General features: G+C 48.4%; 1 protein-coding gene across 1 annotated transcript; it reads right to left on the minus strand.

The window, feature by feature from the left end:
* Positions 1 to 11,492: 11,492 nt before the first annotated feature.
* Positions 11,493 to 54,795, minus strand: MARCHF9 (membrane associated ring-CH-type finger 9). Its single transcript, XM_077328959.1, has 4 exons — positions 52,945 to 54,795; positions 25,783 to 25,938; positions 24,145 to 24,337; positions 11,493 to 12,454 (listed from the first exon to the last, which is right to left on the minus strand). The coding sequence occupies exons 1-4, from the start codon at positions 53,332 to 53,334 to the stop codon at positions 12,126 to 12,128; spliced, it is 1,068 nt and encodes a 355-aa protein (XP_077185074.1). The 5' UTR covers positions 53,335 to 54,795; the 3' UTR covers positions 11,493 to 12,125.
* Between the last annotated feature and the right edge of the window lie 17,294 nt (positions 54,796 to 72,089).

Raw genomic sequence — 72,089 nt, forward strand, 5'->3', positions numbered from 1 at the left:
AGAGTAGTGGAGGAAGGGTTGTTTTGGCCAGTTTCTCCTGCTGTAGAACTTGTTTGCTACCCGCACTTCCTTTGGATCCAAAGTCCCAGAAGGGATGTAATTTCAAGGTGCACAAAGACAAGAAGTGAGAAGAGATCTTGCCTTTATCAATTTGCAAGGGAGGCCCTCCTGGCAGGGTATCATGGGAATTGTAGTCCATGGATATTTGGAGAGCCACAGTTTGGCCACCCCTGCCCTGTGGGGTCACCATAAGTCGGCTGCAATTTGATGGCCCTTGACACACAGTGCAGTGCCATTGCTGTGATCCAATCAGCTGCCCCTGAAGTGCCTTCTAAAATGTTAAATGTCAGGAAATCTGATCACAGATCGTTCACGGAATGGGTGATTTAAGCCTGGATTTTCCTTAAATAGTGTAATAATGTTTAATTACGAAATGCGAGAAATACAGATCTAGATCCCTGCTTGGCCAGATCGGCTTGAGCAATAAATAAGACAGGGATCCCGCTTTTGTCAAGCTGCAGGGGTGGCCAAACCGTGGCTATCCAGATATCCATGGACTACAATTCCCATGACACCCTACTGGCAGGGGCTTATGGGAATTGTAGTCCATGAACATCTGGAGAGTCACAGTTTGGCCATCCTGGTCTAGTGCTTCCCTGTTCACCCTGCTTAGGATCCAAGACATGGCTTCAGAGTGCTGCTTTATTATTCTAATTGTCTTAGTTATTATTTTTATATTCTTTTCGTTTGCATCTCAGGGGTTCTGGAACAGATCCCAAATCTTTTAACCCAATAAACAATCCTATCATTCAAATATCCTCGTGGGCAGCATTATATACCACAGCAGGCCAAATGCACCCCCCCCTTCCATCCATTACAATTTCCGTTGCTGTCACACGGTACTAATAGTGCTTCCTGTGTGATAAGACAGAGCAAAGATGTTGCGGGCAAATCAAGGCGTCACTGAGCCCCAGTAAGCAAGGAGAGTAGATAAGCCTCACGGTTTTTATTCCCTTTCAGTGAATCCCTCCAATTGGACAGGGTTTAGTATCAGGGACCCTGCTTCAAAGCAATCTGAAGTTTGCAAGCTGCACATTACTACAAGATCAAGGTTTTTGCAAATAAGATGGACAGTTGTACAAGTCATCCTGCACTATTTGGTATCTCTTTAGCCCTGTTCACATATTGGCGAACCCATGAAAGACCTGTTTGTAAAGACCAGCCAACACGTGTTCACTCTGCATAAGAATCCAGGGAGGTGGAGTTTTAATCACATCATCAGCTGAACATGAATTACCAGAGAATTACTCGTAGCATGTATAAGGAAAAATCAAGTGTCCACTGTACACAGATGGCACATGTGTTCACTGTAACTTATGGATAAGGCCTTGGTGTGTGTGGGTGTGCATTGCTTCCAGCATCCCAAATGCAATCTAGGATAGATTTGAGTGGATAGCCATGTCGGTCTGAAGCAGCATAACCAAGTTTGAGTCCCATGACACCTTTAAGTCTAACCAAGATTTAGTCAAGGTGTGAGCTTTCGTGTGCCTGCGCACTTCCTCAGACAGTTCCGTATAGAGTTGGGTTTGTTTCGTTCTTCTTCAAGTATAACACTGAACTCAATAGGCTCAAAAGAATCTAACTCTGGGCTGGATTGTGACTTGCCAGTGACTCACAAAACACCCAAACTAGCAGTGCTAGAGGCTCTTGCAGGACCAGCAGATATAACACTGGTATTATTTCACCACAGCTCCTCCAGCCTGTCCCCAGTGGGACAGTCCATCCCCATCCCCATCCCCAGTGGGATAAACATCAGCAGACAAGCGGCTAGGTTCCCATGGACTCAGTGGCTATTTCAGGACCATGGACAGGGACCACCCTTTAGCATAGCTAATGCCTCCTTTTGCCAAGCCCCTCCTTCTCGGTTGACAATCATCCCCGTTGGGCACAGAAAGCACTTTTTGCAAAAATTGTACAAATACTTTTTTAAAAACCACAGAAGCCTTGAATGGCCTCAACACGGCTTCATGCATCTCTGAACAGCAGCATTCAGAAGCCTGGCTTCTCTGCTTCTTTTAATGTGCTCTGTAAATAGTAGGGATAATAATACAATGAGAAATTCACCCACAGGGTCAGAATGAACAGGGAAGAGGATAATAAATCAACCCTTTGGCCTGAGCTATTAAAAGCAACAGGAAATGCAAACAAACAAACAAACAAACTTTTGTGTTGCATGAAGATTAAAGGGAGGAATCGGAGCTTGCTGACCCAATAACTCATTGGTTCATTCAGATCTATGCCTCTTTGCTTGACTGAATAGACTTCTCTCCCAACTATCTACCAACCAGTGGTGTCGCTAGTAACCCGGGCACCAAGCCACATGCTGCCAAAAGAGAATCAGGGCCACTTGATGAGAGTCATAAACCAAAAATCCAGCCCTCTGAAAAGCTGTAGAGTTCAATGTGAGCCAGGGAAGCCATGCAAATGAGACAAACTAGGGCACCAATCTTTGCTAATGCATTGGCCTGTTGGGCTGCAGAATATTTAAAGCCACTACCTCTGCCTTGGGGGTGAAGACTATGGCTGTGTAGCAATGGGATGTTCCCCTTTTCTGTGACATTTCCACCTGTGCTACAGGGGGTCCGGGTCCAGCAAGCTTGCTCTTTGTGAACTGCTGGATCCCCTAATCTTACGGCTTCAAGGAAATGCTCGAAAGGCTTTCGGATGCAAGCTCGGCTGCCGTTATTTGCCCTTCTGTGGCTGCAATCCAACAAAGCTATATGTGCGTACAGGAGAGAAGTAGCGTGCATGCAGCCAGGCAAGGGTGGGGGAGGGGCATTCTTTGATCTGCACAAGAGACAAACAGCTTTTCAAGTTGCAGTTTGCTGAAACTGATACTGAAAAAGTGGCTGACGTCTGGAGGGAATCTAGGAGGAAACTTCCAGCCCTTTAACTCCCCCCCCCCCCGCCCCCGGGCTGTGATGTCAAATGGTTTTACCGGGATCCACAGGAAAGTAGACCAGTTAGGGGTGCAACCAGATGATACTAAAGGTGTGATGTGTTTGCCACTGAAAGCATTTTCTCTCATGTCTGGGAAATTAAACCATGATGTGACTGAATTCAGAACATATTGCCCTGCTTTGATTGCATTAGCTGCTTTCTCAAGAGGCAGGGTCTTTGTAGGGTTGTCACCGCTTGCTGAGTCTTACAGTCCAGAATTCTCCTGTCCATCAGCCAAAGCAGAGGAAAACTGCTCCCCAAATACAGAGAAGAGCCCTTTTCACAGCTAGCTGAATCAATGCCTATACATCAGTTCCTACCCATGTACATCAGTATATATGAACCAGAACCCAGAGTTTTCAGGGTACAATCTCTAGATAGCCAATCTGAATATACATTTGTTCAGCTTTTGCTGTCTAGAGACCCGTATGCTGAAAACTCCAGGATCCAGATCATGTATGCATCATGTGCATATGTGTGTGCATCAGTATATATGAATCAGAACAGGATACAATCTCCAGGTAGCAGATCTGAACATACATTCATTCAGCTTTGCTGTCTAGAGAACCGTATGCTGAAATCGAGTTAATATACACTGATGCACATACAAATGAATTGATGTAGAATCATAGAATTATAGAATAATAGAGTTGGAAGGGACCTCATGGGTCATCTCCAGAACCCTTAGCCAGATGTCTGGAAGCAGTGACAAAATGGATCAAGCAGAGTTGTCTGAAGCTCAACCCTGCAAAGACAGAGGAGATCCCACATCCGGCCGATACTCCAACAACTCAGCTGGCTCCCAGTTGAATTCTGGATTAAGCTGGAACGAGCTCCCTGAAGGGATCAGAGCCCTGCCTGAACTTCCGCAGAGCCTGAAAATGGGAGCTCTTCCACCAGGCATTCGCTTGAGGCCGACCGACTGAGAACATCTGCTGGGCCTCCCTCAGACGCCCTTCCCTGACTGAACAAATTTGATGTTGTTATTTATGCTGTTATAAATTGTTACTTGATTGTTATGATGTATTAAAACTGTATGTTATAGATTAAATCGCCTAGAGCAGTAAAGAATGGGTGGTATAAAAATCCAAACAAACAAACAAACAAATCTAGTCCAACCCCCTGCACTATGCAGGACACTCACAACCCTATCTCTCATCCACTGTAACCTGCCACCCCCTTGAGCCTTCACAGAATCAGCCTCTCTGTCAGATGGCTATCCAGCCTCTGGTTAAAAATTTCCAAAGATGGAGAACCCACCACCTCCCGAGGAAGCCTGTTGCATTGAAAAACCACTCTGTCAGGAACTTCTTCCGGATGTTTAGACGGAATTTCTTTGAATTCATTTCATCCCATTTGTTTTGGTCTGTCTCTCTGGGGCAACTCTGCTCCATCCTCTACATGGCAGCCTTTAAAACACTTAAAGAGGCATTTGAACTGATGCATATTCGGATATGCATGCATGGCACTTGCATGTACTTTACAATGTGTGAGAAGCCCAAAAGAAAGGCTCACACCTGAGAGCAAAGTCAGTTTGCTCCTCCTCCTCCTCCTCCGTCCCTGCCTTGCGCCGCTAATACGGTCTCAGCATTTTCAGGCTGTCATTATTGCCCCCCGCGGATTATTGACTTGTTTGCTCTGAGCTGAGAATGATTTCTGATGGGCCTTCTCTGCTCTCCTGCCTCCCAACCCATCTTTGTAAGCGTCTCAGACCCACCCCTAAGCAGCCTGCCAGACTTCAGTGGCCATTTCGTAAAAAGAACAATGCTCACTTGAAAGATGAGATTCAAATGAGTAGCCGTGTTGGTCTGAAGTAGCACAATAAAATCAGAGTCCAGTAGCACCTTTAAGAACAACAAAGATTTATTCAGGGCGTGAGCTTTCGAATGCAAGCACTCACGCCTTGAATAAATCTTTGTTGGTCTTAAAGGTCCTACTGGACTCTGATTTTATTGAAAGAAGAGATGAGCATTTTCAAACCTCTGCCCTGCCTCCCTCCCTCTTCCACTCCCTTCTCTGGATAACCACAGCACAGGAAATGCAAGCCCTTGAATGTTTAGGATCAAAAGGTGCTAAACAGCCATTTTTCTCCCCCTTCCCAAAATACTAGACCTCAGAATCATCCAATGAAGCTAATGGGCAGTTGATTCAGGACGGACAAAAGGACACACTTCTTTACCCAGAGAGTGGGATTTGCTGCCACAGGAATAAAAGGTAAAGGTAAAGGTATCCCCTGTGCAAGCACCGAGTCATGTCTGACCCTTGGGGTGACGCCCTCTAGCGTTTTCATGGCAGACTCAATACGGGGTGGTTTGCCAGTGCCTTCCCCAGTCATTACCGCTTACCCCCCAGCAAGCTGGGTACTCATTTTACCGACCTTGGAAGGATGGAAGGCTGAGTCAACCTTGAGCCGGCTGCTGGGATTGAACTCCCAGCCTCATGGGCAGAGCTTTCAGACAGCATTTCTGCTGCCTTACCACCCTGCACCACAAGAGGCTCTTGCATATCTATAACTTGCACATAAATGCAGGACACTCTTCCCCTTTTTTCTTGAAGGCACATGTGGGGGTAAACTCTTCAAAGGTACATTGAAGAAATGCTCTCTTTTCCATTTGGAATCAAGAGACGGGTTTTTGCGGCTGGAGCTGAAAAGCCAACAATCTGCTTGTCAGGGGGCTCAGTGCAGTGGCAAGAGAAGTTCTGCGGCTGCCTTTCCAACGACTCACGGAGAAGAACCCGCTAAAAACAACACTGCTGGCGGAAAACAGATAAAAAACCCACCACGAAATAAGCTGGTGTTGACTGAACGACATCACTTGGACAGATTTTGGAACGACTTTTGACTCTGGGTCAGTTGGACCAAGATTTTTCTGACACACATGGAAATGCACTCTTGATGTAGTTAGTAGAAGAAGAAGAAGAAGAGTTGGTTCTTATATGCCGCTTTTCTCTACCCGAAGGAGGTTCAAAGCAGCTTACAGTCGCCTTCCGTTTTCTCTCCTCACAACAGACACCCTGTGGGGTGGGTGAGGCTGAGAGAGCCCTGATATCACTGCCCGGTCAGAACAGCTTTCTCAGTGCCGTGGCGAGCCCAGGGTCACCCAGCTGGTTGCATGTGGGGGAGCACAGAATCGAACCCAGCATGCCAGATTAGAAGTCCGCACTCCTAACCACTACATCAAAGTTAGGCAAAAGCTGAGAGTGGAGGCCTCAAATACATATTTTAGAAGGTGGGCTCCAAACCAAATACTTTAGAAATACTACTTGGAGCTACAGATTTTTTTTTTTGCCACCCAGCAAGCCTTTGGATTTGGATCTTATGAGAGAGCATTTCACAGAATAAATTGACCACTGAGGAAGAGGAAACGCATTTGGTCAATTCTGTTATGTGCAGTTAGATATGTGTTGTCTTTACTTTGTTTTTAATATATTAATGGTGCACTTTGTTTAATAAATATTTGTATTGATATTTTTTGATATGGTTTTGCGGCTCAACTTTGGGGTCCCTGACTTCTGTTCAGGTTGGGTTTCAGTTGAGCAGCGGGCATGTGGGCTGTCAACACCAGTTTCCTTAAAGGCAGAGGGATAACCTGAATTCACCCCAGGTCTTTCCAAACCAGGAGTCAGCCCAGAGGGGCCTCATTTATATTATTTCAACATTTACCTATTATACATAAGCCATTTCCCCCACGTTATCTTTTTTAATGAAATTGTGAGCGGCCAAGGCATAAAATGGAAGCTTGTTGCAGGCAAGAAGTCTGGAGCTGATTCCTAAGAGGTCTTTCTTCCAGGGTCTCTTCCCCGCACACTTCATGAAGGTAAATTCTACCCAAAGCAAACCCTTGCAGGTATAGATCTAGCCTACTTTAAAGACTTCCAGTGATGGGGATTGCCGTATAATTCTTTGTCGCCCTGTTAGAAGGCTTTCCCTAATATTCCCATACAGAGACTGCTCTTTGCAAAACTGCCTGGGGCTGTACAGACTCGGCTGTACTGTGAATCTGCATTTGTTGCTACGGAACGGAAAGACTTCCGGAAAGAATCAGGCCATGGCTTCCAGGTAGCCTACCAGGAGATGGTTGAGATCTCTCATTCAGCGGGCCCAACAAAAGATACCGTTTTATCCATTTTGTATTTCAGACCAGAGTATGCGATATATGAAATGCCCTGAGCACATTCCCATCCAGCCATCTGCACATTGCTCGTAACTGTGTCTTGATCTGTTTTATGGCTGCTTTCCTGTATGGTTTTAGAACACAAGTTTAACCCCCGAGGGCCGTACTTACCGTTCAGGGCCAACCCTGCCCTATTTTTCGACTGGGCTATTCACAGACGAACCTCTCAAGTCTTTTACAAAAGTGGATAAATTGCAGTATCAGGGCCCCAGGGTGGCAGCACAGGAGGGGTTAATTCTCTGCTCTTGGCCCAACTTCAAACATCTCTTGCCTCCCCCAGGCTGTTATATACTCTGTCCAGGAAACTGAACAAGCAACATACAGGTAGCCTGATGTCCTGCAAGGACGGAAAACCGCGCCTCTCTGGGAAGGCTGTTTGCGGTCAACAAAACAACCCTGCGGAAAAATTTTTTTGGTACTGATCCAAACTGTGTACCCCCCCCCCCTAATTGTCATGTAGTTGCTCTCTACTAAATATAAAAATAAATGATTTAATGAGAGCCATTTAGGGAACTCCCAGCATCTGGTCTAGTCCCCCCTCCCTCTTCCTGACACACATGAGATGCACTCTCTGTGCAGAGCAAAACAGTAGCTGAAAGTGGTTTTCCTGGATATCACATATCTTAGAACAGGGGTAGTCAACCTGTGGTCCTCCAGATGTCCATGGACTACAATTCCCATGAGCCCCTGCCAGCAAATGCTGGCAGGGGCTCATGGGAATTGTAGTCCATGGACATCTGGAGGACCACAGGTTGATTACCTCTGTCTTAGAAGGTGGTACTCCGAAAAGAAACATTATACCAGTATTTGTTGGGGCTACACCTAACAGATTTCCCTTCACCACCCAGCTATACTTCATAGTTGGTGGTAGATAAGTGTGCATTATTCAATCATATTGACCACTGAGGAAGACCCACTAGGGTCGAAACGTGTTTGGTCTGTTCGTGTGCAGTTAGATCTGTATAGTTTCTTTTAATATGGTTCCTACTTTGTTTTTTTTATCTAATATTGGTGCACTTTAATAAATAACTGTTTAAGTTTCATATTGTTTTATAGCTCATCTTTTGAGTTCCTACCCCCCCCCCCATTGTCATGTAGTTAGTTGCTTTCTACTAAATAAAAAGAAATCATTTAATGAGAGCCATTTAGGGAGATCCCAGCGTCTGGTCTAGTCCTCCCTCACTCTTCCCGCCTCGTTGACCACCTGGAGCCTGTTTCTTGTATTTAAAAAAAAAAACAGGAATAAGAATCCCTGACAGCAAAGAGACTCATACGGCCACTCTAATAGAGTGACCAAAAATATCTGCATAGACGCGCTTCGTCTGCATAATGCATTTTCGTTACAGAATCTGGGCCACAGCAACAGAGGCAGGGACAGATGTGCAATCTGCATTTAAAATATACACAGTTTGGGGCCAACATGATGCCAGTGACATGCTCCAAATTAATTATGCAAAGTATACATTTATGTATGCATATAATTTGAATCACCTGATTTCAAGTTTTCGAAGACTGGGAGATTCAGAGCCATCTGCACATCCCCCCCCCGCACCCACCCCCCCACACACCTTAGCAGAGCTCTCTCGGGTATGCAAGTTCACAATGCAATATCACAATATATTGTCTCATATCTTTCCCCCAAACAAACAGCCACTCTTCCCTGCAGATAGAAAACTAACAGGGCTAGACAGGAACCCCTCTCCCTAATGTGTGCCATTTCCACAGGCAGGGAGTTTTGACATGGAGAAGCACTCAGTTATGCAAACCCCAAGATCAGCCTTTTTCAAACTTTTGACTGTGGAGGAACCCTTGAAAATGTTTGCAGGCTTCAAAGTAACTCAGAACTGATGTTATCTGGCCATGCTTACCAGAAGTGACATGTCACTGGGAGGAACAACACCCAGACACTCCCACCTGTATCCCATCTACCCCCAAGCCCCAAAGCTGCACAGTGGCTGGCTCTGCTCACCACCAGGACTGAAATCTAGGCCACCATGGCGGGCAGGAGTCAGGCCGGTGTAACACCCCCCCCCCCGGAAGAAGAAGAATTGGTTCTTATATGCCACTTTTCTCTACCCGAAGGAGTCTCAAAGTGGCTTACAGTCACCTTCCCTTTCCTCTCCCCACAACAGACACCCTGTGAGGTGGGTGAGGCTGAGAGAGCCCTGATATCACTGCTCCGTCAGAACAGTTTTATCAGCACCATGGCGAGCCCAAGGTCACCCAGCTGGCTGCATGCAGGGGAGCGCAGAATTGAACCCATCTCGCCAGATTAGAAATCCACACTCCTAACCACTACACCAAACTGGCAATCCTGGGGTTACATGTACCCTGGTTGGGAAATGTTGCCCTAGATTATATAGTGATACTGTCCTAGGAAAAGTGCGTGTCTAACTGGTTTGTTGTTAATAGGCGTACAGAAGGAGTCTGGACGAGATGGGGGAAAGGACACCAATAAAGGGCAGAGAAATGTGGTCTATGTTGGTGGAATAAAGAGCAGGGGCTGATGATTGTTCCCAGTAGAATAAATGCAGTGCTAACTCCAAGGGCCAAGTCTTACTTCCTGCTATAACTAACATTAATTCAAAAGAAATTCCGTCTCAACATCCAGAAGAAGTTCCTGACAGTTAAGGCAGGTCCTCAGTGGAATAGGCTTCCTTAGGAGGTGGTGGGTTCTCCTTCTTTGGAGGTTTTTAAGCAAAGGCTAGATAGCCGTCTGACAGAAATGCTGATTTTATGAACTTAGGCAGATTGTGAGTGGGTGGGCAGGAAGGGATGTGCCAGTGTTTATCTCTTGTGGCCTTTCCTTGTATACCCAGGGAATTGCTGATTGTTGCTGTGGGATAGTAGGTGAATTTCCTCCAGGATTCTGGAGATTTTTGGCAAAGGAATCACTGGGGCTTTAAATTGGGGTCACTTTGGGAAGACAGATAGTTGTGAATTCCTGCAGGGGTTGGACTAGATGACCCTGGAGGTACCTTCGAACTTTTTGATTCTATGCAGCCCTCTCCAAAAACTCCATTTCATTCCCAAGACAGCAAGGCACCAAAGACTCCATCACCCTGAGAACCAGAAACATATTTTCCAGGGTATCCACTTCAGAGGCCAATTTTACATTTGCAGAGTGAACTCTGCCCCCATGGGTAAACAGAGTACCAACAGCCAGAGCTAGAACCTCACAGTCCTGGGTGTATTCTGCGCGGGGCTTTTTACCCACTCCCAGTTCAAATCAATCTCTCCCATCTACACTGAATTCAATTTCCATTTTGATTTTGGGCGCTTTAAAATTTCCCTCTACAACATGCATGATTGATCCGGAGTGACCGTACCTTTCTCCCGTGATATCCAGGATATAACCCTCGATATTTGAAAAACCACCATTATTAAATGTGCAGATTTCTGCTTTTTGCAAATTAATTCCCTTCCTCATAGCAAAGCAGTCTTCCCTGACTGGCCAGGGTGACAGTTCAAAGACTTCCTGGTTCCCGGTCGCAAGGCTTGTCTTAAAGTGACTGCGCTCCAGAAGCCATAACTTCTTTCACCTCTTGGATTTATTGCCCCCTCCTCTGCTGTCTCCAATCCTCTCCCCAAATCCCTTCATTCAAGAAAAGAGATTCCTGCTGCGCTTGACTCCCTTCCCTGCTCTGAGTTTCCCCAATCAAGTACAGAACACTGTTTCAATGGGGCGGGGGGGGGGGATAGAGGAAGACCCGAGTTCAAATCGATCTGAATTCAGCAGGATCCACAACAGAAAAAACAAAGTAAGTGCAGAATCAGCCTTGGTGTATGCTTCTTTTGGAATTCTCACAAGGGGTCTGCTCAACCTTGTGGAAAGCTGCTCTCAAATGCCGGTAAGCTAAGAAAGAGATACCTACAAAAAGTTGCACTGCAATCCTGTGTGCCCCTCCAAACTTCATGAGGCTTCTTTTAAGTAAGAAGTGCATAGGATTAGGACATAAATTCTGAAAGCTGAAATTAATTAGCATCATTTAGCTTTGGTCTCCCCCCCCTCCCCAGGAAAGGCCTTTGAATTTAACATGGGACATCCCCCTTGCTGCATAAATGCCCCCAACATTGCCCTGTCAGGTCCCCCTGTGACCCACATACCCACGGGAAGACCTACTGCACAAACCGCCACCTTGGAGAAGGAAAGAGAGCACAATGCATCTGCAAGACACCTATTTGTATAGAAATGATTCTTTATCCTCCCATCGCTGGAGAGAAGAAAAAAAGGAAGGAAGGGAAGGAAGGAAGGAAACAGATCTTCATGCATTAAACTGAAGATGAAATGTACAGGTATCTTATTGCGAGATGCCATTTTGCTTTAAGAAACATGTTTATTGCACCATTTTTCAGGGGAGGGGAACGGGTCAAAAGTTCAGAACCTCTCTGGTTGGCATCTCCCAGGCTGAGAGACCAACGGGGCGACGTGGGACAGGGTCTTCTGGCAGGATTTCCTTTGAAAGATGAGGTAAAAACGTTTTCAAATTTCCGGATCAGTTGGCGCCGAGACTGGTCGAGAAGGAACCGGGGAGGGGTGGCGGTGGTTGGTTTAAAAAAATTAAATAAATAATTTAAAAAAAAAACCCACACACTTCCAAGGAGCTTAGTCTGACGAGAGAAGCTAGGTAGAGGAGGAAGGGGAAGAGTCTCTCCTTTCACCACAGGCCCAGAGAGAGAGAGAGAGAAAAAAAGAAATTCACATTGATGGGAGGGTAGGAAGGTGCAACCAAGCTGAGGCACTCCCCCCCCCCTCCCAACGCAGCAAGGAAGAGGTGGGTGCGGCCTGTGGCAAAACTACAGAACCAGAGGCCTCCTGACAGTGTACAGCGTGCGGCCTACCCCATCGGGGCTCAGAACGGAGCCTGTGCAGAAGTGAAGGCGCCGGCTTCTTGCTTCCATAGGAACCGCGGAACCCCTCCCTCTCGGCAAAGGCCCCGTAGGCTGTTATTATACAGTCGTTACCCTCATGACAACCTCCCGGCTGGAGCCGGAGCCCCCGCGATGTTCGTTAGGCCGCAGGTGGCTGAGAATGTGCAGAATCGTATAACCACAGTGATGGTTCAGAATAGTCCTAACCCGTTGGCCCCGCTGGGAGGTCCTCTCGCTCCCCGAGGAGGGGTTCGTCCGTGAATTCCGCCCGCCGGGCTTTGTGCTCCCACCAATTGGTTCTCCCAGGTCCTTGGCCTTGTCGTAGTTCAGTACCTTCCACTGCTGGTTCACCGCCTGCCAGCGCTTGAATATTCGATACACCGAAGAGCCCTCGTGGATGATCAGGCCTGGGGGAGAAAAGGAGGGAGGGATGAAATTGTCGTCTGTGCAAAGGACTGGGGGGAGATTGCTAACCGGCAGCCGTAAATGCTCCAAATTGGCCTGGGATTCTGTGACCCGCAGGCAAAGGGATTAAAGCCTTGGAAAAGGGGGCTCCCATCATGGTCCCCCCCCCCCCCACACACACCACTCACTTTTCATGTCCTGTAAAGCTAGAGGGCCTGATTTGGATCCCTAAAATGGCATGATGAGTTAAGTGCCTGAGGAACGACTCTGGTGTGCAACAAAGTGTTTACAATTACTCGATTCCAAATCCAGTTCCCAACGTCTATCTTCCAAATCCATCATCCAGCAGCCCCACTGCTGGAGCTAGCGGGCTTTTTGAGATTCTGCATACATGCAATTTCCACAGAGTCCATGTGTTGAGTTGGGATTGGGATGTTCTACAACCAGTCCTGGCTCAGCGGTGATGCTCACTGTATACTAGGGGTAGTCAAACTGTGGCCCTCCAGATGTCCATGGACTACAATTCCCATGAGCCCCTGCAAGCATTCGCTTGGAAAAGTCACTTTCTCTCAGCCTAGCCTACCTCATAGGGCTGTTGTCATACAAGGAACCACTAAGTGTGCTTTGGCACATGCTGAATAATGCACTTCCAGTCCATTTTCCATTTACTTGAGTGACTGTTTACAAGAATATTTTGCCATTTTACACAGTAAAATCCAGGTGCTGAGTGCACTGATAGCATACTGAAAGGCATTATTCAATAGGTATAAAAGGACATCACATAGAACCCTCAGGACAGGGACGGAAGTCAAGTTATCTGTGGAATATTTCAACACCAAAACTTTATCGGAATCACACAGAGCTGGAAGAGGCCACCAAGCCCGCCACGAGCCGCAAGGGAGTGGCGGGAAATAAATATAATAATAATAATAATAATAATGATAATGATAATGATAATGATAATGATAATGATAATGATAATGATAATGATAATGATAATGATAAAAAGGGCCATCCGAGTTAAGCCCCCCACCTTGGGAACTTAAAAATCACATACTCCTGACAGGTGCTCATCCAATCTCCTCCTAAAACCTTCCAACAAAAGAGACTCCACCACCCTCAGATGCAGCATCTTCCATCCATGAACAGCCCTCACCATCAGAAAACATTATGTAGATTCCAACTCACAATATGCATTATGTACACCTGCATACATTACATGAATCTGCACCATTTCTTTTGAACACGGATACTGGGGCTCCGTTGGCAAACGAGATTAATTTCTTTGGAGTAAATTGGGTAAAACATTGACCCATGTCTCCTGTTTCCACCACCCTTGCTACCTCCCATATTCTCAGCTCTCATTTATTTATTTAATACTTACATCCTGTCCATCCCCATGCAAAGGGACCCAAACCAACATACAATAATAGGAAGAAACCATACACTTCCGTGAAACAGCTGCCCAGGCCATAAAGCAGTTTTAGTTTGACATTTAAAAAAAAGAACCAAAACACACACATACACCCAAACCCCCCCTCCCTATATAACTGCTATTGTCAAATGTCATGTAGTGGTTAGTGTGTTTGACAAGGATCATGGAAACCTCAAACACACACTCCGTGAAGCTCACTGGGTGACCTTGGCCCAGCCATTCACTCTCATCTTAACCTATTAAGGTCTGTGGTTAAATGTGGAAGGTGGATCCATATATAGCTCACCATTTCTTGAAGCAGCTTGAGGTGACTGACAACAATTGGGGCTCTGTTTCCTCTGCCTCTCACTTTCCACCCTTAACACTACTAAAAATTTATATATTAATTCCTTGGAGCAGACTTTTATTTCTATGACTCACACCTTGGATCTGAGCCGCACTTTATAAACAATAATCAAAAACAGCCACCGAGAAGTCCTGGTAAGAAGTATTCGTTTCCCCATTCTGATATTGCATTATAGAATCATAGAATCATAGAGTTGGAAGGGGCCATACAGGCCATCTAGTCCAACCCCCTGCTCAACGCAGGATCAGCCCTAAGCATCCTAAAGCATCCAAGAAAAGTGTGTATCCAACCTTTGCCTGAAGACTGCCAGTGAGGGGGAGCTCACCACCTCCTTAGGCAGCCTATTCCACTGCTGAACTACTCTGACTGTGAAATTTTTTTTCCTGATATCCAGCCTATATCGTTGTACTTGAAGTTTAAACCCATTACTGCGTGTCCTCTCCTCTGCAGCCAACAGAAACAGCATCCTGCCCTCCTCCAAGTGACAACCTTTCAAATACTTAAAGAGGGCTTTCATGTCCCCTCTCAACCTCCTTTTCTCCAGGCTGAACATTAGAATAAGCAGTAACCCCAAAAACCTATCTCTCAATACATCACCTTGACAAAACATATGGGCTGCATTCAGACACTGTCACAGATGGGCACAACCATGAATGTGTCACGATGGTCACAACCACGGCTTATTGCTATGGTCACCCTCCATCCTTCCACGCATACAACACAACCGAAAGCTTCCAGATTTGTGAAATGTGGAATTAAATTCCAATTTGCCACAATTCCGAGAAGCAGGTGCCTGAGCAAATGGTAGTTTAGGTCCCCTCTGCCCCACCCCCGGATTCTAAATTAGGATTAAACCAAGCATTAATCAAGCCTTTAATCAATGCTGCTTCCCAAACCAGGAAGCCTTCAATCACGCTATCAACAAACATCAGGGAAAGTTTGGCAGTCAGGGTGTGATTTGTCCGCTGGAGGAATGTTCTTTGGTGGCAATGGGGGGGGGGGGGATTAAAACGTGCAAAAAATAAAATTATTTCCAAGACAAGATAACAGAATGATCTCTCTACTCATCACTCTTATTTCTTGGACTCATTAAAAGATCATGTTTAATGTTATGCATACAGAATTGTGATGAAATTTAATTCTAACAGCTAATTTAAAAACCCCAAGGAAATAAAAGATTAAATGGAAGTACTGACAATGAAAAGCTGGTTGGGGAAAATCTATGTGCAGGAATAAAGTGACAGTGTGGAAAAAGTTTACAGGAAACAGGCTTGAATGCAAATACGATGGCCCGTTAATTAGATGTTGGAATAGAGTACAAGGGGAAATCCAACATACTATGTAAATTAAATATTTATATTTGAGTCAAAACATTTTACAATTCACATTTTCCTGGAAAGCCCATGTCACTGAGCTGCAGTCCTGGTTTCTAGAATCTCTTATTTCTGCTAGTCCAGGGGAGGTCACTCTTGCTTAGTCTAACTCATCAGTTCTCAACCTCAGGGTCGCGACCCCTCAGGGGGTCGACTGACCCTTTCCCAGGGGTCGCTGAGGTCACCGCCGCGACCTCCTTGGCAATTTAGGCTTGTGTGCTCTGGTGCAGTTTGGCTGCTTTGGCGATGTTTGATGCCCAGAGTCTCTTGCATTGTGGAGGGGAGGGGTGGCGCCGGCCCCCTACCACACAAAAGTGCACGCAAGTGCAGAGCAGGTGGGCGCCAGCGCCACCCCTCCCTGCTGCGGCACTGGCCACTGCGGGCATCTGAGATTGCAATGTTTGCATTCTTTATGCGGCGACCCAAAGGGGGTCGTGGCATTAAGAAGGTTGAGAACCACTGGTCTAACTCTTTTAGGCTTGGTTTTCACAAGCAACCCAGTGAAGGAGTACTGGGGCTGCAGACTGCTGAAGTGGTAGAACGGATGGTACCATTTCAGACTGCAGCTGAGGCATTGCTTAAAAAAAATCCTTCATAATGATAAATTTTCTGGGTATGAAGAGCTAGCACAACATGTGAAGGCTTAGATTAGAATTTTCCTTCCGGATGTAGTCATTGTTTTATTTGCGGGAGGAGTTGCTGGGGCCCGGCACAGCCCACCATCTCATTCTGCTGTAGGTGTAGCCCTGGCCTTAGCTCAGGGGTGGTCAAACGGTGGCTCTCCTGATGTCCATGGACTACACTTCCCATAAGCCCCTCAAAGCATACTGTTCCAGCTCTGAGGTTACAGGCCAATGTGCTGACTGGCCCTTGCTGACCCTAGGTAATTATAAATACTTTCACAGCAACAACTATTAGGCCCTGCCTGCACAAGAGGTTACTGCCTTGTTTCCGGCTCAAGAACATCTTAGAAATACGGTTGTCTTCCAAGTCTTTTGAATCATGTATGAATAACTTATTTATTGCTTATCCCATCCTTTCTTTAATGAGCTCAAGCATGTGGCCCTCTCCTTCATTCACCTGGAGAAGAGGGCAGCTTTGGAAGGTGGAAGTCCCTCCTCTCCCCAAATTCCACCTTCCTCAGATTCCACCCTTAAAATCCCCAGGTCTTTCACAACCTGGAGCTGGCAACCCTATTAATAGGTGGTCTCCGGCCCAAGCAGTAACCAGGGCAGACCCTGCTCAGCTTCTTAGATCAAGCTAGCCTGCACCCAGGGCCAAGCAAATTTAAGTACTATTAAATTGCACTGATTTTCTATAGGGAGGGGAGTTAATCAACGGTTTAACTTTCCTAATCTATTGACAACGAATAAGGATATGTACTAAATTTAACAACTGCTGGGATGATGGAGGGATAGAGCAGCTACAAATACAAATCCAATACAAATTCTCAACTTTTCACCATTGAGAAACCCCGGAAACATTCTTCAGACTTTGAGAAACCCTGGAAGTGGCGCAATCATGCAGAATATGGTTGGGAAGCATAGATATATACATGCCCACCGAGGTTCCTCCCCTTTCCACCCCCTCCAGCCCCATCATTGGCCAATTTTCTTTTTTTGGGGGGAGGCAGGTCGACATTACTATATATGGTCATATCAGATACATGATTAACAAATATATATCAAATGTTTAACAAGTATATATGTATATAAACTAACTCACCCACCCATTCAGGAAACCCTTCCAGGGCTGTCAAGAAACCCCAGAGTTTCACAAAACTCTGGTTGAGAGAGTCTGGGAATGAGCATTAAACTAGGACCAGGCACAAATGGGGCTAAATCCCTTTTCTGCCATGGAAGCTTGATGGGTGACGTTGGCCTACCTCACAGGGCTGCTGTTGTAAGGACAGAGTAAAGAAGGTTTTATCTTTTTGTATTTGCTGCTCCTTTGCAGGCTGTGATTTTTCTTGCAGCTTTATAGATCTGCATTTACAGAACTGTTTTGTAAACTGTTTTATTATGGATGCCATGAAAGTTTTTTGTATTGTGTTGCAAGGGTAGTCAACCTGTGGTCCTCCAGATTCCCCGTGCTCATGGGAATTGTAGTCCATGAACATCTGGAGGACCACAGGTTGACTACCCCTGTTGTATTGTATTTGTATTGTAAAGAAGAAACGAACAACGTGACAAGCTACTTTGGCCCCCATTGGGGAAGAAAGTAGGGTATAAATTTTTAAAAAGAAACAAATAAACATAAGGTTGCTAACTATGGAATCCTTATCAGAGTTACATCCTCCTGTGTCTATTGACTTCAATGCACATAGCAAGATGCAATTCCATGGAGGACTGCAGTGTGAGTGCTGCAAAGTACTTAGCAAAACACCTGCCACTTTTTTTTATTTATTTCAAGATCAAAGGTTTCAGAATGTTGTTCTTCAGCTTTGAAATTCTGGAGTGAAGCCACAAATACCTTTAAATAACTTCAACTAAAGACAATAAAAAAAGGTTTTGGATTTCCCCCAAATTGGGAATCTGTTCTTCTTGGAACGAAAAGAGTACAGTCTTTCAACACTGAATCTAAAGCTGCAAAATTGAGGGTGTTTCCCTCTCTACAAAAACAATAAATTCCCTTGCTGGAGCCTGTAAACAAGTTCACTCACACACAACTGAGTGCCTGCCAGTATGGTGGCAGCCATTTTGTGGCTGCACCCACCATCCTGTGTCCAAAGGTATCCACAGTCTCAAGAAAAATGAGGAGCCCTGGTCTATGCCATGACCTGGGATTTAAACACTTGCTTCAAGTGAGCCCACGAGCCCAGGAAAACACGATTCGTTGCTCTTTCACTCTGAGCCTGCAGCGAGCCCTCTGATGTCACTGCTGCTCTTTCCTACCCAGGCAAGCCAGTCAGATGCCCTTGGGGGGCTGAATGCCATGTCCTCCGACCGCCCCTAGCTTGGCTGCTCTGACATCACAGTCCATGTCACTCTAACGTGACTTTGAAACCAACGCACAACCTTTGTGAAGCTGAATAATTTGTATACTGTATTTACAGAGTGGGCTTCCAAACTGGAGTAGAATCTCCTGATTGCTTATAAAAATGGATTGCAAATCCATAACAGAAAGGTTACTGATGTTTGTGTAAAAGGGGGAAAATAATCTTACCCCGACTCTGTATAACATTAAGTTTTACTCCGCGGGTTGTTCTGTGATAGCAGTGATGTCATAATATGGCTGGAGCAAAGCAACACACAAACTATACCAGCCAGTTCAGTGGAGGCTGCCAACCTCCTGGTGGGGCTGGGAGGTCTCCCAGGATTACAAGTGAAAGCTAGAGATCACTTCCCTTGGAGGGAATGGTGCAAAATGGAGCTCTTCCACCAGGTCTATGGTCGAGGCTGGTGCGGCTGGGAAGATCGGCATGGCCCCCCTTCCAGGACACAGCGGCATGAGTGGCGGTTTGTGAGTTCCATCTGCACCCCTCTTCCCACCCACCCCTCTAGGAGATGTTATTGGGGGAATGAGAATAGAGAGTGAGTTTTCTGCCGTATCTTCTATTTCTGATTAATGAATAGTGTTGTTTTTATGTCGGGGGTTTTAATTGGGGTTTTTATTCAGACATATGTAACCCGCCATGAGCCGTTTGGGAGTGGTGGGTAATAAATTGAAGTAATAATAATAACAACAACAACAACAATAATACTAGACGATGGGAGGAGTGGCCAAACGGTGACTCTCCAGAAGTCCATGAACTACAATTAACATGAGCCCCTGCCAGCACCATGTGGCAGGGGCTCATGGTAATTGTAGTCTATGGACATCTGGAGAGCCACAGTTTGCCACCCTGGCACATACCCTGCTGAGGTCCTTCTCCTCCCCAGAATGTACCATTCGAAAATAAACACAAAGAAGGCACTCGTGTGGCTAAGAAGCTGGATCATAGCGGGAGTTGTGTGTGTCGATCCAGTGAATGTGGGCAAACGTCATTCTACAGGATCCTGGGGGCAGCACATGAAAAGTTACCCACTGAAGACAGTTCTGGTTCACTGTTCCATCAGAGCAGATTAAGCTCTCAGTGGTCCCCACCCAGTTATTGCAGTACAGAGGCCCTCTTACAATGGGCATTTGGCTTGTTTAAAGAAACAAGCAGAGACCAGCATCAAAACGTCATGGAGTGCCTGAAATTACTTTTATCAGCAACAGGTTATGCAGAAGATGCCCGAGCTGTGAGAAATGGAAAATTCCTTTCCTGCTCCACCCCAAACTCAGTGCTATAAGGCAATTTCCCTACATGGTAATATCTCTAGGGTTTTATCTAACTTCAGCCCTGAAGTTCAGGGATGGAGAAACTGCCCTATTATCACTGAGCTGGGGGTGGGGCATGTGTGGGATAACCAGCAAGCCTTACTTACCCCTGCCCTTCTGATAATGAAGGAAATATATATTTTTTTTTTCTAGATGGGAATTTTGCTAGTTTCAAACCGCCGTTCTCTGGAACTGTAGCATGTTAAAGGAGCCAGGAATTAGAAGATGGCATCTGGCTCACGAATGCTCAGTATTGTAATGGACTGCTTGGCACATGGAGGGAGGGGAGAAACAGAAGTGAGGGGGAAGATGGAGGCAGAAGGCTGTGTGGTGGAGCGGACTGGGCAGTGGGAGGAGGCCCTGCTGGCGAGTGAGCCCTGAAATGCCAGCCCGGGCAACAGACGGCCCCTCCCCTCACCCCCGGAAGGGTCCACAGCAGAAACGTTTCACAGGTTGGACGCTTGCAAGTAAGCCGCCACCCTCTAATCCCCGGCTCCTTTCAATGTGTAATAACAAAATTATTATGAAAAGACGAGGCATTAAGCTTCAGTTCATGGTGAGTATGAGGTTTGCTGGCCTCCAAGTGGTCACTGGAGATCCCCCCCGGAATTACATCTCCAGGCGAATGATCACCAGGTCTTCTGGAGAAAATTGTGATTTGGAGGGTGGGCTTTTTGGCAAGTGTGGCCAGAGTGGTCCTCCATATGTCCATAGACTACAATTCCAATAAGTATGTGCTGGCACGGGCTCATGGGAATTGAAGTCCATGGACATCTGGAGGGCCACAGTCCGGCCACCCCTGCTCTATGGCAATATTTTCTACTCCTCCCCCTACCCAAACTCTGCCCTTCTTCAGCTTTACACCAAAATCATCAGGCCCAATCTAGAGCTAGGTCAGTCCTAGTTACTATTACATCTAGAGCTAGGTCAATCCTAGTTACTATTACATATTATTATTATGAGAAATGTAGAGACAGCATGGTATAGTGAGAGCAGCGAGTTCTAATCTGGAGAACTGGGTTTGATTCCCCACTCCTTCCATGCTGGCACCTTGGGCCAGTCAGTTCTCCTAGGTCTGTTCTCGCAGAACAGATCTGTTAGAGCTCTCTCAGTCCCACCTACCTAGCAGGGAGTCTGTTCTGGGGAGAGGGGAAGATCTTTGTAAGCCCCTTTGGGATTCTTTTGGGGGGTGAAAAGCAGGGTATAAAAAAAAAACCCACAACTCTTCTCTTAATTTCAGAAGTTGGCCAGGATTCCTGGTTGGTGGACAGCTGAGCACAGAATGAAAGAAAATAAAACCATGTAATGGATTTGGGCTTCTGTGGCCTCTTTCTTTATTTTATTTATTTAGATTTATATACCGCCCTCCACGAAGGCTCATTCTGCAATTTTTGCCACCCTATTTTCAGAGCTCTGACTCTGGAGTCATGAGGCCCAGAAACTTAAAGGGGAAAGGGAAAAAAGCCGAGGCTCTCAGATCTAGAACTAAGAACCAGTGAAGATTAAAATTAACATTTACCGCTGGCGTATTTTAAGACAAAGAGCGGATTCTTGCCGGTGCGTTTTATCCACGCAAAGCCGAAATACCCATCTCTTAATATTTCTGTTCATGTCACTTTAGAATGGTAAATGCTTCCACAGGGCTCTCTCAAAAGTCCACCAGGTGCCTCAGGGTATATAAATGCATCTCACTGTTCTCCGTGTGATCAACTCTGAGTCATCAGAAGCAGTTTCCCTTTCTAAATGGCATGCTGGGGCTAAAATGAGCCCTGGAAGCCGGGCCTCCTTTCCTGAAAGCAATTGCCCTGAACCCCGAGTGCATCAGGGGAAACTGCAATCTATCTGTGATGAAAGAAAAGCACTCTGCAAATGCTCAGAGCCCCTCCCCCATCTTTACCTCTAGTTCATACACTCATGGGCTGTGCTGTGCTGGCATTACATATGAAGGAGTAGCTGAGCAAACATTCAGGGTCATGATAAGTCTGTAAAGTTAAACGTCATGCTCTACAAACTACATGCATTAATATCTGGTTGCGGTTCATTTGACTGATTTACTGTGTTTGTTTTAGCGGGAGCAAAGAGACATGCGAAGCGCTGAAGTCAGTCACTTAACCTCTGGAAGTCTTACAGTGCAATTCAAAGTGGAGTTACATCTTTGTAAGTCCATTCAAACAAAGGGGCTTAGAAGGGTGCAACTCTACTTAGGGTTACAATGTCAGTCTTCCTCCTCTCCCTATAGCAGTGGTCCCCAACCTTTTTATCACCGGGGACCGGTCAATGCTTGACAATTTTCACTGAGACCCGGGGGGGGTAGTCTTTTGCCAAGGGATGTCACCACCACCTGAGCCCCTGCTCCACTTGCTTTCCTGCCGGCGCCCCTGACATCCCACTGCCTGCTGGGGGGCGCTGCCAGCAGCATCTGTGCAGTGCCACACTGAGGGGGAGCCCCAGCCATGGTGGCCGCTAGAGAGCACCAAAGGTGAGCCAGCGGCAGTGGCAGGGCAGCCCCTGAGGCAACAGCTGGGGTGGAGGACGAAGAGGAGCTGCAGACCGGTACCAACTGATCTACGGACCGGTACCGGTCCCCGGACCAGAGGTTGGGGACCACTGCCCTATAGCGTCTGGGAGAGCACTAGATCCTATGCACTATCCTCCCATGAGCTTTAGGGGCTAGAAACCCGGGCTTTTCTTCTGTCACTGGGAAGGCAGGCCTCTGCTATAGAAGTTGCGTCTTCTAGCACTTGGGACTTTGAAAATTGTTGGAACTCTGCAAACCGAAATGCCTAGCAAACTCCTCCACTGATTGCTCCTACAGCTCCCATAAAGGAGCCATCTCATGGCAAAGTAATAGATCCAAGCCTGGGGTGGGGGTTATGATTAAATAGCTTCCATCAATACTTGGGACCTATGCAGCGTCAACCACGGTCAGTACCTGGATGGGATCGTGTGCCATGTGTGCAGTATAGCCAGGAGATCCTAGGATTGTCCAACAGCCAGATAAGAGATGATCAATGGTGGTTGGCCACTGCCTGCACCCATGTCATGACCCCTTGTGTTCATTGGAGGAGGGGTAGTCAACCTGTGGTCCTCCAGATGTTCATGGCCTACAATTCCCATGAGCCCCTGCCAGCGTTTGCTGGCAGGGGCTCATGGGAATTGTAGGCCATGAACATCTGGAGGACCACAGGTTGACTACCCCTGCCTTGGAGGACTCCTACCCAAATACTAGCCAGGGCTGACCCTGCTGAGCTTCCCAGGTCTGATGAGATCAGGTGTGGCTGGGTGATCCTTGTCAGGGCCCTTGAATGGGAGACCCCCAAGGAAGACAGGGGTTGCCATGCGGAGGAAAGCAATGGCAAATCCCTCCCCTCCCTGCTCATCTCTCGCCTGGACCGTCCCACAGAGGGGGCTTCCACAATCTGGTTGTGACGCAACAGCACATTCTTCTTCTGAATACTGCATGTGACTCACATTTCTGTGTTCATATAAAGCTAAAGTTCAAATTATTTGAAGAATGTATTAATTTTTTTTTTAAGCCAGAGAGGGGAATGTGGTAGCAAGTGGTTAGCAATCCCAAACAAAGCTGCCAGATGTTCTTTCCTGTCCCCGATAGAAGCAAAAGCAACTCTTTCCGAATGTCATCCAGGTCAGCCTTGGAAAGTGGTGCATCTCTATGCTTCCTAGAGTGTTCTCCAGGGGACCTGTTTCAGAACTAGACTCCTCTAGTACAGAATCATAGAATCATAGAGTTGGAAGGGGCCATACAGGCCATCTAGTCCAACCCCCTGCTCAATGCAGGATCAGCCCTAAGCATCCAAGAAAAGTGTGTATCCAACCTTTGCTTGAAGACTGCCAGTGAGGGGGAGCTCACCACTGCATGTGGTGAGTAGATATATGTTCTTTGAAAACCAGACCAGGGTGAAACCAAACTGGTCCAAAGTGGCACAGAGAGAACAATTAGGAAAACAGCTGAAGTGTTGCCACCCCTCTTTTGCTTTAAATGTCCCCACCCCCAGAGAGAGAGCACCAGTCAGAATTCCTAGTTCCTTTCACCATTCAGAAATCACCATGCAGGGCCTTTCCATAGAGTTCCACAGAAGGAATGCCTAGAGAGGGACCAAGAGACTTCCTGTTGCCAGCCTCCAGCAGTTCCTGTCAAACTGGAAGGTGGCCAAGGTTTCACCACTCAGTTTCTAAGCGACTAAAAACGAGCCTGGTGGTGGAAGCTCTCACCTATGCAGACAATGTCCATGAAGCCATACATGCCGTAGCAGATCTGGAAGAGCAGGTCCTGCCGCTGCCACTTGGCGGAGGGGCTGAGGGACGACCAGATGAGCCACGAGATGCTGGCGATGAGGAAGAGGGAACCCAGAATGATGGCTGCGATCTGAACCTTTTCTATCACAGTCAGGGAAATCGCTTGCCACTGCAGACAGAAAAAGAGCACAAAGTTGGGTTAATGTCGGGTGCTTTCATCAAGATAACCGAAGAGCACTGAAATGGGATTAATCTATGGGGCCCTTATTCCTGGGAAGTTGCTGCAAATATGTACAAGTAGCAGAAAAACTTTAGTGCTTAAAAAAAAGGGGGGCATTGTGTTCACTTTTTAATTCTTCTTTGGACACTCTCTGCACATGACAAACAGGTCCGAGTTCAAGAGCACGGGACAGGGAAAGAATCTAGAACAAGGTTCCCCAGCACGGTGTCCACTTTCTAGAACACCCACCAAGTGTTCTCGGAAAGTTGATTGGGCCAGGTGTGGTTTTGGCCCATAGCGCTTCTGATTGGCTGTGGAGATTTTTTTTTAAGTTGTTTCAGCTGCAGTTGCCGCTACAGCACAAGGCTGACTGAATATAAGCCAGGAAGGCTTAGTTTCTTCTCTAGGCAAGAAAGTATTTTAAACATGTTCAACTGAAGAGGCATTCTGTTATAGACAGAGCTTCTGTCTGAAATGTTGAAGAGTTACTATTAGTTATGCCTGACCCACTCCCTGAGATTTTGAGGCTGGCTCCACCTATTGTGGCCGCCATTTTGTGATTGCTACCTCCTTCCTGGGTCCCAGGGCATCAGACGCCAGCTGATGACATCATCTCCTGGAGCTGGGACGACTAGGGAAGAGCGAGCCTTGCGGGCCACTGAGCAAGGCAGCAGGCCCAGAAGCCGCCAACAGGAGCCCAGCCACTATGGCCTGGGCGGAGCATGGGTGGGGCCAGGTAGAGAAGGCCAAGCTGAAGACCCCTGAGGAACTGGCCAATGAGAGAAAGGGAGAGGGCCAGCAAGGATGGGTCAGGAGAGGGAGGGAAATGCTATTCAAACCGCTGGCCCAGATAACAGCTCAGGTTAAACCAGGGAAGGCAGAAGCATAAATGGCAGCTCCACACTGGGGAGGAGCAATAGTGCATAGTCCTGCCCGTGGAAAGAATAGGAGGGTGGACTCTGTCCTTTTCTATTTTGAGACCTGGGAAGGCCCCAGGGAGCAAAGCTTGGGTGGTGCCAGTGGGAGAGCAGCCTCCCACTGCAGAAGCCCATCTGGAAAAGCCTGTATGGGAGTGTGCCCAAGTAGGATCTTGCACATCTCATCCTCCATGCTCCCCAGCCCATAGAGGAAACGCCCTTATGCAGAAACAGAATTAGACCACCCCGCTTGGCCCTTCTAATTCTGGTATTGTCTGCTCTACCAGCAGAGACAAATCTTTCCCAGGTCCTGGCATCTGAGATCCTTTAACACGAGATCCCGGGGATTGAACCTGCAACCTCCCAGATGCCAATCAAGAGCTCTGCCACTGAACCACACTGAACCGCAGCAGGAGCATCTGCCTGGTAGCAGAACTCAAGTGAACCAGCTGGGGCTTTAGCCTCCTCGGTGCTCACCTGCAAGGGATTCTTTGTGCTGATGGCTAAAACCTGGTATTTGAAGTAGCACAGCTCACAGCTCCAGGAGCCTCTCTCACTTATCCAACGGATCAGGCAAGGCTGGTGGGTGCAGCGGACGGACCCGTCGCAGCGACATGGGCTTAGCAGCTCCCCCTGTGAGGAAGAGAAAGTCGAGGGCTCAGTCTATGCAGATGCTCTGTAGTTGTCCATTTCCCCCCACCCCACATCCAGACCACGCCGCCCGGATCCGGACAACAGAGACCACATTCCCTAGAGAAGCTACCCACCGCTCAAGAGTATCCAGTGCCAATTAGGAGAGGTCACCCCTTCAAACCCCCCTTAGAGGATTCTGGGTAGTACTGGCCATCCATGGGCCTGTAAGTCCATTAGCCTTCTTCCATTAACAAAAAAAGAGAGCAGCTCGTTAGTTCTACCTGCTTAATGCGCTGCCAGGCAAGCGTGAGGAGCAATTAGCATCAATATTTCAGGCCCGCTTGCAGGAAGTATTACCGATGCGTTATGGGTAGTTGCCTGGACAAGGGAATTGCTGTGGATTCCTGTCAGCCGCAAGACCCAGAGCCCAGGGGTCACCCCCTGGACCGCTCATCACATCCCCGATATGACCAATCAGCTACTTAACCCCATTGCTCAGATCAGAGCAACAGGGGAGGAGGCCGGCATAGGCTGGGTGGTAGGGAGAATAGGAACCTTGCTCAAGGAAGCTCATGGGTATCCGTTAGCGTCCAACTTAAAAACAACAACTACTGTGGGCCACTTTGAGGGCGTGCAGAGCTAGGAAAACAGCGTATAAATGGTGGGAACAAACAGGCGATCTCTACCTATGACAGGTAACCAAGATAGTGGACAAAAGGCCTAATAGTGGAACGAATGCTAAGGGGTTACGTATGATGAGTTAACAAAGCTTTAAGATAATGCAAATAGTAAAATAAGAATAAAAAAATTAAAACCAAAACGTGTTTCAGCCACAAGGCCTCCCTCAGTGGTAAAAATGCTTCGCATACACACCATAAAGTAAAACTATTCAAAATACAACATGCCTGACCTAAGCTTTAAAATACACACAAGAAGTAGGGCCGGTGCATTAATGAGAATTTACCTTTCGTTACTGGAATAAATTGGGATCACCAAAAATTATTTTTCAGATTGCCATTGTTGGTGGTCCAAATATCTCTGTAAGCAAGGTCAAAATGAACTGTAGCTCTATGGGGTGCATATCCACATCCAGGTAGTTAAAATATGGTGCGTGAGTCCATTTTTAGCCTTGGAAATTGTGCTAACTCTTCACCTGTCCAGCCTTACCCAAAACACATCCTCAGCCACCTTCATCAAGCCACTGGACCCTCCTCCCAAGTTTCGAGCCACCACCAAAACATTTTTCCACCAGGTTATGCTCTCCCATGTGGCAGGAGCATCGACCATGCTACTGTCCTCTCATAAGAATCAACAGTAATGCTGTCATCAAACAAGCTGCTGCTAATTCTGCTAATGCTCAGCGCGGCCTGTGCCTAATAAATCAAATTCCAGGAAACAGGAAGGTCAAAGGAAGTGGCGGGGTTTTCATAATTCATTTTGCTCACAGCTTGCACAGTTGCACGTCTCTGGATTTTTGGCTGGCTCAAGAAACCAACATCCTTTTTTCCTTCCAGACTTCTGCTACTCAAACCACAAGAGCCAGCAAGATCTAGGAGTCAGCAGGTCGGACCAGAATCTGGGAGACCCAGGTTCGAATCCCTACTCTGCTAAGAACCCTAGTGCAGGGGTAGTCAACCTGTGGTCCTCCAGATGTTCATGGACTACAATTCCCATGAGCCCCTGCCAGCAAATGCTGGCAGCGGCTCATGGGAATTGTAGTCCACAGACATTTGGAGGACCACGGGTTGACTACCCCTGCCTTAGGGGTACTCCAGGGCGATGGGCTTTGTAGCCCTAACAGGACAGCTGGGAGGGTAACAGAAACAGAGGTCCCCGTGCACTGCCTGGAACTTCTTGGAAGATACACACGTTTCTAAAAAGACATACTTCTACCTATATACTAATAGAAACGGTCACATCTTCTGGCACAAATGTTAAAGGCCGGAACAAGATCGTGGATAAAAGGTAAATTGCAAACCCTTACAGGTGCAGTTGCCAAGTGGCCTGGAAGAAATGTCCTCTCCTTTTAACAAAGGTTTGGACTGATTTTGAACAGTTCCGCAGGGCTTGCAAAAGGGACCTCCTCCGCCAGGCATTTTGTTGAGGTTGACCCAAACCACTGCTTCCCATCACCCCCTACCCGAGCCTCCCTCCTACGACCATCTCTGCAGACTCACCCATCCCACTGGGCCATCAGTACATGTTGACCTATTGTCCTCCCCAGTGTTATCGTTCCATAATGCTGTTTATTGTTATTATTGCATGATTATATACTGAGTTGTTTGTAATTTTCCAGTTTGATGTCAATCGCCCTGAGCCTTCAGGGAGGGCGGTATATAAATATAATAAATAAAATCTTATTTACTCCTATGCCATAAACAGTTTAAGCTGCCCAGTTTCATGCTTTAAGCTTCTCTTAAAAGGACAGAAGAGTTTGAACACATGGGACTGCTACAATACTGGGTCACTGGTCCAACAAAATCAGAGTCCTTTAAGACCAACAAAGATTTATTCAAGGCATGAGCTTTCGCGTGCAAGCACCCTTCAAGCACCCTTAGTCTGACAAAGGGTGCTTGCACTCAAAAGCTCATGCCTTGAATAAATCTTTGTTGGTCTTAAAGGTGCTACTGGGCTCTGATTTTATTGTGCTACTTTAGACCAACACTTGAATCTGGTCCAACAAAGTCAGTGCTGTCTGTACCAGGCTAGCTAGCAGTCCTGTCTCCACAGAAAAGGATGGGGGTTAACCCTTTAAAGTTAGCCTGCTAACTGGAACCAGGCGCCTTCCTGCAGTTATTCACAGGGGGTGAAAGACACGTTCTTTAAACAGCTAGTTCCCCCCCCCCCACTTATACACGTTGTTAAGACGTAGCAGATGTATACCTGATGTGTGGATCTGCCCAACACATCTTCAAATGACAGAGAATCCAGACCACCATCATCATGAGCAAAGCAGTTGCTCATGAGCACGGGGAAGGGCTTAGGCTCAGTGGAAGGGCCTCTGCTTTGCATGGAGAAGGTCCCAAGTTCAATCCCCAGTATCTCCAGTTAAAAAGAGCCAGGAAGTAGGAGATGTGAAGGACCTCAGCCGGAGACCCCAGTCTGAGCAGATATTGGTGATGTGATTCCGTATAAGGCAGCTTCACGGGTGTTCATATTCCAATGTGGCATCAGAGACATGGACTTATCACACAAGCCATCCGCCAACAGGGAACAGAACTTACGCACCCCAATATTAGAGGATGGTCAGAGCTATCAGACTGCCTGAAAATCCTACTTTGTTAGCCAGCCCCCCATGAGCACCTTGGCCACCAAGGGAGGGGGAGGGAGGGTTACCAGATCCAGGTTGGAGTTTTGGAGGTGCAGCCTGGGGAGGACACCGACCTCAGTGGGGTACAATGGGCCAGAGTCTACCCTCCAAAGCATCCATTTTTCTCTAGAGGAACTGTAGTCTAGAAGTGAGCTATGGGGGATCCCCAGGTCCCACCTGGAGGTTGGCATAACTATAGAATGCCATTCACTATGCCCACATGAGCAGTGCAGGGGTTCTTTTCCTTCTGGATGCCAACAAAGTCCTCTCACTAGCTCAGGCAAGGGATCAGAAGCTCCCATGTCAGTTGATTATTGACCTCTGCCTCCCAGCATTATTTTAAAAAAAAACAACCAATCAGTTCTGGAGGGCCTGGAGGACAAAGCTATTCTGCCAGGCTTATGGTCATGGCCTAAAATAACATCCACCAAAAATTCAGGCCCCACTGCTAGGGGGGGGGAGGGAGGAATGGAAAGACCAGCTCTGGACACCAAAACCCCAAGTCTGGAATTTTAGTTGGGGCATTAGTTTAGTTTAATTAATAATATTTCTGCTTTTTTTAGGACGTCTATGACGGGGTAATCAACCTGTGGTCCTCCAGATGTCCATGGACTGCAATTCCCATGAGCCCCTGCCAGCAAACGCTGGCAGGGGCTCATGGGAATTGTAGTCCATGGACATCTGGAGGACCACAGGTTGACTACCCCTGGTCTATGTGACGGTTTACAGCTGTGCCACAGGATCACCAAGGGTCAGACGCAACTAAATGCCTAACATCAGCATGACGTTTCACAGTGCTACCTGCCCTGAGTAACAGGGAAGGGAGGGCTCAAAATAAAATTGTATTACACATTATTATAATATTATTATAATATATTCTAAAACAAAACGGACCCATTTTGTTGCAGTGCAGTGCAGCAGACAAGTGGGGCGTTTAAACGGTAGTCCCCAGCCTTGGTTTCTCCATGACAAAGAGCCTGGGTTTCCTCCGGAAGCTGGTTCCACGGCTGCCCTGATTTATTTACTTCCATGCAAGCTGCTCCCTTCCATCTCACACAGAGCAAGAGTTACCATTCAGGGCATGCGTGAGTGATCCGGGAAGCAGCAAGTCGGAGGATATAATTAATGGGCGGGGAGAGGAGGGGGTACTGATGCTGCAGGACATGGCGTGGGAAGAGTGGGCCGAAAATAAACGGGGCGGAAGGACAGCGGAATCCTAAGCTACAGGGGACACGATAAATCTTCCTTTGTTTTAGGAAAGGGAACAAAAGGAGCAAGACAGCGTTTAACGTTACCCTGCAGCATCCCCCCACACCCTTAACCATTCCTTGGCTTTGTGCCATGAATAGGAAAATAAATGTTCTCAAAGAAAGAACCAGGTTGCTAGTCCTCATGGGTGACGCGGTAGGTTTTAAAAGGAACTGGCTCACAAGCTCTGAGACAAAAAGGAATAGGGGGAGGCTTGCAGGGAGCCATTCTCTTCCCCTTTCACAGTCTTTTGCCTCTGTGGAAAGATACAGCTAGAAGTGTTAACTCCAGCTGGGGAACTTCCTAGAATGGCAAAGAAAACTCGAGGGACATGCACCGTGAAAGTGAGGGGAAACACCCGTGCGTAACAGGCCTTCCCAGAATGCTTCTCCTAACAATAAAAGTGTCTCCCATGTGGGCAAATGGTATGTCATTTACAGAGCAATCCTCAGCACAGTTATATCCTTCCAAAGCTGGTCCAGAGACCTAAGCATAATTCTGCTTAGGTCGGTGCTATATGACTGCTATATGACTCTGTGCATTGTGTTACCCAGGATCCTTTGAACTGAAATCCCCAGGGACACAGCATGTGGCCTGCCACTCAACTATGGCTCCTCATGAGCTCGGCTCCGGTGACGGTGGAGGCTTTTATGGCTTTCAAAACAACAGGAAAAGGATGTGAGCTCTCAGCAGGAGAATCCCGCTAGAATTCTGAGTCTCAAAAAATACGTGAAACCAGGTCTGATCCGACCACAACATGCAGATGCAGGTAAGAGGCTGGATGAACGTATTTTGGCGCACCTCCACAGTACCTTTACAGCATTCTTTTCCTTTTGGGCAGGGAGGGGGTGGGAAACATAGGTCGCCTGGTATCTTGGCAGGATAGGAGCTGAACAGGTAAGATTGGGGGGTGCAGGTGCAAGTGCGCAAGCCAGGTATTGCTAGCCCCAGTGCCCTAAATCTGCATTTGATTTCTACCACAATTTACTTCTCCTTGCTTACAAATGACAGGTGAGCCAGACCAGATTCAGCTCTCTGCAGGTGGAAGCTGCCTCAGATTTAAGTTGTATGAAACAGCCAACAATTCATCAGCAGTCATGCCCCACCACTCCCTACCGAATAGCCACCAGGTCTCAGCAAACCAAAGGAAAGGGCTGTTTCCCAACACAGACAGATTTTCACCCAATGCAAATTATCTGTCAGAAGAGCTCCTTTTCTGTTATTTCTAACAGGGGCTGCATGCACCCATCAGCTGAGCCTCAGGGGTGGGTGGTATATAAATGCAATTAATTAATTAATTAAATGTTGCACTACAAGAATTATTTGCAGCTGGATCTTCGTGTGTGGGGAAAACAATCCAACTCTGGGTGGCGGCTATTGCAGAACAGCTGTGCGATATCCAACAAGGTGCAGAGGCAGCCTAGCTCACCAGGAAGGTAGGAGGAGCATGACTCCACCCTCCTGAACTCAGGGGAACCATTTCTCCTGCAGGCAGTTGCTGTCAATGGCATTGTTGCATTGATGACAGCAATGATGACAATATAGACAGATCTCCCGGAACCAAGGCCGTGCCACCAGGAGGGGGATATAAAGGGCCTGTTCATCAACATGTGAAAAATAACACTGAGCTTTATCATTCATTCCCACAGTTCTGCTCACTTCCCTTTTCGTTTCCCCCCTTGAAGCTACTGTGAATTCCCTTGCAAGGATCTGGCTATCCTTCTGTCCCTTTGAGTGCCAAACAGAACAAACAGAACATATCAGTAGTGATGGAAGTTCTATACTAGGGGTGGCCAAGCCATGGCTCTCTAGATGTCCATGGACTACAATTCCCATGAGCCCCTTGCAAGGAACTGGCTATCCTTCTGTCCCTTTGAGTGCCAAACAGAACATACTTGGTACCAGTAGTGATGGAAGCTCTATACTAGGGGTGGCCAAGCCATGGCTCTCTAGATGTCCATGGACTACAATTCCCATGACCCCCTGCTCTATACCCTCTCAGCCCTCTTTTGCAGAAGCTGATGTGAAAGCAAGTCTCTGTCACTGAGAAGGTGTGCCAAGGATTCATCTGCCAGCCCAGGCCTGGAACATGCCACTGGCTGCGCCGGATATTGTAAGCGGCAATTTCACGGCTGGCTAATTCCCTTTGCTGCTGCCCTGCTTCTGCTCCTCCCCCACCCCCCTCACACGCACGCACACGAAACTTCCCTGCAGAGCCACAGGGCTGCTGACAGCACATGGCATGTGGGAGGCAACAGTGGAAACAATTCAGAGACTCGCAGCACGGCTGGCTCGCTCTGCGCCCGGTGGCACATGCCTGCTCGATTCGGCTCCTTACCCAGGATTCCTTGCTGCTCCCACATGGAGGGCTCGATCTGAGACCTAAGCAAACTACTGGCCCAGTCCTCACCGATCCTCAAATTGTGGAACCTCAGAGAACAGCAGGGGAATTTTAATAATAATGATGATGCTTAGCAATTTGATAGCACTTTAGAGTGTTCGAAAGCTTTGGACAGAGAGATGAAGAAGAATTGGTTCTTATGTGCCACTTTTCTCTAGCTCAAAGCAGTTTATAATCGCTTTGCCTTTCCTTTCCCCACAACAGTCACCCTGTGAGGGAGGGGAGGCTGAGAGAGCCCTGATATTACTGAAGAAAAAAGAAGAGTTGCCTCTTATATGCTGCTTTTCTCTACCTGAAGGAGTCACAAAGTGGCTTACAATCACCTTCCCTTCCCTCTCCCCACAACAGACACCCTGTGAGGGAGGGGAGGCTGAGAGAGCCCTGATATTCCTGCCTTCCCTTTTCTCTCCCCACAACAGACACCCTGTGAGGTGGGTGAGGCTGAGAGAGCCCTGATATTACTGAAGAAAAAAGAAGAGTTGCCTCTTATATGCTGCTTTTCTCTACCTGAAGGAGTCACAAAGTGGCTTACAATCACCTTCCCTTCCCTCTCCCCACAACAGACACCCTGTGAGGGAGGGGAGGCTGAGAGAGCCCTGATATTCCTGCCTTCCCTTTTCTCTCCCCACAACAGACACCCTGTGAGGGAGGGGAGGCTGAGAGAGCCCTGATATTACTGAAGAAAAAAGAAGAGTTGCCTCTTATATGCTGCTTTTCTCTACCTGAAGGAGTCACAAAGTGGCTTACAATCACCTTCCCTTCCCTCTCCCCACAACAGACACCCTGTGAGGGAGGGGAGGCTGAGAGAGCCCTGATATTCCTGCCTTCCCTTTTCTCTCCCCACAACAGACACCCTGTGAGGTGGGTGAGGCTGAGAGAGCCCTGATATTACTGCCTTCCCTTCCCTCTCCCCACAACAGACACCCTGTGAGGGAGGGGAGGCTGAGAGAGCCCTGATATTCCTGCCTTCCCTTTCCTCTCCCCACAACAGACACCCTGTGAGGTGGGTGAGGCTGAGAGAGCCCTGATATTACTGCCTTCCCTTCCCTCTCCCCACAACAGACACCCTGTGAGGGAGGGGAGGCTGAGAGAGCCCTGATATTCCTGCCTTCCCTTCCCTCTCCCCACAACAGACACCCTGTGAGGGAGGGGGGGCTGAGAGAGCCCTGATATTCCTGCCTTCCCTTTCCTCTCCCCACAACAGACACCCTGTGAGGTGGGTGAGGATGAGAGAGCCCTGATATTACTGCTCGGTCAGAACAGCTTTATCAGGGTGGTGGCGAGCCCAAGGTCACCCAGCTGGCTACATGTGGGGGAGGAGCGGGGAATCAAACCCAGCTCTCCAGATTAGAAGTTGGTGCTCCTAACTACTACACCAAGATGCTTGCTATGGGTATATTCACCATGGGAATGATGCTCCAGGTGGAAAAGCGATGTGAGGGCAGTGGTCAAAGAGTGGGATTAGCGCTGGGGAGGCCCAGGTTCAAGCCCCACCCAGGGAGATCTTGCAGTTGTCCTGTTCTCACCACCCAACTTCTCACAATAAAGCATAACGTGGAAGAGGGGAGATCTGTATGTGCTGCTCTAAGCTCCTTGGAAGAACGCTGAGATGCCCCATCCCGGGTATGTTGTTTTGCAGAGCTCGCTTAATGGGACCATGTTGTAGCCTGGTCCCTTCATGATATGAGCTTTCAGATTACAGAGTCAGAAAGGTGGAGTCCAAGTGGCTTAGACAGATTCATGGAGGAGAAGAGGTTTCCTCCTGGGCTATTAGCCACAGTGAGTAAAGAGACCCTCCACATCCAGAGGCAGCAAAGCTTTGAATACCAGTGCCAGGAAACAGCAACAGAGGAGAGAGAGCCTTGGCCTCTGAATCCTGTTTGTTGGGCCTGGTTGGCTGCTGTGTGAAAGAAGTGCTGTACTAGATGGCCCACTGGTCTCACCCAGCAAGGCTTTTCTTATGGGTCTGGCTTCTCCATCAAATATGTACCTCAGTCTGCACTACTTGTAAAGCACCAAGTGGTTCTAGGCTATGCATGTAGGTCAGTGCCATCGATTGACTTACAGAGACCCCAGCAAGGGGCTCTCAAGGCAAGTGAGAAGCAGAGGTGGTTTGCCATTGCCTTCTTCAGCATGGTCTTCTCTGGTGGACCCCCATCCAAGTACCGACCCTCCACAGTTGAGCTATGGCTGCCTTCCTTCCCCCTTTCCAACCTCTGCTTTCCCTGTTAGAGAACTTGGAAGTTGCTTGCCAATCAGAGTAAACAAGGATGAACTACACAGCCCAAAAGACTCACTGCTTTGTCTATGTTCAGAACCCTGTAAGAACACTGATCTCCATATTATCTTGGGAGGAGATTGGCTTGCCTAAGACCACCCAGCGAGGTCACAAGGAAAGATAAGAATCTGGACCTTCCCAGTTTTAAGGCTGCCGCCAACTTTCCTGCTTGCATGATTCCTTTCTACATCCCAAATGGAGGAGACTGAAGACTTCCTGGTTTGGGAAGTCTTCAACCATGCTTCAGCATGTCAAGACACCCAAATGAGGGTACCTCAACCAATTGGGGTCCTCCACTCAAACCCATGAGGATATCTCCAAAATATCAGGTTCAGATACTCGAAGCAGGACTACAGAATTAATTCTGAGCGAATCTTCCCGCGTGCAAAAATGAGAGACTGGAATAGGGGCGGGGGTGGGTACAAAACATATTAATCCTGGAAATGCTGCTCTTCTTCCCAAAGAAACATGAGTAAAACCACAGGATCTCCCTGTGTTCTGACAGACACCGCTCTATTTTAAAAATCCATCTCTCTCTCAAACCACCACAATCATCACCAAGCAGCTTTGAAGATCAATTAATGTAGCCAGATTTATAGCCTACTAAAAGGAAGACAAAACCAGAAAAAAGTCTTTGGCTAATAAATACATGCGTGAAAATTCCCTACCAACGTCCCTCGAATTCTATACTGAGGAGAGCTGAATTCTGGAACCGATACAGCTTGTGCAAAGAAAGCTATCCTTGTACAGCCTTGGCACATTTTCCCATAACTTATTTGGCTTCTCTTGCTCATGGGTGGGCGGACACAGTGGTGCTACTCAAAGTCTGGAAGTCCCACCCCTGTGATTGCTGAAAATCCCGCTCAGAGCCTCCTGTGGCTTGTGAACTTCCACTCAACACTGCCTGCACGCACTCAACATGGCAATTTATAACGTGCCAATTCCTGTGCCAATTCCTGTGCTAGGTGCTATACAGATGAGTACCTCATTTTCCCGCACAACAACCCAATAAAGGTAGGTTTCTCCTCACAATATTGTTATAAGGGACAGCTCACATTGATTATGTGGTGGCTGCTAGCAGACACGGATGACCACATCAGTCAATTCTCGACACGGGCAACTAACTTGAAGATGATTTGGGACCTATATTGCTATGGGATGAAGATAAGGAGAAATCCCACACAATAACCCTTTGACAGAATGATCACTAGGTCAGCACAGCAGTGTAGGCCTCCCTCCTGAAAAGAGGGAGTTACTCCATATGGTCCAAGAGAAGTGGACTAACGTGGTTCAGCAGAGAGGTTATCCATAGACAGGTGTTTTCTTGGGAGTATACATACCACACAATCATACTACTACTACTACTACCACCACCACCACCACCACCACCTACTACTTTATTGAACTCATATCCCGCCGCTTTCCAAATTGGCGGTTTACAAACATAAAACCCCCATAAAAACACCTATATAAAACCTCATTTAGCCCTGGGGCCACAAGACCCCCTACAACCACAAAGATTGGCGGCTGAAAAATTCCGTCTCCCAAGCTGAACTCCCTAGAGGTGCGGGGTGTAGATGTAATACAACTGAGCCTGAGGAGGGGCCAGTTCCGTCAGGCCCCTCAGCTCTCCCGGGAGCTCATTCCACCAGGCTGGGGCCAGGTCCGAAAAGGCCCTGCCCCTGGTCGAGGTCAGGCGCGCTTCCTTAGGGCTAGGGACCTCCAAGAGATTTGTGCCCTCACGGTAAAGTGTTCTGTGTGGGGTGTAAGCAGGCAAGCAGTCTTTCAGATAGGCAGGGCCCAAGCTGCAGATAGCCTTAAAGCTTAAAACCAAAACCCCGAACTTGATCCGGGCCATGACTGGCAACAAACAATGCAAGCTGGCATTTTGGACTCTTCCAAAACAATATTTGATACTCCTTACCAAGATTTCTCAGCAGTGGCGCACACACAATTTTAAAACTGGAAGCCACCTTAGGCAAAGAGCTGTCACTTCAATGTTCCCTAAAGCTCCTAGCATGCTGTTAGCACTAAATCCACATTAAAGCAAGCTTTTACTCAAAGCGTGTAAGTCAGGGAACTCAGCAGCGGTACCCCAATGAAGATGAGAGCTGGCCATTCTGGCTCTCTAGAAAGCAGAGAGCAAACTATGCTCCTCCCCCTATATTACTAGATCTTATATTACTAGACCTTTCAGCAGCATTCGACACGGTCGACCATGAGCTTTTAGCTCACCACCTTGCCGATGCCGGGATCAGAGGGACTGCCCTTCAATGGCTGATCTCCTTTCTCTGGAATCGCAGACAGAGGGTAGCATTAGGAAAGAGCTCACCAAGCCGTCAAAAACTGGCTTGCTTAGTCCCCCAGGGGGCAGTTCTCTCCCCAATACCACTCAACATCTTTAGGCGCCCTCTTGCTCAACTGTTGCAGAGGTTTGGCCTGGGTTTCCACCAATATGCGGATGACACACAGCTCCTCCTCCTGATGGATGGATGGCCGGCCTGACTCTCCCCCAGAAACATTAGCCAGCTGCCTGGAAGCAGTGACGGGGTGGCTCAAGCAGAGTTATCTGAAGCTCAACCTTTCAAAGACGGAGGACCTGCGGCTGGGTAGGAAAGGTCCATGCGAGGAAGCATGTCTCCCCAACCTGGATGGAGTGCACCTATCAGTGGTTCACTCTGCCAGGAACCTGGGGGTGATTCTTAGAATCATAGAATAATAGAGTTGGAAGGGACCTCCTGGGTCATCTAGTCCAACCCCCTGCACTATGCAGGACACTCACAACCCTATCATTCATCTACTGTAACCTGCCACCTCCCTGAACCTTCACAGAACTAGCCTATCCAGCCTCTGTTTAAAAATCTCCAAAGATGGAAAACCCACCACCTCCCAAGGAAGGGTGTACCGCTGAGAAATCGCTCTGTCAGGAACTTCTTCTGTATGTTTAAACGGAATTTCTTTTGCATTAATTTCATCCCATTGGTTCTGGTCTGTCCCTCTGGGGCAAGAGAGAATAACTCTGCTCCATCCTCTATCCTCCATCTTGATGCCTCCTTTTCCATCGAGGCTTAGATCACGTCGGTAGCACAGCTGGCATTCTACCACCTTCACCAACCCAACTACTAGAGCCCTACTTGGCCCCAGAACACCTAGCCACAGTGATCCATGCAACGGTCACCTCTAGACTGGACTTCTGCAACTCACTCTATGCTAGCCTGCCCTTATCCTTGACCCGGAAACTACAATTGGTCCAGAGTGCCGCTGCCAAGGTCCTCACAGCAACACCTTGGAGGTCCCACATACAGCCCATCCTCCCAACAGCTGCACTGGCTTCCGGTTGAATTCCGGATCAGGCTTAAGGTTTTGATTATCACCTTTAAGGCCATACGTGGCCCAGTTAAGGCCCAGTATACCTAAGGGATCGCCTCTCTGCCTACACCCCTCAAAGAGCCTTGTGCTCTACTACCTCCAACCTCCTGGTGGTCCCTGGTCCCAAGGAAGCCCGCTTGACCTCAACCAGGGCCAGAGCTTTCTCCAACCTAGCCTCCACCTGGTGGAACAAGCTCCCAGAGGAGATCAGGGCCCTGATGGAACTTGAACAGTTCTGCAGGGTCTGCAAAAGGGAGATCTTCCACTAGGCATTTGGTTGAGGTCGATCCGAACAACCACATCCCACTGCCCCCCCCCCAAGCCTCCCTCCAACAATCATTACAGATCTGCCCAAACCACAGGGCCTCAGTACGAGTTAATCGATGTTTGAGTATTCTACTGTTTATTACTATCATCTTGTTGTTACTGTTACTGTTGTTACCACATCACTTTAAACTGAGTTAATTGTATTGTTCCCATTTCATGTAAACCGCCCTGAGCCTTCGGGGAGTGCAGTATATAAATAAAATAAATAATACATTTTCATGTTCTGTCCTAGAAAGGAAGCTTTTATAGCAAAGACAGCTAGAAGCATAAAGCAGCACACTAAATAAATAGTGTATTACAATATAGACGGCCATATTCTGAACAAATAGTCCATCCTCACTAGCTTTGTGGATCGGCGGGATTTCGAACTTTTCAAACCCAGTTTAGAGAAGAACAAGTCTCCCTGAACTGCTGTTGGAAACCAACCCCAAATTAACGTGTCCCTCCATGCTTTCGTTAACTCAGTTGCACCCTGACCCAAGTTGCTAGAGCAAATTCAAGCCAGGCAAGGAAAAATGGATTTATGTTCAGGCCTGTCCTAACCATAATGTTGTGGGCTGCAGTGAAAACCATTTGGTGATATTATAATTGTGTGACATCATCACAGAGAGGGAGTGTGATGTCATGGCCAGGGTGACCAGGTTTCTCCCAGGGGTGTCTTACCGATGGGTTGGGGTTCTTGGCAGTGACATAATGACATCACCAGCAATGCCCTAACATCGTTCCTCATGCACCCACAAGTGAGGTCAATGCATTGCCACAGGATGCTCGATGCGTACTGATATTTGTGTGAAATGTTATATAGTGCCCTTGGCACTCACTGCAGGCTCTCTGATGTCACTCCTGCCTGCATGGGGAGTGAGGTCTTCACATGAGGAAGCTGCCAATGTTTCCCCGTTTCCTGTCATTCCCCCCCTCCCCTGCCTACTTCCCCCAGTTTTTGTAAAGGTAAAGGTAAAGGTAAAGGTAAAGGTATCCCCTGTGCAAGCACCGAGTCATGTCTGACCCTTGGGGTGACTCAATACAGGGTGGTTTGCCAGTGCCTTCCCCAGTCATGACCGTTTACCCCCCAGCAAGCTGGGTACTCATTTTACCGACCTCGGAAGGATGGAAGGTTGAGTCAACCTTGAGCCGGCTGCTGGGATTGAACTCCCAGCCTCATGGGCAAAGCTTTTAGACGGCTGCCTTACCACTCTGCGCCACAAGAGGCTCTTCAGTTTTTGTAAGTGCCAAACAAATGGGGTGTTTGCGCGCAGCCATGTTAGCACCTGATAAGGCACGGGGGAGGGGAAACAAGAGCATCTCACCCTCCTGCAGTGTAGGCCCAATCAGGCTCAGCCCTTTGGAGCATTTTTAAAATGACTTTAAAATGGCAGCAGAGTCCCTGTGTCAGCCACAGGGACAGCTTCATATCTTGTTTGGACCTCTGACATAAAAATAACTGGGTAACGTTGGGCCAGTCACTTGTTTTCAACTTAATTTACCTCACAGGGCCGCTGTGAGGATAAAATTAAAAGCACTGTTTGGGCCACCTTGGAGGAAGCACAGGAGGAAAATGGGATACAGAGACAGATATCCTGCCACAGCATCAGACCCCCTTCCAACTAGTGCTATTCAGCCATCTTTGTTCGAGGCCTGTGTTCTTCCTGCCACTCCTTTCCCAGACTATTCTACCTGTCCTGGCCTACCCCAACATTGGATCGGCTGAACCAATCAACAGCAGCCACAGATTCTTCTGTCTCTCGCATCAGAGAAGGCCGTCCAATCGTATTCATAACATCTTTCAGTAGAACAGCATTGAGGGAGGGGGAGAGCTGGGCACTAAGGGACAGGGCTTTTGGAGCTGCTGGCCTATCAACATGGGAAGAGACTACAATCTGAAACTGGAGCAAGATTCTCAACCACAACTCTGTTCTATCCCGGGGCCAAGCCGAATGAATAGGTTACAGTAGCGATCCCCAACTTGTGGGCCGCGGACCACATGTGGTCCGTCGACTAATTGGAGGTCGGCCGCGAAGGATGCCTTCTCCTCCCCCGGCCCTTTACTTCATCCCCCCCCCCCGGCCCTTTACAACACACTTCGGGTGTCCTTGTCTCCCATCACTCCCAGATGGGACTATCTCGTTGCAGAGAAACAAGCTCTGGGTTCCCAATGATTTGTCATTGTCATGAGTTAAAATTTCCATGAAAAAAAAATGTTCCTTATGTTCATTGTTGTGCCGTGTCTGTATCTTAATTTGAAGGGATGTTTCAACATTCCCATAGCGATCAGAGAGCGTTAGGGCAGTGGTTGAGAGTAGAGGAGTTAACTACCCCCCCCCCACCGGGCCTCAGTAAAATTGTCAAGCGTTGAGTGGTCCCCGGTGATAAAAAGGTTGGGGACCACTGGGTTACAGCACAGATATTAGGATTCACCTGCCTCTGTGCATAGGCATGCTGTTCCGCCATTAGAGTAAGAACCTCTTAACATTTAAAAGAGGAGCAGTGCCTTCGGGTCAGCACAGGGGTCCAGACGAGACCCCGAACAATCCTGTTGCAGTTGCGCCCCACCGTCAGCTACTGTGCTCCCACCCCAGATGTGCGGGGCTACCCATGGTCACAAAGTACTCTCGGTGCTCAGAATCATTTATTCTTCAGAGCGACATGGCACATTCTGACACTGAGCCCTGGAAACGGATGCAGACGGACTAGATCCTGTCTCAATTATCTCCTGGGTGGACAGCCAAGCCCCCCAGGAGGGCAGCTCCATAGAGGCTAGAAATGTCTCAGCCGTTCGCTCGGAGCCAACGCAGCACACCAAGCTCACAATTACGGTGACATTTCAGCGCAAGCTGCATCTCTCCAGTGACTCATTCCTCCACTGGACCCCTGCTCTCTGGAAAGCTTCTGGTGACTACTGCCTGGCCCAGCCAACAAGCAAGGGAGAAGGTCCTCAGTCTAAATGGCAACACGGCTGCTCCTCACATCCCCTGCGGGCTGGGCCAAAGCAACCGGCTCAGGGCCCAGCCGTCCCCTTCCAAGCCTCAGCCGCAGCAAGAGTCATTTGAGTCTATCAGCTGGGGCATTGTGCACTAAAATAACAGCAACAATCCAAAGCCATCAGAAGGATTCAGCATCGGGCTGCATAAAAATATAAATCTCTCTGCCCATTATCAAAAGGTTAAGGGAAGCATATGATTATTGCTTGCCCTTTCTTGTGCTGTATAGCAGTGGTCCCCAACCTTTTTATCACCGGGGACCGGTCAATGCTTGACAATTTTACTGAGGCCCGGAGGGGGGTAGTTTTTTGCCGAGGGACGTCGCCGCCGCCGCCTGAGCCCCTGCTCCACTTGCTTTCCCGCCGGTGCCCTTGACTTCCCGCCGCCCACTGGAGGGCGCTGCCAGCAGCAGCTGCACAGTGACAGGCCGAGGGGGAGCGCCAGCCATGGCAGCCACCGGAGAGCACCAAAGGTGAGCCAGTGGCAGAGTGGCAGGGCAGCCCCCGAGGCAGCAGCCAGGGAGGAGGACAAAGAAGAGCTGCAGCCCGGTACCGACTGATTCACAGACCGGTAACAGTCCCCGGACCGGGGGTTGGGGACCGCTGCTGTATAGGAATATTCGGGGCATAAAGGCACTTGGGTCTTGCTGGCTGTCGACTCTCAGAGGGAACCAGAGTTGCTGGATACTTCCATTTCAACTTGCTGCCTGTGGCAGAAATACTCTAGGAATTGTGATTTTGCCTGCCCCGACTTCCGCAAAAATCAGCCGTCCACTGAAACGCAAGCCTTTTCCCCTCTGTTGATATCCTGTGGAACTTTTCAATACATTTTTCTGTCCACCTTCCCCACTGACACTTCCATTTGTTCCTCTGGGGGTGGGCAGTGCAGTGAAGTCACAGTCGACTTATGGTGAACCTGTAGGGTTCTCAAAACAAGAGATGTTCAGAGGGGCTTTGCCATTGCCTGGGCTTCCTTGGTGGTCTCCCACCCAAGTATTAACTGTGGCCAACCCTGCTTAGCTTCCAAGATCTGATGAGATCAGGCTAGCCAGGACTATCCTAAGCAGGACATTTGTTCCTTTCCAAAACCTTTAAATACAGAGATAAATCAGCTGTGATCTATCTGTACTAGAAGTACAAACAACAGCCCATTTTCCTTAACCTAAAATCTTTCACAGAGCCTTCCACTATGAGTCCACAGCCTTTACTGGTCCCCGTCTGCCCATGTGGAACATTAAGACCACTTCCCACAAGCAGCAGAAATAGATCAGCATAGGGAATTCCTTGCTTGATGAGGCCAAGATACAACTAGCCTGAATGCTGCACAGCAACCAGCTAAATCCCTCTAAAATCTCACAAGCAGGGTATCCATGGGATGGCTTTCCCGTCTACTTTGCACCTGGGGGTCTGATATTCAGAGGTATACCGTCTCCGAATCTGGTGTGTGCATGCACACGAAAGCTTGTACCTTGAATAAAACTTGGTTGGGATTTACAGGTGCCATTGGACTCGAACCTTATTGGTCTCCATGCAAGAAACAGTCCAGATTAATAGCCAATCCTAGTTCTACCTTCTAAGAATATCTCTATCCCTTTTTAAAAATTGTCATCATTTGACTTCCAACTAGGAGGTTTTAATCTTCCCCTCCCCGCACACTCCTTGATGTCTTCAAAGAGTGTGTGGCTGTAGTCCCCAAACCAGCTTTTCTCAACTTTTTTTTTGAGAAACCCCAAAAGTGGTGTGATTGGGCAGAATACAGCTGGGAAGGAGAGCTGTGTACATGCTCGCACGAGGCCCCTCCCCTTCCCACCCCCTCCGGGACCAACATTGGCCATTTTGGGAGGGGAGCATGGGTCAACGGGACCGTATATGGTCATACCACCTGATAAATAACAAATTTAAAGTATAAATTAAAAATTAATTAACTCCCACTCATTCAGGGTCATCAAGAACCCCCAGAGTTTCATAAAAGCTTGGTTGAGAAAGCCGTCAAGAAAACCCAGTGTTTCATGAAACCCTGGTTGAGAAAGCCATCAAGACACCCCAGAATTGCATGAAACCCTGGTTGAGATAACCTGCCCTAAACATTTGGTCCTGTCACAAAACAGTCTGCAAATTGTTCAAGCCTGAGACCATTAAGAAGATCACCCAGTGTCTCCAACATCTCTTCGATCCCACAGAAAAACCTACAGGGACCAAGATCTCTTAAGTGTTACAGATAAAACTTTTGAAAGCTGCTTTCAGATGCCAAAACCTTCCTTCCAGAGCTCCACTAGAATCCCAGGTGGACAGTGTGCACCAGCTAATGAGCATGATTGGAAATACCACTTGAGATAACACTCCTCTTTCCTCCTCAGACCATACTGAGGCAACAATCCTGAGGACACGTTCCTGGAAGTAAGTGCCACTGGCTAAAATGGGACTTACTTCTGAGTAGACATGCAAGTGTGCCAGCTTTAGTTATGCAGGGCGCTGACTTTAGTGGACTCTAAAGGATGTTGGGATACGCTGTCGCAGAAGGAAAAATTAAATTCTTCAACCAAGCTTAAAGACATAGACCTCAGAACAGGACAAGAGTCAGACACCTTTTAGAAGCAGAGAGCAAAACTATCTCAAGGTTCAGAGCAAGAGATCAAGAAGAGACAGTATAAGGAAGTCAATCAACACAACTATGATGGCGGTCAGAAAATGCTGTCAAATTGCAAATGGTTTTTGGTGACCTCACAGGGCAGGAATGGCCAAACTGTGGCTCTCCAGATATCCATGGACTACAATTCCCATGAGCCCCAGGGGCCATAGATTTTCAAAGCAAGAGATGAATGGGAGTGATTTGCCATTGCCTGCCTGTCCAAGGCAACCCTGGACTTCCTTGTGGTGCCAAAGGCCAGGCCTGCTTTGCATCCGAGATCAGATGAGATGGGTCTAGCCTGCAGCATCCAGCTCAGGGAACGGAAAATACACAGCTGATAACTGGCAGGATGATTAATAATCCATACAGTTTCCACAGCCCGAACACAGTTGTTGCAAGACACTGCCTAGGAAAGTGAGTGGCACATGTGGGATCTCACAGCAAGGTATAAACATAAACAGGAGCACTCTGTGTGAGCATTGTAGTGCAACAGAGTTCTCCTTTGGCTTACTGGAAACTGTGTGTCTCTAACATTTATGTTTCTGTGAAGCATTTCTAAGAAGTCCCTTAACCCCACAGCTATATTTGCCTGCCGTTTCTGTCACGTATTGGGAAGGAACACTGCCCCCAAGACATGGTCTGAAGAAAACATCATGAAGCTATGGGAGACAGGATCTGGCCAGTGACTTCCTAAGAACCCAGGCTTCCTAAGAACCCAAAAATCCTAGGGACATTATGGGTACCCCTGAAGCTGTGGAATGTCTTGCAACATTTCGTATATGGTCTGCCCTGGAACCGGGGTGCATGAGACAGGGCCCAGTGAGAACCTTTGTGTGGGGATGGATGATGGTTCTCAACAGCCTTGTAAACATGTAATAAACACATTTGTCCCTGTAGATGCCATTTATGGTGGTGCTGAGCAGCTGAGAGAACTTACGCCGGTATGGGGGGAAATCATCTTCCTTACCCAACGGGTCTTAACAGAATTACAAAATTGCAGCCCAAGGAACCTGTTGACTTGCAGGCCTCTAATTTAAAACACAGGTCAACAGACCAAAGAACTAAGAGACCCCTTTCCTCTATAGATGGTTGGGGAGAGAGACATCACAAAGGCTTATAAAATTAGGTGTAGAGTGGAGGAAGTGCATAGTTTTTTCTCCCTCCCCCATAACATGAACACCCAATGGGTGGGGTTGCCCACTTCCCAATGGAACCTGGGGAGCCCCAGGGATTGCAACAGATATGCAGACAACAGAGATCAGGTCCCCTGGAGGAAATGGCTGCTTTGGAGGGTGGCCTTGATGGGCTTATACCTTGCTGAAGCCCCTCCCCTTCCTAAAACCTGCCTTCCCTAAACTCCTTTCCCAAATGTTCAGGAATTTCCCAACCTGGACCTGGCAACCATGCCAATGGTTCAGGAAAGACAAAAAGGAATTATTCTGTTATTCATTATTCAACAAGTAATAAAATTGTGGGGTTAATTGCCTATGAATGTAGTGATTGCTAAAAGTGCAGATGACTTGAAAGGGGGGGGTTAGACAGATTCTTGGCAGTGAGGTCCATTGATGGCTATTAGTTATGGACACCAAAGGGAGCCCTCATATTTAGAGGCAGCAGCGTCCAGTGGTTGCATCAGGGGAAGGCCTCAGCCTCCAGGCCCTCTTTGTTGGCCAACGAGGGCAACCAATTGGCCATTGTGAGAAGTGGGATGTTGGACCACATGGACCACTGGTTAGATCCAGCAGGGTTCTCCTTAGGTGCTCATCCCTTGTTACTCCCAGCAAAATGCAACACCAGCTGACCCCCTCCACTCTCAGAGGTATTCTCTAAGAATTGGAACCAATCTTGCTTCACAGGATTATGGCGATCTAGAAGGAAATCATGGCTCCCACACCTGTCTCAGAAAATACCAATCCAGGTAGGAACCTACAGAAGGTCAGGGCAGAGGGCTCTCTTTTTGTGGAAGAGACCCTGAATTAGAGTGCTGAAAACACAAGCCAAAAAAACAAAGACAGCTACAAACCAACAACAGATATGAGTGGGTATGAAGAATGTTTTAAGGATTAAGAGGTGCAGGGGTGGTTAAGTATCAGCTGCCAAGAAGAGAGGACATAAAAGCCATACTGGGTCCATTTTCACTGTCAAACCCAGTGTCACAAACAACACTATTACAAGTACATGCTTCTGAAAGGGATTTAGGGAGAGAAAAGAACAGGTCTGAATCTGGACACGGGAGGTGTGCAGGGAAGGACTGACTATACCAGGCACTAAGCTACACTGAATGCCAATACTACGCGTGATAATAATAATGCTTAGGTGGGGAGGGGAAGGGCCATGGCCAAGTGGTATAGTATCTGCTTGGCATGCAGAAGGTCTCATGTTCAATCCCCACCACCTTCAGTTAAAGAATCTGGCAGAAGTGAAAGGCCTCTGCATAAAGCTCTTAGTCTGGGAGGAGCGGTCAATAAATTGAAACAATAAAAAACATAAAATAAAAATAGAGAGCTGCTGCCGGCCTGAGTAGACAATACTGACCTGGATGGTCTGATTTAGTGTAAGGCAGCTTCACGGGTCCATGTGGTATGGAAGCATTTAACAAATTTTCAGAAAGAATAAACAAAGAGCCTGAACAGTACCAACCTATGCCTCCTGAGCCCACATAAGGCCAGTGACTTCAATGGGAACTTGGAAAATTGTAACTTGGTTTGGGATTGCGCTGCAAATCAGCCAGCGGCTGCCTCAACCACACAGGAAAGTAATTAATCTAGTTTCTAGTCCACTCCACTTGGCTAGAATCCCAGCATTCTCAGGCCATGGCTTTGAGCTACAGAGCAAGGAAGGAATTTGTTCAGAAACGTCAACGTCCACGAGCCAGTTTTAATCCCTCACCTGCCATTTTCGATCCAAAATGCACCTCTCCTTCTGCCCCACCCATAAAGCCAGCAACGCATCCTCCTTTCAGGCTACTCTCCCAAACAGATCACAACCAACCAATTCACATCTGATCTTTCCATTGTTAATTAATTCTCGTTATTAAACAGAAGGCGATTTCCCCATGAAGTTGCACCTTGTGGGGCTTTCAAGGTAAGAGATGAGCAGAGGTGGTTGGCCATTGCCTTCTTCTACCCCTTTGTCTTGCTCAGTGGTCTCCCAACAACTGACCCTGCTTGGCTTCCAAGCTCTGATGACATCTAGCACCTCTGGGCTCCTGCAATTTCACATACTACTCAGGGGGAAATCCAGATCCAGTCACAAGGAAATCTGCACACTTTACCTGACAAACATACCTGTACAGCAGGGGTAGTCAAACTGGCAAGGGCTCATGAGAATTGTGGTCCATGGACATCTGGAGGGCCACAGTTTGACTACCCCCGCTGCACACTATTTGTGCTTGCAAAACATCTGTTTTCGGCATTCGCATTTTACATTCTTGTGTGCGAATTAGCCCAGGGAAACAGGGCCAGAAGGCGAGGGAAGGCAGGGAAGTGTACATACGTCATTAGGAGTAAACACAGTGGAGCTTGAACACACAAGGATACCTTATACCAGGGGAAGTCAACCTGTGGTCCTCCAGGTGTTCATGGATTACAATTCCCTTGAGTCCCTGCCAGCAAATGCCGGCAGGGGCTCATAGGAATTGTAGTCCATGAACATCTGGAGGACCACAGGTTGACTACCCCTGCCTTATACCATATTAGAACACTGTATTATCAGTGTCAGTATTGTCTCTACTCTGCATGGCAGCATCTCTCCAGGGTCTCAGGGCCTTTCAAACCACCTGGTCCTTTTTAAGTGGACAGGGATTGAATGTGGGACCTTCTAGTTGCCAGGCAAATGTTCTACCACAGATCCATGGCTCCTGACTGGAGAAGAGGGCTTTTATTCTGCATGTGAACTCATGAAGCTGCCTTCCCCTATATCAGGGTCAGTATTGTCTGCTCAGGCTGGCAGCAGCTCTCCATGGTCTCAACGGGAGGTCTTCCACATCACCTACCACCTGATTCTTTGAACTGGAGTTGCTGCGGATTGAACTTGAGACCTTCTGCATGCAAAGCAAAGGTTCTTCCACTGAGCCACAGTCCCTCCTCATACTTCCTGCTCAGTAAACTTACCCAGGATTGGAATCATAGAATCATAGAGTTGGAAGGGGCCAGCCATACAGGCCATCTAGTCCAACCCCCTGCTCAATGCAACCCCCTGCTCAATGCAGGGATCATCCCAGAGCATCCTAAGGCAGGGATGTAATAGAGCAGAATAGGAACAGATATATGTGATCTATAGGATACAATCTACCATGAAATCTCCTGCACAAGCCCTGCTAAAAAGAACATGACTGGTCCTGAATCTGATCACAGTTCCTTCAACTCAAGGAAGCTGACACAGCAGAAATTCTTGGTAGAGTTTGCTCCATATTATTTGGAGACAGCGAGGAGAGGTGCCATTTGGTGGCTCTTGGGTATTAAAATGCCTTTGGCTGACCCTGTATCATTGCAACACATGACTCCAGTTCTGTGAACTGAGTATTTGTGAATTCTGGCTCAAGCTACACTACAGAGATGCCAGCCAAGGCATGGCAGATCAACTGCATATACATAACAAGTGCACATCCAAGTTGATGCATGGCCATGTGGAAGTACAAGTATATGGGCATGACCACGTGGACACCACACAATGCCAAGACACGGTACTAATACAGAAGCAAATATATCTACCCATGTGAGCCTCCTGGAGCTGGATGGCCCTGGCTAGCCTGTTCTCCTATGATCTGTGAAGCTAAGTAGGACTGTCCCAGTTACTACTGGATGGGAACCATCGAGGAAGTCCAGTTTGCTACGCAGAGGCAAGGAATGGAAGGCCACCTCCGTTCATCTCTCCTTCTTGGGATCCTTAAAGCAGGGGTGGCTAAACTCTGGTCTCCAATGTCCATGGACTATGATTCTCCTGACAGCATGTGCAACGGCTCATGGGGATTGTAGTCCATACACATCTGGAGAGCCACAGTTTGTCCACCCCTGTCTTAAATGGTTGCCAGAAGTTGGCTGGAACTTGACAGCATGTTCCAACTCCACATGGGCACATCTACATTCTCCTTCCACACCCAAGTTAGTTTCATTTTCATACAAGGGAATACAAGAGAATTGGGGCACACATGTTCACAGATATACTGGAGAAAGGAAACTGATTGCATGGACTTACATAAACACGCACATATCTTCACTGATGAGAGAATATGCGGCACATGGACATGGCAACAAAAAGCCACAAGACATGCACCCACAAACATTCAGAGGTAAAAAATACTCTAATTTTCCCCCAATGCAAACAGACATGAATATTCAGGAAAAGGGGGAAATATGCTCAACTTCATGTCCTGAACCTCACAAGTACTGTTTCTGAACCTGCATGTAAACAGACGTGCCAAAAGGAATACCTGATTTCACAAAGGCTCAAACCCAGCTCTATGTTCCAACAATGTGCACAGAATGGCTCTCATCTGACCATGTCCCCTCTTAGTTGAATGTGGCTTTGGGGGGATGGGTAGTGGATTATACCAGCATTTCTTCTTCGTTACCTTATATGTTGCAATTTTTATGTCTTGTCTGATATTTTAATGGGATTTTATGCGCAGAAAAACACACACATGTGTTTGTATACTCATACAGCCACAGAACTATAAAACCAACCACACCCTACAACGACACGTGCACCATGAGCTATTCCGATGAAAATCAGGGGTATTCTCCACACAGCAGACTCCCTTGTCTCAAGGTGGGCCATGCCACGCCACTGATACGCAAAGTGCAGGATCCAGCAGCAGCATATCTTCCGCGCAACTTCTCACCACATCTCAGCTGCAAACAGTCAACACGCCCTACTCAACAGGGAGATTCTCTCCCGCCCGCACCACCAAAGCCTTCTGGAGGACTCTCCTACTTCTGTTCAGACAAATGCACACATCTGTAGCGCGACACAAATTAGTAACGCCTCGACACAATCAAAACATCATGCTGTATTCACAGTCAGGCTGCACCGATTCTCCCCCTGCCCCTAGTCCTAGAATCACAGAACTGGAAGGGACGACCAGGGTCATCTAGTCCAGCTCCCTGCAGAATGCAGGAAACTCACAACTACCTTCCCTACCAGTAGGTCACAAGTCCGTCTTGTGAAAGTCTGCTGGATTATGGCGGCAGCAAATTCCAGATTAAGAATCTGGAATGTTTTTGGTTTTTTTTAAGAGTCCCATTCTGTCTGACTCCATAACCTTTTCCACTTTCTGCAAATAATCCTGTCCGGTTCCCTCATTTGTGCATTTCTTCGGACTACTTTGCAGAATGACACCTTTTCCCAACATGGGTACAGCCTCCCTTCTGAGAAAAAAAAAAAACATTCCGGCAATATTGGCCTGTTCAAAAAGCTGCAGCTCTGGCAGCCTAAGGCCAGCTCCCCAGACGATGGGCCAAACTTCCTCCAAGTTGTGCCATCGAGACCAATTTGCAATACACCTTCTCTGCCCTAGACAACCTGCACGGGGAATTGACAATATTAAATACTGTGGCAGCCTGATCTCCGAGAACATGATTAATTACAAATTCCACCACAAAGGAACCCTAATCTCCACTACCGTGTCTGTCTGTGTTTAAGCGAGTCCCCAGGAGGGAAGGATGAAACAGCTTGGCAAAGGAACGGGGTCTTGCTTCTCATATCCTCAACCCCACCAGGGGTTTCACGGTAAACAAAGCCCACCTTCCTTTCATCCTGCAGAATGCTCCTGGATATGTCGGCTCCATCCATTCCAGCTCCTCTAACTAGGGCACGGAGACCCTTAGGAAGAGGCTCCCGCTGCCTACACAACAGTGTCTCTTGCACAAGGGGAAAAAACACAGAACACGCATACACAACATCTATTGCTTTGCAAACCGACACAACGCTTGTGCATTTCAGAACTCCAGCCTAGGCTACCGGGGACCACAGCTCAGATTCCTGAAAGAGCTTGGGTCAGGAAAAGGGAAATACAGCTTTTCTGGAAGAGGTGACCACAGAGATCAATAGGTGGCATTTCTCTGGGCCAACTAGACGACTCCGGGAGGTGTGGTCTCTTTCCCACTGACACACAACTCCCAGGCCCTCTGCCAGGCTTCACTGTGAAACGCCCTACTGCTTTCTGTCTGCCGGAATCCCCAGCATCGTATCCTGTTTCCAAACAGCTCCTTACAAATTGTCTTTTTTGGAATAACCCCCCTCTTCTTTCCTCCTTTTCTCTCCTCCTTAACGCGATTCACAGGGCGAGAGTCCTTTGTCTTCACAGCGTAAAACCCCGTCACATCTCACTCCTCACTCCTCACGGCAGCTGGTTGGGAGGCAAAGGAGGAGGAGGGAGGAGGAGGAATTCCTGGAGAGATCGTCTCAGCAGACACAAGCATGGTACAATACCAAGGTGGTACAATCTCAAGGTATCTGCTCCAAGCCAGGGCTTGTAAGCCTGCCCCTTTCTCTCCTCTTTCCCCAAGCATCTCAAAGTAGCACAGGCCTCTGGCTTCCTGGAAGGCCCCATCTGTACCTCAAGAGTATTGCCCCCCCCCTCAAATGCCCAGGCGGTGCCCCTCTACAGGTGGCACCATCTCCTTAGCCACCCATTTTTCATTCAACCTCCTCTTTGGACAAACCATCTTTAACCTCCCACCCCCCTTTGATCCATTAAGGGTTTCCTTTGAAGAAGAGAATGCAGGAAAGTGAATCTCTAAGACTGGCAAGGTGAAAAGAGACGGGAAAGCAGCTTTCCAAGATGCCCTTTTCTCACAAAGTACCCAGTGCTCACTAAATCAGGACAACAGTCACAATTGTTCGGAGGAGGCTGTAATACGGCCAGAACACATGGCCCTTCAGACAAGAGAACCCAAGCACCTGCTTACAAAACACGGACACTGCTTGGCATGTATTCCCCGGCTTGCACGGTACCACCACACTTTCCCACCCTTCCTATCCACCTGGTCATGGTATTGAGTAGAGAAGAGACCACCTGGTCCTCAGCAAACCTTCTCTCTCCCCAATAAGAGTTTTCAGTGGCTGGCACACACGATCAGGGACACCTGGCCATCCAGAGTCCGGCAGAGTGCTCCTCGTGCAGCTCCATCAGAGGAGCAGGTAGCCTGGTCCACACCTTGGGGACGCCATCCACCCAGCCCCCCTGCCACCCCCAGCCCCCTTGATCATAAGAAACCATACTCCTGCTGGGTGACAGGTAGGGGACCAAGTCCACACCTGGATGCCAGTTGGCAAAGTCCCTAAACTAAACCCAGCCAGGGACCAGATTCTTCAACCAGATGGCCTTCTGACTCCTCTCCCCCACCACAATACCTGGCCAAGGTGGCAGACAACCCCCGATGCCCATCTACACCTGCTTCTGCCTCTCCCCCCCCCCCGGAGCATGCCTTGCCCTCTCCCCTCCCTCCGGCCAGTGCCCACCGACCTGCTCGGGTCCCTGGAAGCAAATCCGGCACTGCGGCGTCCTCATGCCACTGTCCAGGCTGCTGGTGAGCGAGACCGAGTCCAAGGCTCCTCCGGTGCCCACGGCGCCGGGCTGCTGGCCTGCCTGCTGCCCGGGGGGCTGGGGCCGGGGCTCCTTCTCCTCCAGGGCCAAACTCCGGGGCCGGGTCTCGGGGCCTGCCCCGCCGTAATACTCCGCCTCATCGTCCTGCCGGGCCGAGCAATCGGCGAAGGGGGGCCATCCGCAGCCGCCGCTGCCCAGCGCCCCGCGGCTCCCCCCGGCTCCGGGCTCGGGCTCCGGGCGGCCCCGCCGCATCAACACCAGCAGCTTCAGCTCGTTGAAGAACATGCGGATCCGGTACTTGAACATCATTGACGTCGTCCCGTCCGGCGGCGGCAAGGAGGGCAGCAGCGCTGGGCACACGGGGCACAGGGGGTGGGCAAGCGGGGGGCGATTAGCTGCGCCCTTGGCCGGCGTCGGGGGACGGGGCAGACGAGGCGGGGGGCTGCGAAGGGGAGGCCCGGGGGTCACGGCTGGGGCCAAGCGCCAGGAGCCTCATCTCGGGCACAAAAGGTGTGTGTACGCGGGGGGGGGGGGCGCAGGTTGCGTGTTTACAGGTGCATGCGGGGGGGGGGGCGGCGGCGGCAGGGACCTATGGGGAAAGACGGGGCGCGGGAGGAAATGGGCCGGGAGGGGGCGCTAAGTGGGGAGGGGGACCCTGGCGTCAAGGCTGCCGGGGGAGGGGGGGCAAAGCGGCGGCGGGTGGGCGAGGGGCTCTTCCCCGCGGGTGGGGGGGGGGTCCTCCTCCCCTAGGACGCGGCGCGTTCCGCAGGTCCCTCCCGGCCCCCCGGCGGGCAGCGCGGCGGCCGACTCCCCCGGGGCATGGCTGGGAGCGGCAGGCAGCTGCTCCGGCGTCCGGGGCCTCCCCAACGCAGCCTAAAGAGCGAGGCGGCGGCTCGGGAAAGGAGGGCGGCGGGAGTCCAGCGGGCGCGCCGCGAAAGCGGGCTGCGCCTCTTCGGCCCCTGCGGCGGCGGCCGCTTCTCCTCCTCCTCCTCCTTCTTCTTCACCGTCCTCCTCCTCCTCCTCCTGCGAGGCCGGCGGGGAGGCGTCTCCCGCGCCCCGAGAGCTGCCGCACTAAGCAGCAGGGCCCCTCTCCGCCGCCGCCGCCGCCGCCTCCTCCCCTCGGGGGGCCGGCTGGGCAGCTGCAATCGCGGGCGGCTCTTTTGTCTGCAGAGCTACGGGCAGGTCCGCTCCCTCCTGCCGCCGCGCCGCCGGGCCTGGCGAAGCCGCATCCCCGCTCTCCCGCAGGCAAGGCAAGGCAAGGCAAGGCACGGCACGGCGGTCGGGCCTTTGCAACGGCGCCGTGCCCCGATCAGTAAGGCGGCGAGGAACCGGGCCGCGGCGGCGGCGGGTGGGGGGGACAGAGACACGTCGATGCTGCTGCTCCTGCTCGTGCTGCTACTGCTGCTGCGGCCGCTCGGTCGCTTCGCCTCTTTATGCCGCCCGGCCCGGCGCGCAACAGGGGCTTGTCCCGGGGCGCCCCCCGCGGCAGGGCCTCGCCAGCGCCCCCCACGCGCCCTCCTGCGCTCTCCTCCTCCCGCCGCCCCCGGAGTCCGGGGGCTGGGGCGCGCGGCAGGCTGGCTGCTGGCGGCGGCGGCGGCGCTTCAGAGCTGGGCAGAGGGAATATGGCTTCTCCTTCCGGTACAGCATGTTAAATAAAACATTTCGGGAGGAGAGCCGCTCAGCCAGCCAGCCAGCCAGCGAGCGAGCGAGCGAGCGGGAGCGGGTGGACGGCTGTCTGCGCGGGGAGGGACCGCGAGACTCAGAGGCGGGCCGGCGGCGGGCGGGAAAAGGGGGGGGGGGGGAGAAAGGAGGGAAAAGGCGAGAGGTTGGCGCGTAACCGCTGCGCCACTCCGGCTGTCGATCGACCTGAACCACGTGGAGGGGGGAGCGAGAGGCCCCGGGAAATGTGAAAAGTGCCCTGACTGACAGACAGACAGACCCCCCCCCCCCCCGGACCAATAACGGAGAGATTCCTGGATAGAGACTTGGGATGGGGGGGAGCAAGAAGCCATTTTAAGAAGTCCTCTCTGCTTGGTCACAGACTGCTCCAGTGCCGGGCTTCCCAGCCCCGGGTAGGGAAACACCTGGAGATGTTTGGGGTGGAGCCAGTGGAGGGCGGGGTTTGGGGAGGGGAGAGACCTCAGCAGGATAGCGTGACAGACACCCCCCACCACCACCCCCGCAGCCATTTTCTCTAGGGAAATTAATCTTGGTTATCGGGGGGGGGGGGGGGATCGCTTGTAACAGCGGGGGATGTCCAGGTGCCACCTGGAGGATGGCAACCCTACCAGGTGCCCAGATTAAATATCACAGGAATTCAAAACCTGGCCGTGGTTCTTCCCAAACTAGCTTCAGCACCAGTCGAAAGAGTGGAATCCTGGGACGGGGGTCCCTTTGGAAATTTGTGACATTTACCTCTGGATCCGGAGGTCTACTGTGCCATTTAGGGATTCCAGGTGAATAAAGGACACACCTGCATTTGCTGGAACTCCATGTCGGCATCGGAGCGTGTATGGAGCTCTGAGTCAGGGGCGTGGTGTTGCAGAACAAAGGAACTTGAAATAAACTGACACAGATTTTATCAGTGGGAACAGGTTGTGTTCCTGTGTGCCTGCCTTATAGATCCGAAACATTACTTCATAATGTTTCAAATAACTGTGCGAAACCTGGTACGCTCCACGAGTGATGATGACTCTTCCTGAAACGGTGCCAGCACTAATCGGGACATCAAAACAGTCAATCAGTCATGCTAGATATTTGTTGACACATTTCTTGTCTTTATCACGACAGAGGGGTTGAAAAATTGGGCCCCGCTCCAGAGCAACTCAGTCAAACTAAAATCCTACAGAAACCAATGGGATCGATAAATTATGGCTCATTCATCTGAATGAAATTTAAGGACACACCAATGTTCTTGGGGTGGGGGGTGATTTCTTGGTGTTTAAGAGCCGAGAACTGTGGCTTTTGAATGTTTAAAAAATGAGTTGTTATGGGCCGTCGCTTTGTTTCATTTTAAGAATGTGAGCATTTGACACACAGTCAAGAGAACCTCAGAAAGCACACTGGGACATAGGTGACAGTGTGGGATAACAATGAAAGTGTTTGGCCAGGATTTGGGAGCGGTCAGGTATGAATCCCTCACTCTGCCATGGAAGCTCACTGGGTAACCTGGGGCCGGACTCCCTCTCAGCCTCACAGGATTGTTTTGAAGATAAAACTGAAAAGAGGCTGTAAATTGCTTTACGTCCTCGTTGTTGGTGTGAGGATAAAATGGAAGAGGGGAGAACAATGTTTGTTGTGCGAGAGAGAAAGTTATTGAGGACCAGAACTCTGACCGAGTCACTCTTAAAGAGTGCTTAAGGAGACAGAATGCCTTTGGCATTGGTCAGAGAAATCACCCTGTATACCAGGGGTAGTCAAACTGCGGCCCTCCAGATGTCCATGGACTACAATTCCCAGGAGCCCCTGCCAGCAAATGCTGGCAGGGGCTCCTGGGAATTGTAGTCCATGGACATCTGGAGGGCTGCAGTTTGACTACCCCTGCTGTATACCATTAATGTTCATTTAAAAATGGGGTGTTGGAAGAGAGTTTTATGGATAGAAGAAGAACTGCTGGCTCTTATATGCTACTTTCCTCTACCAGGAGGAGTCTCAAAGCGACTTACAGTCACCTTCCCTTCCTCTCCCCGCAACAACTTTATGAGACAGGTGGGGCTTCAAGATTTCTGAGGGAACTGTGACTGGCCCCAGCAAGCCTCATATCTCAGAGCAGCTTACAATCTGCCTCCCTTCCTTTCTCTCCAATAGGCACCTTGTGAAGCAAAATACCTCCTGGGTTTATATAACTGAGTATGAAACACACTGGAAAAGACTATACTGGAGATCCAACACGGTTGCCATGCTGCAGCAAAAGCCAGAAGTGCATGAGTTCTTAAGGACTACCAGATTTATAGTGAATTCTACTTTGTCAGCAAAATGAAGGATTTCCTCAGTTTGAAAATAGACATAAAATACAGGACTAAGATGCAGGGAGCCCTTGTTCAAACATCTGCTTTATCATTAAGCTGCGGGCCGATCTTCGGACAGTTCTGCTTTTTCAGCCTAGTTTACCTTGAAGGGATGTCAAAAGAATAAAAAGGACTAACGGGAAATCATGCTCATCACATGAAACTGCCTTATACTGAATCAGACCATGGGTGAATCAAGGTCATAATTGTGTATGCAGAGCGGCGGCAGCTGTCCAGGGTCTTGGATAAAGGTCTTTTATATCACCTACTACCTGATCCTTTTAGCTGGAGAGCTCTCTGTTGTTTGTGTATGCTCGTCTGACTAGCAGCGGCCAAAGTGCCTTTCCAGATGTCAATGGACTATAAATGCCATGAGCCCCTGCTGGCAGGGACACATGGTGATTGTAGTCTCAAGAGCGACAGTTTGGCCACCCCTGGCATAATGTTTAAAGAGTCAGACTAGGATCTGGGAGACTCAGGTTGGAGAGCCAGCTTGGTGTAGTGGTTAGGAGGGCGGACTTCTAATCTGACAAGCCGGGTTTGATTCCGCGCTCCCCCACATGCATCCAGCTGGGTGACCTTGGGCTCACCACGGCACTGATAAAACTGTTCTGACCAAGCAATGATTTCAGGGCTCTCTCAGCCTCACCCACCTCACAGGGTGTCTGTTGTGGGGAGAGGAAAGGGAAGGCAGTAATATCAGGGCTCTCTCAGCCTCACCCCCCTCACAGGGTGTATGTTGTGGGGAGAGGAAAGGGAAGGCAGGAATATCAGGGCTCTCTCAGCCTCCCCTCCCTCACAGGGTGTCTGTTGTGGGGAGAGGAAAGGGAAGGCAGGAATATCAGGACTCTCTCAGCCTCCCCTCCCTCACAGGGTGTCTGTTGTGGGGAGAGGAAAGGGAAGGCAGGAATATCAGGGCTCTCTCACCCTCACCCCCCTCACAGGGTGTCTGTTGTGGGGAGAGGAAAGGGAAGGCAGGAATATCAGGGCTCTCTCGGCCTCCCCTCCCTCACAGGGTGTATGTTGTGGGGAGAGGAAAGGGAAGGCAGGAATATCAGGGCTCTCTCAGCCTCCCCTCCCTCACAGGGTGTCTGTTGTGGGGAGAGGAAAGGGAAGGCAGGAATATCAGGGCTCTCTCAGCCTCCCCTCCCTCACAGGGTGTATGTTGTGGGGAGAGGAAAGGGAAGGCAGGAATATCAGGGCTCTCTCAGCCTCCCCTCCCTCACAGGGTGTCTGTTGTGGGGAGAGGAAAGGGAAGGCAGGAATATCAGGGCTCACTCAGCCTCCCCTCCCTCACAGGGTGTCTGTTGTGGGGAGAGGAAAGGGAAGGCAGGAATATCAGGGCTCTCTCAGCCTCCCCTCCCTCACAGGGTGTCTGTTGTGGGGAGAGGAAAGGGAAGGCAGGAATATCAGGGCTCTCTCAGCCTCCCCTTCCTCACAGGGTGTCTGTTGTGGGGAGAGGAAAGGGAAGGCAGGAATATCAGGGCTCTCTCAGCCTCCCCTCCCTCACAGGGTGTCTGTTGTGGGGAGAGGAAAGGGAAGGCAGGAATATCAGGGCTCTCTCAGCTTCACCTCCCTCACAGGATGTCTGTTGTGGGGAGAGGAAAGGGAAGGAGACTGTAAGCCGCTTTGAGCCTCCTTCAGTTACAGAAAGCGACATATAAGAACCAACTCTTCTCCTCCTCCTCCTCCTCCTCCTCCTTCTTCTTCTTCTTCGGATAGAGAAGAGTGGCATATAAGAACCAACTCTTCTTCTAATTTCTACTATGCCATGCCAGCTTGCTGAGTGACCTCTGGCCAGCCTCGCCCACCTAACAGGGTTGTTGTAAAGATAAAATGGGAGAGAGAACAATGTTAATTGCTTTGGGTCCCCATTGGAGAAAAAGCTGGGCTATAATTAAAGTCAAACAAATTAATAACTACGTGTAACTGCCACGAGGAGACACACCTTCCCTCTGAGAACGTGGGTTCTACTCCCCAGAAGTATGGGTCCCAAAGTCCAGTGTGAGCCTAAACACAGCTACTTCCTTCACTGTCTGTTGAAGTCCATAAACTTAGGATGAACTCTGTTTAGGATGACAACTATCAGTCAAGTAGACTTTTAAGGTGCCACAGGGTTCGTTTTCTGTTGGCACAGAAGGCCTCAATGAAGAGAGGGACTTGAGGGAGTCCCAGGAGGCCTTCTTGAATAAAGAGGGAGAGGCAGCTTTGGGCGTCTTCGGCAGCCCTGGCAGAAGGCTCAGAGGTGGGTGTGGGAGGAGACCAAAAGGGGGCTGGCAGCAGATCGGCTGTGTTGGAAAACACCAGAGAGTCTCGAAAAGGGAATGATCCAAAGGCAGAACGATGAGAAGTGATGAGGAAATTGTCACACGCGAGTTACTATTTTTAAAGCCTCTACAGAACTGTCAGTGTCCCTGATGCTTTACTGAGTAGCGGAAGCCTGACAAGACGCCCCCTGAGAGAGCCTTATGTGTCCGGGTTACCAAATCAAAAGAGGCACGGGGCCAAGGGAAACACAAGGCCAGAGACAACTGAAGGTGGAGATTGGGTTTAAGGGGATTAAGGGGTTAAGCCGATATAGAATTTGATATGGCTCTTTAGAAAAGAAAATTAAATCTTTAAATTGAGATGGATCACTAGGGCCCCTGAACTTAGATGCCCAGGCCAGTCAGATCTAGTGAGATCTCGAAAACTAAACAAGGTTACATTAGTATTTGGATGGGAAACCACCAAGGAAGACCAGGATCCTGGGTTTGTAGTTGGATGGGAGACCACCAAGGAAGACCAGTGTTCTGGGTTTGTAGTTGGATGGGAAACCACCAAGGAATAACAGGGTTCTGGGTTTGTAGTTGGATGGGAAACCACCAATGAATAACAGGGTTCTGGGTTTGTAGTTGGATGGGAGACCACCAAGCAATAACAGGGTTCTGGGTTTGTAGTTGGATGGGAGACCACCAAGCAATAACAGGGTTCTGGGTTTGTAGTTGGATGGGAGACCACCAAGGAATAACAGGGTTCTGGGTTTGTAGTTGGATGGGAGGCCACCAAGAATTGCTCAGAGGCAGGCAATGGCAACCCGTCTCTGGACACCTCTTGCTTTGAAAACCATGTGGGGTCATCATAAATTGGCTGTGAGTTGATGGGAGGGCTTTTCAGAGATGCTGTGCACACAGGGAAATTATAGAGGCAATGAACAGTAAGCCAAGTGGAAACTCTGTGCAGACGTAAGCCGGTGCCCAAAACCGATCACACAAGCTGCTGCTTTGTAAATTTATTACTTATTGCATGACATTGTGCGTGCCACTTCCCATGAAAGACTCAGCGTCTGGGTTGCAGAAAAGGTACGGATCATTAATGAACGTTTTAATTTACTTCATTTACATTCCGCCTTCCTTGCTGAGATGGAAGGCTGATTGCGGAACGTTAAAAACAACACGGTCGGACAGCATAAAGCATGCAATGAACATCGCGATAGGGCTAGGATTGTAGAACTAGAAAGCCGTGCATGCCACAGCATCAGTCATGTTAAGGTGTATAGTTTCAGTGCTGCTGGGAGACTTTCTTATACCAGCTTTTGCACCAATCAGTGAAGTAATTTGGCTGGCCCATTTTCAAAGGCTGCCATGTCCTGCTTTAAAGGGAAGGACCGGGAGTTTACACTGAATACAGATGCAAATAGGAAACCAGCAGACCTTGGTGGGCTGTAGAAGTAAGCATAGAATCATAGAGTTGGAATGGACCATACAGGCCATCTAGTCCAACCCCCTGCTCAACGCAGGATTAGCCCTGAGCATCCTAAAGCATCCAAGAAAAGTGTGTATCCAGCCTTTGCTTGAAGACTGCCAGTGAGGGGGAGCTCACCACCTCCTTAGGCAGCCTATTCCACTGCTGAACTACTCTGACTGTGAAAATTTTTTCCTGATATCTAGCCTATATCGTTGTACTTGTAGTTTAAACCCATTACTGTGTGTCCTCTCCTCTGCAGCCAATAGAAACAGCATCCTGCCCTCCTCCAAGTCAGTGGTCCCCAACCCCCGGGCTGCGGCCTGGTGCCGGGCCGTGGCTCCCTCTTCCCGCCCCCCCCCCCAGCAAGAAGCTCGCCAGGCTGCGAGCAAATCGGCCGCTGAAGCGGCCGATCAGCTTGCGGCCCGGCAAGTTTCTTGCTTTGGGAGGGGGCAGGAAGAGAAGCTTGCCGGGCCGCAAGCTGATCAGCCACTTCGGCGGCCGATTTCCTTGTGGCCTGGAGGGGCGGGGAGAGGGAGCCGCGGCCGCCAGCATGCCGGCAGCGCAAACGCACATGTGCAGACTTGCCACGCATGCGTGTTTCCATCCAGCGGGAGCGCAAACACGCACAAGTCCGCGCATGCACGTTTGCGCTGGGGCTGCTGCACATGCGCAGGGCCCCGGGTCGCCCTCTCCCTGCACCCCGGCGCAGCGGTCCGCAGCCTGACAAAGGTTGCGGACCACTGCTCCAAGTGACAACCTTTCAAATACTTAAAGAGGGCTATCATGTCCCCTCTCAACCTCCTTTTCTCCAGGCTGAACATTCCCAAGTCCCTCAACCTATCTTCATAGGGCTTGGTCCCTTGGCCCCAGATCATCCTCGTCGCTCTCCTCTGTACCCTTTCAATTTTATCTACGTCCTTCTTGAAGTGAGGCATGAGGAGCCCAAAGCTGGTCAACCTATGGCAGAGGTACAGAACCATTTTCTCCTCTTCCCCTGCAAGACATTGATCTCCACGTGATCTGGAGGGGGGGGCAGGATAAGAGGAACCCTGAGGAAGACTAAGAGGGAGGTCTGCAGTGGGAAGAGGGAATTGGTGAAAATGGCTGATTTAGTCCAGATCAAACGCTTTGCAATACTTGAGTGCATATAATTTCTTCCCCAGTGTGGATATGTTTGAACAATGCATTATTTATTTTATTTTTATTTTTATTTTATATACCGCCCTACCCAGCAAGCCAGCTTGTGTTATCTACGACCCCCGTTAAAACGCTTAATCTAAAAGTTGAATGGCAGTTAATTTAATATCCAGTGTCAAAAATGGAATAGCAATAAGCATTTCAAAGGACACTGAGACAACTATATAATAGCCCAAGATCGCTGAATCCAGCGTAGGAAGCAAACACAGAAGGAGTTTTCAATCTTCAAAATGTATTCTTCAATGAACCTGTCCATAGAGTTTTCATGGCAAAGATACTGGAGTGGTTTGCCATTTCCTTCTCCAGTGGATCACCTTTTGTCAGAGCTCTCAGCTATGACCTGTCCGTCTTGGGTGGCCCTGCACGGCATAGCTCATAGCTTCACTGAGCTACGCAAGCCCCCTTGCCACAACAAGGCAGCGATCCTTGAAGGGGGATCCAGAACTTCCAGAAGTACAGGCAGGATTTCGAAGAGACAGAGGAACTCGAGATCAAACTGTCCATGGGGTCGCGATGGGTCGGACACGACTTCGCACCTAACAACAACAACATTCTTCAATGATCCCCAATGCGTTTCGCTAAACAGCACTTTGTCAAGGGATTCCAAACTCTTTAAAACAAAAATATACAAAACAATGGTTAGTAATTAAACATAACATAATTTAATATTTGTATTGAAAAATTATTAGGCCATGTCATGAATATATACTGAAAATCAAATCAATAGGATTTTCAATTCTAGTAGAATATTTCAGCAGCTAAACACTGTAAAAACAAATAAATATATTAGGAAGATATATAGCAGCAAAAATCAGGAGAATAGCAGCACCAGCAATCTCGGTATGCCTTCTGTTATTCCAGAACTAGAATATGATCTGGGCATCTTTTTGGTAGGAAGGACACAGTAGATGTTACTGCTTCACTGGCCCCAAACAAAAGCCTCGCAGAAGAGCTCTGTCTTGCAGGTCCTACGGAACTGTGTTAGCTCCAGTAAGGCCTGGATATGTTCCGGGAGCTTGTTCCACCAAGTATGGGCCAAGAATGGAAAATGTCCTGACCCTGGTTGAGGCCAGGCACACCTCCTTGGGGTCAGGGACCAACGGCTGGTTGGCATTAGAGCGCTCCTCAAGGGATATAGATAGAAAGGTACAGATACATAGATACATATGGACCCAGACTGCAGATGGCCTTGTGGGTAAGTACCAGAATTAAAGAATTCCATTTATACTCCCATCTTTCTCCCCAATGCGGACCCAAAGAAGTTTACATCATTCTCCTATTCTTGGTGTTATCCTCACAACAACCCTGTGAGGTCAATTAGCTTGGGAAACTGTGACTGGTACAAAGTCACCCAGCAAGCTTCCACGGCACAAGCGGGAATTCAAAACTGGGTCTCCCAGTTCAACACATTTAACCATATTGATTGCATCAAGTTCTGAGTACTACGGTTCAAGAAGGAAATTGAAAAGTTGGAACTGGAATCCTTGCTTTATGAGGAGATGTTGAGAGAGTTGGGTATGAGTCGTTTGGAGACGAGGAGGGCAGGGGGTGATAGGATACCTGTGTTTAACTACATAAAAGGTAGACATGTTGAAGAGGAGGCCAACTTGTTCACTGCTTTAGAGACAAGGACTAGGAGCAGTGGGTTCAAATTACAGGAAAGGGGGTTCCATTTAATATTAAAAAGTATTTTCAGATGATGAGGGTCTTTTGTAGATGGAATATGCTCTCTTGAGGGTGGTGGGGTCTCCTTTTTTGGAAGTTTTTAGGAAGAGACTGGAAGAGCACCTGTCAGGAACGTGTGTGTTTTGAGTCCCCAAGAAGGTGGGGGCTGAACTGGATGTCTCTTTGTGCTCTCTTCCAGCTCTGTGTGATTCTGAACTGCTGCGCCACATGGAGTCTCAATTCACAGAGATGGCCATCCAAAGACTGGCACTGGGAGAGTGGGTTTTTTAAACCTATTGCAACTGGAGGGAAAACAGCCCCGGGGGGGGGAGTAATTTTTTATGGAAAACCCTGCTGCCCCTCCCAGTCCCACACTGGTCTTCCACTTGGGCTATATGACCCATGAGGTCCCTTCCAACTTTTATTCTATGATTGATTCCCATTGCAGCCTCTGCAGGTACACTTTTATTTTAAAAAAACACAACACCAACAGGGGAAACTGGATGTGACTGAGCGTCAGATATCGTTGAGCCCAGATGCATCAGGCGATAGACAGCCTGAAGAGGGAAGGGACACTCATCGTAATGGGAAAGGAAAGGGGTTTTTAGCCAGAGGCATTTGGGACTGATTGGAGGAGGGAGGTTCAGCAAGAGGGAAAGCCAACAAGAACCATGTTAACAACAAATCTCTGAAAAAGAAGTAAAGCGATTTCCCCCCTCCTCCAGGCTGCTAAGAAAAGAGCCAGAAAAGAGGTCTGAGAGAGATTCTGAATTGGTTGTAAGATAAATTCGAGCAACCAAATTGCCAGTTTGCATCCTGGAGAGTGTATATTTAACATTAAATGCACCACTAAAGAGGGAAAGAAGGGAATTGTGTCACTTTCCACTCATTTCCCGTTTCCTCCAAATTTGTTCAGGTGCCACCATGAGCATCCTTTGAACTTATATTTGTATTAAACAGATTTGCCAGATTCTGGGGTTTCAGTGTTATTCCATTGCAGCATGGTCTTTATTATGCAGTTCTTATTTCATTGTTCTTCAATGGTGTGATCCAGTTCTGTTGCTCTGTTCACTGTCTGTGTTATTACGTTCTTTATTGAGTGGTTTTTATAGCTCTGGGATCTGCCTTGAGCCTCGACAAGAAAGGCAGACGATAAATGAAGTAAATCAATCCATAAACATGGTTACCTTTTAGCTCTTTGATCTGATGGAAAGGCAAAATAAAACAAGATAGATTAATTAGTACACGACACACACATGCACATATGCCTATGCATATATCAATATGTCTAATTCTCAGCGTGGTCCCATATGTGGATACTTAAATCTGAAGAGTGGGGCCATGAACAGACAAGCAGATCTTTCTATTAACCTGAAAAAGCCCAAGATTTGCAGAAGAATCTGAAATCTAAAAACAAAACAAAACACTGGGGTTAAAAATAATAGAAGCCGCTCCTGTACCTTTGAGAAACAAATGCCCTGAATGGCATTCATAGATAATCACACATTATTGCCAGACTGTAAGCCTTGGTTTCTGTCAGAAAGGCCCTTTCCGGGGCTATTTTGGCCTTTGGGGAAGGACTCATTCAGGTCAGGCTGAGCAGCAACCATGGGCAACTTGCTACCATGCATGTTGCATGGCTCACTCAGGCCCAGCTGCTTGCTACTGTTCAACAGCAGCCACTCAACAAAAGCCATACTACTAGACTTTCAGGTTTGACTCAACCATGGAAACTTGCTTGGTGACTTTGGCCCAATCACATATTCTTAGCCTAACCAACCACACATTATTCTTGTGAGGGTAAAATGATGGAGAGAATAACGTTATAAGCTACTTTGGGTTCCCATTGTAGAGAAAAAGTAAGTCGAAGAAGTGTTGGTTTTTATACTCCGCTTTTATCTATCAGAAAGAGTCTCAAAGCAGGATATAATCACCTTCCCTTTCTCTCACAACAGACACGGTAGCGGAGGCTGAGAGAGCTCTGAGAGAAGCTACTCTGTGAGAACAGACCTATCAGGACTGTGACTAGCCCACTGTCTCCCAGCTGGCTGTGTGTGGAGGAGTGGGGAATCAAACCCGGCTTGCCAGATTAGATGGTGCCGCTCTTCACCACCACACCACACTGGTGCAAATGAAGCAAATAAATATAGGTGAAGGTGTAGGGCAGATAAAAAATAGAAGGGAAGGAGAGGAAGAAATAGGGAAAGGTGGAGATATGGGGGTTGCCAGGAGGAGGGAAAGAGGAAATAATGTGGGGAGGAGGATACAGGGGGAACTGATGTGCTCTCCCACAAATCTTAGCAGTTTCCCTATTGCACAAGTAGTCTGACAGTGGCCAAAACTACTTAAATTGGCCATAGTTTTCTCAGGTAGAGATTCTTAGAGGGAGGGAAGGGGGACAGGTGAAGACGGGGGGGGGCGATAAAGGTAGGTTGGCTAGGGGATAGGGAGGAGAAAAGGAAGCAGGAAAGGGGGAAGAGAAAGAGAAAATAGTACAGAGAGAAAATAGTTTCTCTCATGGAAGAGAAAGAGAAAATAGTGCAGAAATGGAAAATGATATGCCCCCCCCCCCGAAAGCCCTTGAGGGTCCTCTGTTTGCATGTATATCAGTGGTTCTCCACCTTCCTAATGCCGCGACCCTTTAATACAGAAATTAAACCGAAACTGACCAATGGAGTGAAGATCCATGATTGTATATAAATTGTTTTTTTCCAGTGTTTCTCAGTTCAGTTCTGCCTCTTGTTCCACCAGGCTGATCTCGCTCTTTTCCACTGCTCCAGACAGACGAACTCTATATCTTGATCTACTCTGCAAGGCTGTTGTGTGGATGGCGCCCACCCCAGCCAAGCTGCTTGCCCTGCCGCGACCCCTCGGAAAGGGTTGTATATAAACTGGAAAAGGAACATGCACACACACACATACATACTCTGCATGTCTAAGTCTTCTGTTCTATTGTATCTTCCTTGCAGCTCCCTTATGCCATTGCATTTTGGATGCCCAGTGGTGTTTTGTCCAAGGGGCCAATCGGCTGCACCCTTTCCCAGGCTTAGCAGCCTTTCAGCACCAGCTATTTCCAGACCAATCACCAGCTCTGATCCCTTTCTTTTTTAAAAAATAAAAAAGGGTTGTGTAAATTTCCCTGGGTTTCTTCCTTGTTGCAAACACGTTACCATTTGTGGCTTTAAGGGTTGTCAGCTTGCTTAGTGTCATATCCTGCAGTAACAGCTTGAAATAGTGCTTCGCTGCATGGCACTCATGTTCTCTGGCTCCCGGTTTTACATCCAACTGCACCGTATGCGCCATGCGTTGCATGCAGCAGTGTGCCTTGCTACTCGGCTGCACCGCATTGTCTTGGGCACAATACGGCGTAGTGAAACTCATTCACCTTGGAAGTTGCATTGTGTGCCGGAAGCACACCACAGGCTTTGGACTATGCATGTTTTCTCATTTGTCCCACGTCGAGGGTTTGTGGTCTTCCGTTTGCTTTCCTTGCGAGGCCTCGGAAATTTACATTCTGTCCCATAGCAGAAAGATCAGGCGGGGCAGGATTTGCATGGAAATCCAATTGCCTAATTTGTTGGAGAAAACACAGTTGGTTTCTTTGACACAGGGTTGTGTCTGGAATTTTTACCAAGGGCCGCAGACAAAAGACATTACAGAGAAGGCCAAGGGAAAACCCAGCCTTTGCAGTAAAGAGCTCTCTTTTGTGCTGTGTTCCGTTGTGTGATGCTGGGTATTCCACAGCACTGCGTTTCAGTACAGTGTGTGTCGTGTGAAATCATGCTAATGATATCACAGGTGTATGACATGGCCTTAGAAGAAGAGGAAGAGGAAGAGGAAGAAGAAGAAGAAGAAGAAGAAGAAGTGGTTCTTACATGCTGCTTTTCTCTACCCACAGGCATCTCAAAGCGGCTTGCAATCACCTTCACTTTCCTCTCCCCAAAACAGGACACCCTATGAGGGAGCTGAGGCTGAAAGAGCCCTGATATTCCTGCTCGGTCAGAACAGCTTTATCAGTGCTGTGGTGAGCCCAAGGTCACCCAGCTGGCTGCATGTGGGGGAGCAGGGAATCAAACCCAGCTCTCCAGATTAGATGTCTGTGCTCCTAACCACTACACTGGCTATCCCTCTGCACAGATTTTGTTTTTTGGGGGGGGGTATTTTTGGCTGTCAGGCTGATTTACAGCAATCCCACAGGATTTTCAAGACCCAAAACATTTACAGGTGGCTTGCTATTGCCTGCCTTTGCATCATGACCCAGGTGTTCCTTGAACAAAGTTTGAGTCCAGTGGCACCTTTAAGACCAACAAAGTTTTATTCAAGGGGCGAGTTTTCACGTGCATGCACACTTCCACAAACAATGAAATAGGAATAATCAGATAACATATATATGGAGAGAATAAATTTGCGAACAGCATCATCAAAATATCCCACAATACAGTATAATGAAGATGTTTAGTAGATTCAAAAGCCTGGCTGGAATAACAAGCTGAGTTTCTAAGATGATCAAGTTATCAGTCCTTTGGGTTCAACTCCAGTTCAAAAAACACAGTAGAGGAATTAAGTAGCCAGTTTAGTGATTAATGGCAGATGCATTCCCAGTTGTAGAACAGAAGAATTAAGAGACCCGTTACTAGCCCTATCTGTCTCCACCCAAGCATGGAAGCATCCCCGCAAGTGACAGGTCATGCTGAGTTAGGTCTGCTGACCAGAGAATTAGATCCTGATCTTCCATTCTGAATTACATTACATGTTACTATTCATTACATTACATTATAATCCACTATACAATTGCATTATCCCAAATGAAATGAAATTGCAAGGAATGCAGATATAAGAGCAGAATGAGGTTAATAGATGTAGTGAGATAAGAAACCAATATTCTGGTTGAGTCCTGGGGATTCCATTGTTTTGAGTGATTCAACTGAGAAATTTCCCTGACTACTCTTAAAGTTCCTTTATAATAAAACAGCTACTTTGTAATGGTTTTATTCCTTGGTAATCTCCCTTTCAAATACTGACCAGGGCCAACTGGGCTTAGTTTTTTGAGATCTGATGAGATTGACCTTACCTGGGTTATCCAGGCCAAAGTTCGTGTACACATACCTGGGAGCAAATCTCCCAAGAAGATTTACTTCAATGTAAACATGCAGAGGATTGGGCTGAGAGATGGGGACAGGTAATAACCGTAATAAAAAAAACCTAAACAAAACAGCAGCACCTGAAAGACGAACATTTATTTCAATACGAGCTGTCATGAGTCACCTCTCCCTTCATCTAAGAGAGTAGTGACTCACGTAAGCTTGTATTGAAATAAATGTTGTTCGTCTTTAAGGTGCCATTGGAATGTCGTTTTATTTTGCTACAGCAGACTAACACGGCTACCCCCTTTGCAATTACTGCAACACCCTACTTGATATGTATTGTGTATTTCACATTCCTTCAGTCTGTTTTCTGGTCCTGTCTGGAATTTTTTATCGTAGAACAAAGGCAAATGGGCTGTATTGGAGGGTTTCTATAGCATGCGCAGACTTGCTGTTTGTCTTTTGTCAGGATTAAAGATGGCGAAACAGGGACTATTTGAAATATGGTCAGTAATGATGGTCAATAATGATGGGCAACATGTGAATTTTGAACAGTTAGATGTGAGTCCAGTAACACCTTAGGGACCAACAAAACTGTCAGAGTACAAGATTTCTAGAATGAGAGCTCCCTTCATCACATGAAAGTAGAAATGGAGCTCTGAGGCTTTTTATCCCAGTCAGAAGGTGGAGGAATATTGTAAAAGACAACTGGAAAGGACGTCAACATACTGTGCATTGATTAGAACAGAAGATGTCTGGGGGCAGAAAATTAGGATCTTTAATCAGATAAGAATCCTATGTCCCTTTTCTGCTCTGGAGGATTCCATTGTTCTGAACTCGTGAATGAAGTCAAATTCTGCCAATCTCACCTTGTAATTTCCCTTTGAAGCCTTTTTGTTTGAGAACCACCGCTCTTAGGTCACTCATGGAACGACCTGGAAGATAAAAATGTCCCCCCCCACACTCGTTTTTGAGTATTGCATTTTTAACATCGGCTTTAAATCCCCTTATTCTGCCCTGTTTGTCTGATGGAGAAAATGGAATGGCATCGCTGACATTTGACAGCATACGTAATGCTAAAGACGAACAAGTGAATGAACCTGAGATGGTACGGCTGGCGTTCGGCCTGAGAACTATGTTATCCGAGTGGATATGTGAATGTTTCCCATCTCAGCTGAATGCCTCAAAAGCTCAGAGAAGCGCCTCTGTGTGTGTATGCAGGTGCGTGTCGGTCGACTAAATCTAACTTTCAGTATTTGCCCGTGCTTGCCCATCAAGCGGGAAAATACATGTATTTACTTTACTAAATTATGTTATTATACATACAATTATGTTATTATTGCACCGTTACCCAAATGTTTTATAAGACTGTTCCACGTATTGTTCTTGTGTTATTATGTAAACCGCCCTGAGCCCCCGGGGAGGGCGGTATATAAATATAATAAATAAATAAATAATAAATAAATAAATGCAACCGTACACTGGGCTCTGTCTCCATCTATCATTGGTCTCTTGTTCTTGTCTATGTTCTTGTCTAGAGCCAGTTTGGTGTAGTGGTTAGGAGTGTGGACTTCTAATCTGGCATGCCGGGTTCGATTCTGCACTCCCCCACATGCAGCCAGCTGGGTGACCTTGGGCTCGCCACGGCACTGATAAAACTGTTCTGACCGGGCAGTGATATCAGGGCTCTCTCAGCCTCACCCACCCCACAGGGTGTCTGTTGTGGGGAGAGGAATGGGAAGGCGACTGTAAGCCGCTTTGAGCCTCCTTCGGGTAGGGAAAAGCGGCATATAAGAACCAACTCTTCTTCTTCTTCTTCTTCTATGTATGTTTAGGCTGAATGGGGAATGCCACTTGGGCAATGTCAGCATGCAAATCTCGCTGTTGACTATAATTGATTAATTTTGTGAAAGTATAAGGATGTCAGACATGCACTGGGGAATGTTGACCTATGGTCAGCATTCTTCAATGAATGCCCAACATGGATGGAGATATTCACAAAACTCACCTGGGTTTGTCAGTCCATTCTGTCTTTCACCCATTTTGAACATTCCCCGTGACACACGTATCATTAAATAAGAACTCTGTGTGTGTTGCTCAGGCAAGCTACTGTAGAACTCCGGTGCCCTCTGAGATGTCATTAAATGTACCTGACTCCATTCTGGATTGTGGCCAATGCATCCAGTCAGAACGCTGTTATATTTGCAGGTCATTAACTCTACATTTCCCAGGTATTACGGCAAGATCGTATTCATACCAGGTCAAATGTGATGGCTTTCTTATTATATTGGCAGATAGGGTTTTGCTTCACTTGACGACTAAGCTGGAATTGTGTCCTCTATGCAGGATGAATTTGCTGTGAGTTAGCTGTGGGTTTCTAGGCATGGACGAGTCTTCCAATTTCCTTCTTCTTACATTTCTTTCCATTTTTGGTTTGGCCCTCTGCTTTTCTCTGCAGCTTGTGTCGATTTGCTTGCATTGCACATGATAATTTTTTTAAAGTTAATTTGGACATTACCTACCATGTACATCCGTTTTGCCTAATGCTGATACAAAACAGGCATTTTCAGTCTAAAGGAAATGGCATCACCACAAAGGGATCCTGGGTCTGATATGCAAAAGAAAGAAGCAGAAAATGAGTGGGGCAGATGCCGGGGCAAAGCACCAGGGATGAGAAATTTCAAAATCATCCTGACTCAGTTGTGTTTGCAGCTAGGCCTGGATCAGAGGCAGATCCCCCTGATGACTTCTTTTGCTTTCGAGTAAAAAAAGACAACTTGATCCCTAGTGGATGTCCAGCTGGCCTGTTCCATTTTCCCGACTTCCTTTGAAACACTATATTACAGCCCTTCTATCAAGACTGGGGGGCTTTTTGCACGCCTTCAAAATCGCACAATGGTTGCCAATTGAAAACGCTATTGATTTGCCGTTATGCACAACGTCGTTGACAATCTGCCACACACCTGAAACCGATCCGCAAAAAGCGCTTCGTTGTAGCGCTTTCAGGGAAATCCCCAAAAGTGGATTCACTCTCCGGAAAGCGATACACTCCTGCAACCAATCTGCAACACTAGCGAAAAAGACCTGTGCGTTAACATTGTTGCGGTTTCTACAAAGTCCCTCCCCCTGGCTCTCTCCTCTGATCTTCCAGCGAAGTGATCACCATTTTTTTTTCCTCTGAGTGAGCGGGGATAAACGCACCAGCGTCACTAAGCACAAACACAGAGAAGCCCGTTTGCTGATGTATTTTCCCTTTATTTTTTACACTTTTTTCGGCCGAAAATTGGGCCTGTGAGAGGGGGGGGGTTCACTCAGAGGGAGCATGGCAACGATCAAACGACAGCTCAAACACACCAGGCAGCTGGATGGGTCTCTCCGTTGCAAC

The sequence above is a fragment of the Paroedura picta genome, chromosome 3 (assembly GCF_049243985.1).
Source record: "Paroedura picta isolate Pp20150507F chromosome 3, Ppicta_v3.0, whole genome shotgun sequence".
Classification (NCBI taxonomy): domain Eukaryota; kingdom Metazoa; phylum Chordata; class Lepidosauria; order Squamata; family Gekkonidae; genus Paroedura; species Paroedura picta.

Excerpts from the sequence above, each read along its gene's own strand:
- MARCHF9 (XM_077328959.1), bottom strand. The coding sequence starts at position 53,334 with ATGATGTTCAAGTACCGGATCCGCATGTTCTTCAACGAGCTGAAGCTG. Across the intron at positions 25,939-52,944 it reads GCTTCCAGGGACCCGAGCAG|GGGGAGCTGCTAAGCCCATG; the intron begins GTCGGTGGGCAC and ends TCTTCCTCACAG. Across the intron at positions 24,338-25,782 it reads GCACAAAGAATCCCTTGCAG|TGGCAAGCGATTTCCCTGAC; the intron begins GTGAGCACCGAG and ends TTCTGTCTGCAG.